The sequence below is a fragment of the Mercenaria mercenaria genome, chromosome 2, assembly GCF_021730395.1.
Source record: "Mercenaria mercenaria strain notata chromosome 2, MADL_Memer_1, whole genome shotgun sequence".
Lineage (NCBI taxonomy): Eukaryota > Metazoa > Mollusca > Bivalvia > Venerida > Veneridae > Mercenaria > Mercenaria mercenaria.
This window is the reverse complement of record NC_069362.1, coordinates 7,484,717-7,546,435: the sequence shown is the minus strand read 5'-3', so window position 1 is coordinate 7,546,435 and position 61,719 is coordinate 7,484,717. Positions and strand designations below refer to the sequence as shown.

Sequence of the window (61,719 nt, the reverse complement as noted above, 5' to 3'; positions counted from 1 at the left end):
GTCATAGTGGCCTGGAACAGTTAAACGGTTTCCGGACGTTAACTCAAGAACGCTTGGGCCTAGGATCATGAGTGTTGATAGGGAGGTTAATCTTGACCAGCAGATTACCCCTTTAGATTTTGATATCAGTAGGTCAAAGGTTAAGGTCACATTGACCGTGAAATGTTAAACAATTTCCGGACTATAATTTGAGAACGCTTGGGCCTAGGATCATGAAAGTTAAAAGGAAGGTTGATCATGATCAGCAGATGACCCCTATTGATTTTGAGGTCAATAGGTCAAAGGTCAAGGTCACATTGACCCGGAACAGTAGAACTTCTGTATACAGTGACCAAATAATTTCTGTTCCTTGTACAAATACTAAATGCGCCAATTGGGAATTTCGTATTCTACGAGCTCTTGTTTAGTTAGATTTTATAAAATCATAAAATAAATGCTATAAATTATAGGGCAATGACACATGTACTTTTCTTATACCTGTACTTCTAAATGGCATGATTTGATGCAGTCAGATATGTATAATAGAACATGACTACTGTAAAATCATTTAATTTCGTGGGCATGAAATTTCGTGGTTTTGGTGAAAACGGCAGTTTTGTGGGAATATGAATTCGTGGATTTTAACTTTTGAACATAAAATGAATGGGAATTTTACTCTTTCATTGGGATTAAATTTCGTGGATTGACTCAACAACGAAATCCATGAAAATTAGTCCCCTACGAATATTAATGATTTCACAGTATTTTTAAACAGAACCTGTTGGCGTGATGCAAAGTTTGAAAACCTAGTTTTCTTGGAATTTCCACGTTTCTTATTACTTAATGGATTTGCTTCAGTATTAAAGGGATAGGCAATGTTGTTTTTAGCTCACCTGTCACATAGTGACAAGGTGAGCTTTTGTGATCACCCTTCATCCGTCGTCAGTCCGTGCTTCAACAATTTCTTGTCTGCACGATAGTGGTTTCATTTATGATTTTATTTTAACCAAACTTGCACACAACTTGTATCACCATAAGATCACGGTTCCTTTCTTGAACTGGCCAGATCCCTTTATGGGTTCTAGAGTTATGGCCCCTGAAAGGGCCAAAATTAGCTATTTTGACCTTGTCTGCACAATAGCAGCTTCATTTATGATTTGATTTTTACCAAACTGACACACAACTTGTATCACCATAAGATCTTGATTCCTTTTTTGAATTGGCCAGATTCCATTATGGGTTCCAGAGTTATGGCCCCTGAAAGGGCCAAAATTAGCTATTTTGACCTTGTCTGCACAATAGCAGCTTCGTTTATGATTTGAATTTAATCAAACTTGCACACAACTTGTATCACCATAAGATCTTAGATCCTTTCTTGAACTGGCCAGATTCCATTATGGGTTCCAGAGTTATGGCCCCTGAAAGGGCCAGAATTAGCTATTTTGACATTGTCTGCACAATAGCAGCTTCGTTTATGATTTGAATTTAATCAAACTTGCACACAACTTGTATCACCATAAGATCTTAGATCCTTTCTTGAACTGGCCAGATTCCATTATGGGTTCCAGAGTTATGGCCCCTGAAAGGGCCAGAATTAGCTATTTTGACATTGTCTGCACAATAGCAGCTTCATTTATGATTGGAATTTAATCAAACTTGCACAAAACTTGTGTCACCATAAGATCCCGTTTCTTTTCTTGAACGGGCCAGGTCCCTTAATGGGTTCCAGAGTTATGGCCCCTGAAAGGGCCAAAATTAGCTATTTTGACCTTGTCTGCACAATAGCAGCTTTATTTATGATTTGATTTTAACCAAACTTGCACACAACTTGTATCACCACAAGATCTTGCTTCCTTTCTTGAACTGGCCAGATTCCTTCATGGATTCCAGAGTTATGGCCCCTTAAAGGTCCAAAATTGGCTATTTTGGCTTTTGCAGCCATATAGAGACTTCATTTATGGTTTTATCTGATACAAACTTCCAAAATATCTTCAGCAACAATAAATCTTGGATTCCATGACAAATCAGATCCAATCGTAGGTTCCAGAGTTATTTTATATCTGATTACCTCCCCTGATTGTAATCAAAATGGATTTATATCAGTAAGAACTTATAGGACTTATTTGAAATTTCATTATTGTTATGAGTTGGACTGAGACAATCAGGGTAGATAACTATGGACTGATTTTATGTCAAATTACCTCCCTTTATTTCAAATTAAAATGGGTATATCTCCGTAACTAATGAAGATACTGATCTGAAATTTCATTTATGTCAGCAGATTTATTTGGCAGATCCTTCTTTTGTTCACTTACAATATATTTTTTTTTATTACTTCCCTTTTACGTTACTTTAAATAGTTTTTTTAGTAACTTTTTTATTATTGGCCGTAGGGAAAACCGAGACCACTTTTCTGTGGTACAACATGGATTGTATTTTGACATATCTATACCTTGTAAGAATTTTTTTTTTCTTTTTGGTTAAATTTCTTCCCTTTGTTGTGAGATATCTTTTCTGAGGACATTCTTGTCCTCAAGTGCAATCATAACAGGTGAGCGATATAGGGCCATCATGGCCCTCTTGTTGTGTTAATTTCATCTGCTGGGACTTCTTTAATTATTTAAAGACTTCTTTAATCATTTAAAGAAGTGAAAGAATTTTCAAAATCACAGAAAGTTATGAGCATTTAAATATTTGACCAAAATGCAGCCATTTTTTGTTTCCATGAAAACAAAAAACAAGATGCTGGATTTATTAAATTTCTAGACATATATTTGAATTGTATCTACTTATTTCTGTAAAATAATTTCTCTATTTTTCCAGCTATAATGAAAGAAATCACAATGTTTTGCATCTTACACTGAAGAAACATATAAAATTAATCTATTTAAAAGGTCATTTGCTACATATAGTATACTAGTGTGCAAATGACGTTATAAACACAAAATAGCTGCCTCCATGATCAGCAGTTTTCTTAAATTTTAAACTGCTATATCTTTTTCAATAGTGGTCAGATTTAAAAACAGGAGGGCCATGATGGCCCTATATATTGTTCACCAGAGTTGATCTGGCGTACTGACCTAGTTTTTGACCCCACATGACCAAGAGTTGAATTTGATCTAAAGATCATCAAGACACACATTCTGACTAAATTTCATAAATTGTGGTCTCTAGAGTGTTGAAAAGCTTTTCCTTTGATCTGGCCTAGTGATCTAGTTTTTGACCCCACATGACCCAGATTCAAACTTGACCTAGAAATGATTACGACAAATATTCTGACCCAGTTTCATAAAGATTGAGTCTCAAATGTAGTCTCTAAAATGTTCACAAGCTTTTCCTTTGATTTGACCTACTGACCTAGTTTTTGACCCCACATGACCAAGTTTCAAACTTGACCTAGAAATCATCAAGCAAAACTTTCTAAGTTTCATAAATATTGGGACACAACTGTGGTCTCTAGAGTGTTCACAAGCTTTTCCTTTGATCTGACCTACTGACCTAGTTTTTGACCCCACATGACCCAGTTTCGAACTTGACCTAGAGATCATCAATACTAACATTCTGATCAAGTTTTATAAAGATTGGGTCACAAATGTGGTCTCTAGAGTGTTCACAAGCTATTCCTTTGATCTGATTTACTGACCTAGTTTTTGACTCCACATGACCCAGTTTCGAACTTGGCCTAGAGATCATAAAGACAAACGTTATGACCAAATTTCATAAAGATTAGATCACAAAAGTGGTCTCTAGAGTGTTCACAAGGTTTTCCTTTGATCTGACCTACTGACCTAGTTTTTGACCCCACATGACCCAGTTTCGAATTTGGCCTAGAGATCATCAAGACTAACATTCTGACCAAGTTTCATAAAGATTGGGTCACAAATGTGGCTTCTAGAATGTTCACAAGGCAAATGTTGACGCACGACGGACGCCGGACAATGACCGGTCACAATAGCTCACCTTTCATATGAAATTAACTTATCGTCAGGCTTTCCTTGTCCTTTGAATATCTATAGTTATTCCGCATCATTACCCATATGACAAAATAGCCAAAACTCTCACACTAATATTTCATGAATTAATTATCCCCTATTACCATCAGAAAATTGCATTATTTTTTGGGGGGATATGATAATTCAGAAAAGAATGTGTAAAGTAAAAGAAACATATAGATACAAGAAATCTTTCTATTTACAAAATTTATTTTAATATATAAATATATATGTGATAATTTAAACGAAAATGATTTACTAACAATATCTGTGATAGAAGCGGACAAATGCCCGATACAGGACTCGAACCTGCGACCTTCTGCTTGCAAGTAACTGAGCTAATCGGACAACCGATATCATAGATCTACTATATACATTATATACACACTGCTACATATCCATTGTCAACAAAAAGCTATGCTCTACCAACTGAGCTAATCGGACAATCGATATCACAGATCAAATATATACATTATATACACACTGCTACATATCCATTGTCAACAAAAGCTATGAAGTAGATCCTTGAGATGCATACAAGGAAAAATTGCATAGCTGATAACAAATTTCAGAGCAGTAATATCCGACGCCAAGTAACACAGTGTTCATATTAAAGTGGATAATCCAGGCTTACAATTTTAATCTTTTTTTACAGCAAAATTGACAAAATGATGATATCACACTGCGAAAAATGTGTGCATATACGGGAGTATACGGTCCCGTATATGTCTAATATACGAATATCATATAAAAGGTATCTTTCCTGAAAGTATGATCAAAACCTACGCCTTAAACATACTTTTGAACCTTGCCAATCCCTAACTTTGAATACTGACATAAACTGTTGAAACGTATTTATGCTAAGTATGAATGAACGGATCCATGTGAGAAAAACATGAACTTTCAATTAAAGAATACGGGATGTTTCCGTATACGCCCGTATATTAGGAGTATACGGAATGCGTACACTCCCGTATACGGAACCATTTTCCGCAGTGTCAGAAATTCCGTTTATATTCTAGTTAACACAGATTACCAAGTCAGCAGGTATTTTGATATATAGATATTTGATATGAAGTTCTATATCTTTTATCAATTCAATAAGCTTTGATTAAACATTTAATTTTAGTTTAGTGAAACATACTCTTTGGTATGACTAGCACATTTTTGTCAGGTATTTGAACTTGCTGCTGAAACAATCTGTGTAGTTTAGAAAGCCAAAGTTAAAGCGTCTGTGCCTTTATTAAATTTGAAAAGAAACTCTCCAAGTCCGACAGCATACTCGTTAGCAGAAAGCCGACCTCCTATAAAATAAAAAAAACACCAATAAATACTTTCAAAATATGGTCACTTCTTTCCTTACAGAGGCAGTCGCCCATTAAACTTTATTGTAAAGTCGAAGGTATTCAACTTTACTTTTTACAATAAACTATAAATGTGCTACATAAAATGATAGTATGCTTTACATCTTAGAGCACACCCCTAAAAGCAATAGTTCCTACTGGTTTATTTAAAAATGATAGAAACAAGTGCATTATAGTTTTCTACACAATTTTCAGCATTCTTTCTGGCATCATTTCTAAACCTTTATCTACTGAATGAATATCCACTGAGTAAATAAAACTTAGTAACATTCTTTGTCGGACTGAAATATTACCTGATGGAACTAAAGCGTGTCTCGGTTCTCTTAAGACCACAATGCGGTCATACTGCTGGTATCTAGATCTTGACAGTAGAGGCAAGTCTGTTGTCCTGCAGACGACAATAAGCTCTACAAAGATAAGTTTTTTATTGAAATGCAATCCATTTTAGCTTCAAAAGAGGCGAAACAGTCTAACCGGGTTGTAAAACATAATGCCTGACAAAATTATGTGAAAACTAAATTCTTAGCCTTTAAGGCAACAAATCTTGATACCAGCCTTCTTTTGAAAATAAAACGCTACTACTTTCCTTACTCTGGGTCTAGCTCATTTAAACGACTACCTATTATCTTAAAAATCACAAAATGGTACATTTCTTGGCCTGAACTGATCCAAAATGTCCACTTTTATGCCTTGAATGGATTTTTAGATCTTGCACCTAAATTCAGAGACAAGTTATAAAATTAACCAAGTTATTAAATCAGTTACAATGCAAAGTTGGTATATACATGTAGGTTTTCATATGACCCTAACATTACGCAGCATAACAGCACCGACGTGTATGTTGGTGACAACAATGTTAACACCTGAGATGTTGAAAACAAACATTAGAGTTAATTATCAGGGATGATTAGTTCATTGTGGGGCAAATATTCGTAACAACACTGAAACATGAAGAAAGGTGTCTTATGAATAAACTGTTGCAGTTTAACAAATCACAGATTTTCAACATGTTCTACATTTATCTGAAAGAATGTATTAAAAGATGATACCCTAAAGAGTAAGTGCTGATGACGGTTTTATTAGGCAGGAGACCAGCAACGTCTACCAGGCATCCTCCCTAAACTTTTTTTCATGGGTACCAAATTGTTTGACAGGACCAACTCTTTCAAAATGAAAAATGTTCCCATCAAAAAACTCTTTTGGACTATATATATGTTTTCACTGTTACCAGACGGCAACCTTTCAGTTTTGAAAAGAACAACCATATAGATGATAATCATATATTGGTCAGTTTTATCAGTTTTGATGATAAAACAATAAAAATGGTATCAAAACAGAGCTGAGACATTGGCCTTTTAATAGCAATATTTTTATGTTAATTAACTAATATGCATATTCATGAATATAAATGAAAATGTTACAAAATGACAAAAAGTTTTCATTTTTACAAATTTTATTAAACCAAACAGTTTTGATCTGGTCTTAAAAGCATCATATGAAAATATAGTGTATACACTTATTTGAAAGAGGAATCTGTATGTAACATACGTTACACATGTTACATTTCCATTTTCACGGGGGAAGAACTGTTACACGATACTCGGTTGTGGAGGATATCATGTTACAGATTTAGGATGCTACTGTTACAGTATTCCTGGATAACGTTACAGCATTCGGAGGATAATAATAGCTGGCGGTGCTTTGTTTGCCAAAGAAATGGTAAAGATTTATCTCTTTTTGGCAAAAATAAAAATTGTGTTTCTAGATCAGTGGTATGTATGTCATTTGAGACATGGCTTAACATGCGAAACACAGTATATTGATGTTTATCAAGCGTTTTATGACAAAATTCGATATTTTGATAGAACATTATCGAAAAGAAATTGATTAAAAGCTATTCCAACTGTATTTTATGCTCATATGCATCGATAAAAACCCTCTCCAGGCATGCACTTATAATACGAGGTAGAAAATTACTGAGGGTCTAATTTTTCATGGTTTTATAAAATATTACTGTTTAGCAGGATATGTTACAGTTGTGGGATGCTACTTCTGGATGTGTTACAGATTTAGGATAATACATTTTTCTTCTTCAGGATTCTGTTGTTAGATATAAATACTGCCACACAACATTTATTTCATCATTTGAAGTAGTCAGCCATGTACTAGAGTGGCATCCAAGGAATAAAGTTGCTGTAACAACGTTTAAAAACACAGGAAAGAAAAAAACTAGAACATTCAACCTAACGGGAGAAGATGTCTGTTGTGATATGTCGAGAATCACATTATGAACAGTTAAATAAAATTCAAACAAAACAAACTACTGACAGTCCAGTTCATAAAATAAAACGTGTTCATACACCAACTAAACATGTTCATACGCTGATTCAAGCAAAGAGGATCCTATATCAGAAGTTTGTGATGATAAACCTAAGATTTCCACAGTTGATAATCCAAGTTATGCAGAGCAAATCTCCTATCCCTTTTCCATGCAAACTGACCGATCATTTGAACAATCTCTAAATACATAGGTTGTTAAAAAACGCAAACTTTTGTCATAACCTCAGAATAAATCAACAGACATATCGTGGAACGATATCGAAAATGCTCTAAGTGTTTCTTTATTTATATTCACATAGATTACTTTTGTTCAAATTTAAGACGATATAGCAAGTTACTATGGTTATTAGGTTACGAACAGCCCGAATTTAATGTGCTCGTGCTCGCGTGAACACAAAGCCAGATAGTGGACATTACAGCCCTGAGACATGCCTTCGAATGGCGCACAGTCCTGAAAAACCCTTGACACCGGCATACATACAAAGACAAAGACGCATTTATTTTTAGATGAACCTTCTGAAACATTTAGACATTGTAATTAGGAGCTGCGTATAGCATCCTCTGTTAAATGATACAGGCTCCTTACTGTGACCAAATAGATTATGCTTCAGATTTAATTTGTGCATGCTTGCCAGATCTTCATTATGCAGCTTCATATCTGCGTGTAGGCAGCTACGCGCCTGCAAGCAGACGGTGATTCAGTGGTTGTTCCAACAGTAAATACGTATACATGTTTTCACAAAAAAAGTATCTTTTGTTATTTGAAATAAAGTTTTATTTCACATGTACGAATTTTATTTAGAAAAGTCAATTAATTTCTTCTTAAGTTCTCCATTACCAATTCCGAGAGGATATTTTCTTTTAAGCATATTAGTAATTGAAATCATTGTTAATAACACGCATTGCCAAGCTCTTCTGAAGCTAGGAGATATCGATTGCTTGGTAGGCTAAACAGGTACTATTTATAAAGGATCAGCCGATTAAAGTGCAAACGACGATTCACTGCGAATTGGTGATTATGTATCATATATATGGATATAGAACACCAGCTTTCCATTGAAATGTTTTATATCATTTTAGTATAATTATACAGATGTTGATTTAGAATTTAGAAATTTGAAAAAAAATGCACTTGGTGTAATATTTAAATATATTTGTTACATCTTACAAAAAACCGCATAATTTATGATGTTTAAATTTTATTTACTATTCTGGTATTGTATATTGTCTAAACTTATTCCAAAAAGTATCATCCTAAATCTGTAACACATCCAGAAGTAGCACCCCACAACTGTAACATATCCTGCTCAACTGTAACATTTTATAAAACCGCGAAAAATTAGACCCTCAGTAATTTCTACCTCGTATTATGTGTGCATGCCTGGAGAGGGTTTTTATCGTTGCAAATGAGCATAAATTACTGTTGAAGTATCTTTTAATCAATTTCTTTTTGATAATTTTCTATCAAAATATCGGATTTTGTCATAAAATGCTTGATAGACAGCATCAATATACTGTGTTTCGTATGTTAAGCCATGTCTCAAATGACATACATACCACTGATCTAGAAATACATTTTTTATTTTTGCTAAAAAAGATAAATCTTTACCATTTCTTTGGCAAACAAGACACCGCCAGCGATTATTATCCCCCGAATGCTGTAACGTTATCCAGGAATACTGTAACAGTAGTATCCTAAATCTGTAACATGATATCCTCCACAACCGTGTATTATTGTGTAAAGTGTATCTATGCAGTCATTAAATACGTGAGAAAAAAAGCATTTTTGTCGAGCCCGCTTGCGGATGCGAAGACATAGTTGTCCAAATGGCTGTTCGGTGTATGTGCGTGCGTCCGTACGTGCGTGCGTCCTGATTCGTTTGTCCGGACCATAACTTTGACATGCATGGAGCAATCTTGTTTATATTTGGCATGAATGTTAATCTCAGTGAGATGGAGTGTCATGCGCAAACCCCAGGTTCCTATCGCAAAGGTCAAGGTCACACAGGTCAAAGGTCAAATTCAAAAATGACTGTCCAGAGCATTTCTTCTTCATGCATGGAGGGATTTTGATGTAACTTGGCACAATTGTTCACCATCATGAGACGGAGTGTCAAGCCGAGAACCAGGTCCCTAGGTCTAAGGTCAAGGTCACACTTAGAGGTCAAAAGTCAGATACAAGAATGACTTTGTCTGGAGCATTTCTTTTTGATGCATAGAGGGATTTTGATGTAACTTAACACAATTGTTCATCATCATGAGACGGAGTGTCATGCGCAAGATCCTAGAATTACTTCCCTTTGTTGTTACTATAAATAGCTTATATTCGTAACATTTTTATTACTGGTCGTAGGGAAAAATCAAGACCACTTTTCTGTAGTACAACATGCATGTTACATCCAATTTTCAGGTGAATTTTGATCTTTTTTTTTTTTTTTTTTTTTTTTTTTAAGATTTACGTCCCTTTGTTGTTACTTTAAATAACTTATATTGTGACTTTTTGCAATCTCTTTTTTATTTGGCATAAATGTTTGCCTCAATGAGACAGGGAGTGTCATGTGCAACTCCCATTCCTTTTGACAGCTGGCGGGCTCGACATGTTGCCTATGGGCATCTAGTATTTTGAATTTAAGAAACACATGTATTATCGTGAGATATTTATTCGTTCACCAATAAAATGTTCACTGTTGAAAAGCAGCACTGAACAAACATAAAAAACAAGATGTCGAATACTGGCTATATATTTAAACAATCTTTTGATTTAAACCTATGAATTTGCAAAAACATGTCAAGAGTGTGAACAATATTAAGCGATAGAAAACCAAGATATCAGAAAAAACATGTCAACTTGATGGATATGCAATGAAGAAACTTACAGTTTTAATTTTGTAACAGTTAGAAATACCGTAATATATCCTAAATATCATTTGAAATATTGCAAATCATATAGGTAATGACTACACTGTACGAAGACATTATGTGTCATAGATACATAATTTTTTTTGAGAACAGCACATACGACGTGCAATTTCACGACATGAAAGATCTACATAACAATACCAGTGGCCTGATGGCGTTGATCGTGCCTTAAACGTGGCATTCTTAGCATGGATATTCTCTTTTTTTAACGTATTCCTTTTAGTCTGTCGACTAACTTTCAAGTGCGATGAATGATTTGCGATAGAATTTTCGTACATATCGACATTGCTGGAAAAAGTCATTTTGCACGTGCAGCCCGTGCCTCAAATGGAGTTAATCGAATTTGACAAATCTTTACACGAGTGACGTCTCAGTTGCGTAAAAAATGTAGTCGTGTTATGCTCTTGACACAGTCCAATGCGATTTGTAAAATATAAGGGCAATTAGGGTGGTAACTTTTCAGTGACGCTGAGTATATTAATTATACTAAATTATTAAAAACAAATACTTAGTACACTTCAGAACTTTCAGGAAGAAAATGTCTGGGGAAAAAACTGAGACAGCTGTGTTACAAGAATCACATTCTGCACGTTTTCATTAAGATGTGACTTTCGATAATTTCATTTTGATTTAACCTACTGTAGCATATTTGCACTCTTGTTGGTTTGGTTTTATAAATAATGTGTTGCTTTATAACATATTGTTTATAAAATGGAAAGCAAGTGACAAAAGATCACAGGCTATTAATAAATCATTTTTTATGGATTACAGTTTGATTCTGAATCAATTTATCATAAATGCTCTTAAGTCTCTTGCTGCAGTTTGGACTTTTGACAAAGAGAGTTCATGCCTTCTTCATAACCTTTGATACCTAATTTAATTGATATTCAAACGTTAATTAATATTACGACTGATGCATAGTTTCTCTTAGCATTTCTCTTAATGTTCAAATATATATAGGAATATCCCACCACATAGTACAATTTAGTCGTTGTCTGTACAATTTGAAATATTAAAACATATTTTGTACATTCTGTCATGCTGTTAAATGTTTCAAAAATGACTACAATAGTCGTCTTCATTTCATATCTATCAAGTTAACATATATTTCTTGTATCTTGGTTTGCTGTCACTATAAGATACCAGTTTTGACAAGGGGTGGTAAAAGTCTTAAATTTAAAATTCCTACTTTAAAACCCGGCATATTTTCTTTGGTTTAGCACCGCTTTGCAACAGAAATTCGGTCATGTAACGATGAGCAGTTAACTTAACCAGTGTTCCTGGATTCTGTGCCAAATACCAACATTAAACAGAGGCGGAGGTCGAATGGCTAAGGACAAAATGTATTTTATCAAATCGTCATGGACAGCAAAGGCCTTGACTCAAGGCCTATGATTCATAGATCTGTGGTTTCCCTTTTAAGCAAACTAGATTGATTTTGTATACTTCCTTGTAATGCTATTACTTCTAAAATTCAAAAATACTTTATAAAAAACTTGGCTTTTTACACACATACAATTTGTATGATCATGTAATTGAACAGATTGATGGTATTGTGTGTTTTATTGACATGTTACCTAAAAATAATTACTTAGAATGTGTAATAAAAAAACAACAACTATATTTCAGGCAATTTCTGAGTTAACAGAAAAATATCTTAAATTTTACCCCTAATGGTTTAAATAAACCAGTATGTTTATAACTGTGGCTCCAATTTCTTCTTACCTATCTTAAAAACAGTGGCAGTAGTAAGCATTCTGAAGTGTGTTACGGAAAAACAACATTTCACTGTCTGATAAGTAAACAAGAGGGCCAAGATGGCCCTAGGTCGCTCACCTAAACACACCATAATAGTGTTAACATGTTTGACATAGTGATTTCATGGAAACAAATATTCTGACCAATTTTCATTAAGATTGGACCAAAAATGTAGTCTCTTGAAGTGTAAACAAGTATTTTCTTCAATTTAACATAATGACCTAGTTTTTAAGCCAAGGTAACCTACATTCAAACTTGGCCTAGATTTGATCAAGGCAATCATTCTGACTAAATTTCATGAACCTCAATTGAAAAATACAACCTCTATCGCATACAAAACCTTTTTCTTTGATTTGTCCTAGCGACCTAGTTTTTGATCCCAGATGACCCGTATTCAAAATTGACCTTAATTTCATCAAGGCTATCATTCTGACCAAATTTCATGAAGATCAATTGAAAAATACAGTCTCTATCGCATACACAAGGTTTTTTTTTATTTGACCTAGTGACCTAGTTTTTAACCACAGATGACCCATATTCTAACTTGACATAGATTTCATCCAGACAAACATTCTGATCAAATTTCATGAATATCCGGTGTAAAATGCAGCCCCTATTGCATACACAAGGTTTTTCTTTGATTTGACCTTGTGTTCTAGTTTTTGACCCCAGATAACCCATATTCGTAACTGGCCTAGATTTCATCAAGGCAATCATTCTGACCAAATTTCATGAAGATCAATTGAAAAATACAGCATCTATTGCATACACAAGGTTTTTCTTTGATTTGACCTAGTGACCTAGCTTTTGACCCCAGATGACCCATTTTCGAATTCGGCCTAGATTTCATCAAGTTAATCATTCTGACATAATTTCATGAAGATCAATTGAAAAATACAGTCTCTATCGCATACACAAGGTTTTTCTTTTATTTGACCTAGTGACCTAGTTTTTAACCCCAGATGACCCATTTTCGAACTTGGCCTAGATTTTATCAATGTAATCATTCTGATCAAAATTCATGAACTTCAATTGAAAAATACAGCTTCTATCGCATACACAAGGTTTTTCTTTGATTTGACCTAGTGACCTAGTTTTTGACCCCAGATGACCCATTTTCAAAATTAGCATAGATTTTATCAAGGTTATCATTTTGACCAAATTTCATGAAGATCAGTTGAAAAATACAGCCTCTATCGCATACACAAGGTTTTTCTTTGATTTGACCTAGTGACCTAGTTTTTGATCCTAGATGACCCATTTTCGAACTCGGCCTAGATTTCATCAAAGTAATAATTCTGACAAAAATTCATGAAGATCAACTGAAAAATACAGCCTCTATCGCATACACAGGGTTTTTCTTTGATTTGACCTAGTGACCTAGTTTTTGACCCCAGATGACCCATTTTCAAACTCGGCCTAGATTTCATCAAGGTAATCATTCTGACCAAACTTCATGAAGATCAGTTGAAAAATACAGCCTCTATCCCATACACAAGCTAAATGTTGACGGACGACAGACAACAGACAGACGACGGACGCCCGACATCGAGCGATCAGAAAAACTCACTCAGGTGAGCTAAAAAGCACACTGTATTCTTATAGTACAAAAACTAATATTAATCATGTTTCTAGAATATTTTCTAAATAATTGATGCAATAAAACAAGGTTGTTGAAATGGTAACGAAACATGCATAAAGTATGTTACATACTGACTCCTCCTCCAATTAAGTGTTAACACTATGTCTGCGAACAATATAGCTCACATAATTGTTATTGCATTGACAATTAAGGATAACATTGTGTAATAGCCGTATTTCATATCTTGTAACTGGATGGTAATATTTAAATGAAATTTTATCACTTTAAAGACATTCAAAATTAAAAACTTTTCACCGAGAGATTTTTCAAATTTTATCATTTATGGGGGAGATAATTGGTATTGAAGTTAACATTGATGCCTATGGGAAATATATAATTTCTTTGATTATGAGAATCTGAACTTGGGTTTGGAGAAAATTTTGCAGTAGAAAGCTGCATTATATGATTCTGATACAAATATCAAAAAGAAATCTAAAATTCCCAGTAGGGAAAAGGAGAGAATATTTTTTTTTAGTTTTCAGAGGAGATCACTCATGAAAAACCAAAATTATCAGGGGAGGTAATCTAAAGGAAAATTTTGAGAACTTCTGTCACTATATAACTTGTCAATATGCACCTTATTTCTACCGTTTGACACTTTTAAAGCTTAAATTATCAAGTTGTATGTACGCTTTTGGTGACATATTGAGGCCTATTACACCATGTTATCCTTAATTATATCATTTTATTTAGTTTTAGTGCTCTTAGCTTTTTTAAACGTTGGTTGCGGTACTGCTTCATTTTAAGCAAACTAGCCAAGCATACCTATTTAGGATTAAAAAAGGTTACCAAAGTAGAAAAATACTATTTTAGAATTAAATTGATATAAAACTTATAAAATATTCTTGAATATGCAAATTTATTGATAAACATAAAATCCTGCTAATAACAGGCATGTCTCAGCTCCATTTTGATAGCATTATTATTGTTTTATCACCAAACCTGACCAAGATATGACTTGATTTTCATCTATTTGGTTGTCCTTTCTAAAAATGAACGGTTGCCAGGAGACAGTGAAATCATACATATAATTCAAAAGTGTTTTTTTTCATGGGAACATATTTGATTTTGAAAGTTGGTCCTGTCAAATAATTTGTTACCTATAAAATTTCTGGTGAGGGAGTGGGGGTGTATGTTAGACGTTTCTGGCTCCTGTACTTTATACTACTGGTATATTTTTCAGAATAAAAATAAACTAACCCTGGCCTCTTGGAATGATCCAGCAAATGTTCCCTGGTGCATGTTCTGTGACAGCCGCTGGTGATCCTGAAAAAATACATTCAATTTAAATCCAGACTGCCAAATTCCAGGTTCATAACTTCAATGCAGAGAACATTCTTCGAATAATTTCAAATACGGCTTAAACTGAACAAACGGGCGAGGTGCTTGGTAAACAAAGCAAAAAATCTTTCTTTGTGTTAGAGAGGAAACTGAAACTTTAAAATATTAGAAGTAAGTGTTATAATATCAACCGTCGAGTGTTTGCAACTGCAGCTATTGTTAAATTATGCCTTATCCTTTATTTAACAGAAACATGAAATGTGATTTCTTACTAAACAATGAAGGCTATAGTTTTCTTTGGCATCATTTTTGCATTACCGATTTCCAGTCTTACACGTTTCTGATTAGCGCAAAATTCACAAAATGCAGTAAGTATAGTAGATTGGGTTCGAACAATGCCTAGAGGCAACACCCTAGTAGATAAAACATGTTGACCACGAGTAAAGCTTAACTATTATTGAAGTTCCATAATGCTTTATTTCTGCATGTCAAAAACAGAGCAGTTTTTATCCAACAAAGGAATATGCATAAATACATGGTTAGAAAAATGTTACTTTCAATATTGCACATGAACTTGCGCAGTTAAAGTCATTTATCGACGATAATCGAAAACAACGGATTCAGTAATACAGTACAACCTCTCCAGTGCGGCCCTCTCTTAAAGGCCTAGATCCATTACTACTATAAGTGTCCCTCCCCCAATCCAATAAACAACTCCCATCTTATCTGCTGCTTATCAGCGATTATGTAATTGTAGCTAATTAGAGGGCAATTAGCACAGCAGGTGTCCCAACTAGACCATGAAGATGTGTGCAGTTGAGTTGAAAGAAATTAATTTTCCTTCAGTGAATGTGGAATAATATATATTATATAGGTAATAATTATTGTCATTTTAATGTCATATCGATAATAATAATAATAATAATAATAATAATGATAATAATGATAATAATAATAATAATTATTATTATTATTATATTACAAATAAAATAATAAAAGATATAGTAATAATATTAAAAATAATAATGGTGATAAAACATAGGTATAGTGAAAACTCAATGAGTTCTTTGTGTTGACAAACAATATTTTCCAACATCATAATTATCATGAAAAAGGTCATATTGATGAAGGTGATCCTTCCATTGTATTAATATAGAATACTTACAACAAGAGGGTCATGATGACCCTGGATCACTCACCAGAGTAATATGAGCTACATGTTTCAAATGTCAAACTGATGATTTTTAGAATTTTTTTGGAAGATTTTCCGATGTACAATCAAGTAACCCCTGGGGCGGGGCCAATTTTACCACGGGGTCATGATTTGAACAAAGTTTGTAGAAGTCTACTAGGAAATGTTACATATCAAATATCTAAGATCTAGGCCTTCTGGTTTATTTTTAGCAAATTTATGAAGATTTCCCTATGTACAATCAAGTAACCCCTGGGGCTGGGTCAATTTGACCCGGGGGTGGGGGGGGGGTCAAGATTTGAAAAACTTTTGAAGTCTACTAGGAAATGTTACATGTCAAATATCTAAGCTCTAGGCCTTCTGGTTTATTTTTGAAAATTTTGAAGATTTTTCTATGTACAATCAAGTAACCCCATGGGGCGGGGTCAATTTGACCCCGGGGGTCATGATCTGAACAAATTTTGTAGAAGTATACTAGGCAATGCTACATGTCAAATATCTAAGATCTAGGCCTTCTGATTTATTTTTAGAAATTTTTTGAAGATTTTCCTATGAAAATCAAGTTACCCCTGGGGCGGGGTCAATTTTGACCCCGGGGGTCATAATTTGAACAAATTTTGTAGAGGTCCACTAGGCAATGCTACACTTGAAATATCTAAGCTCTAGGCCTTCTGGTTTATTTTTAGAAATTTTTTGAAGATTTTCCTATGTAAAATCAAGTGACCCCTGGGGCGGGGGCAGTTTTGACCCTGGGGGTCATAATTTGAACAAATTTTGTAGAGGTCCACTAGGCAATGCTACATGTCAAATATCTAAGCTCTAGGCTTTCTGGTTTATTTTTAGAATTTTTTTGAAGATTTTCCTATGTAAAATCAAGTGACCCCTGGGGCGGGGTCAATTTTGACCCCGGGGTCATGATTTGAACAACTTTAGTAGAGGTCCACTAGGCAATGCTACATGTCAAATATCTAAGCTCTAGGGCTTCTGGTATTTGAGAAGAAGATTTTTTAAGATTTTCTTATGTAAAATCAAGTGACCCCTGGGGCGGGGTCAATTTTGACCCCGGGGTCATGATTTGAACAAACTTGGTAGAGGTCCACTAGGCAATGCTTCACACCAAATATCTAAGCTCTAGGGCTTCTGGTTTTTGAGAAGAAGATTTTTAAAGTTTTTCCTTTCTGTTGCCACGGCAACCAGAGTTCTGCATGGAATTCAATTCTTTGAACAATTTTGTAGAGCTTCACCCAAGGAACATTCCTGTGAAGTTTGGATGAAATTGGCCTAGCGGTTTAAAGTAAAAGTTTACGGACGCCGGACGGTGACTGATCAGAATAGCTCACCCTGAGCCTTTGGCTCTCGCGATCTAAAAAAAGGGAAAATGATTTTCTCGTATTCATGCAATCACCATTATTTGAATATAATATTACTGGGTAAAATGAAATTATTGTGTTCCATCTATACTGAATTTTCAATTTCAGTAAATTGCCAAAAGTGTACTTTTTCATGCTTTACTTTGTAACGCTGAAATGCACATTCGGCTTTTAATCTTAGACAAATGTTATTTACAGTATTCTGCAAGCACTGAACAAAACTTTTAGATGAATGAAAGTCCCATTTTTCTGAAATATCACACGTCTCCAGGCAGAATTTGAAGAAATAAAAATTTGCCTTTTTCCTAAAATAAGTTTCTTATTATTGTGTTTGATCAACAAATATTCTTCTTTACATAAAAATGCCAAAAAAAAAAAAAAAAAAAAAAAAAAAAAAATCAATAAAAAAAAAAATAGGTATAACTTTAAAAGTTATCAATATTTATGTTCCCCTTCTCACTAACTGATACACTTGTAAGGCAGACTGACTCTCCAATAAACAATGATCCTTGTTTATTCGAACCATACTGTGATAGTCATTAGCCCCCAAATGTGCTGGTGAAGACAGAAATTCCTTGGCCCACTGCCAAGATCTAGGCCTTTAAACAAATATCTCTCTGTAATAACTTCACCAAAATTTCCCTAAACTGAAGTATACTATCAAATTTACTTCTCCAGAACAACAACCTCTATATAACAGTCAATATTTGTATCTCAAAGGGTGATGCTCTACAGAGGTTGCACTGTACTTCCTACTATGTTAACCTTTGATAAATATACATGTATCAGAAAACAATTATCCCATATCAGATTTAACAAGAAATTAGTATAGTTTATGTTCGTAACACAAATGTAGCAGCCACGTTATAAACAAATGTATTATGACCCCTCATTGTCATATACATTGTTTATACACCATTCATAACAAATATAACATATATTGCAACTAAACAAAAACTAGCAGACTTGGTTTGATTGAGCCGTTTTCATGACAGGAAAAAAAGAATTAAACGTGCAACACTTCTATTACAAATACAGATTAAATGGACTCTATGATGCTTAATGACAAGAAGATAAGACAACACTGAGATTTAACGGAATTAATTTAAAACTGAGTAAGTAGTTTGCGTCGCAATGTCATGAACAATAATGTTATATAGACAGTTCGTCCAAGGTCTAGGGCGCAAAACCCCACAATACACCAACTGACCCTAAAAAACCTCCTGCCCGTCTGCATTTCCTGGTGATTATATATATAAAGTTACACTGGAATCCTTTTAAACTGTGGAAGTTTTAACCACGAACTCTATGTTTATATTTGGAAAAAGCAAGTCAGTCACTAATATAACATAACCGTAACATGTTTTACAGACCTTTTGCTCTTTGATATTCTTTTCAGATATATGTTATATTTCAAGCAGCAATATCATTCAACAATAGAAAAAGAGTGGCTTCCTCTTATTCTTGCTATTCAGAATTTTGAATTTTTACTTTACTTTCTTTACATTAACTCTAGGTCATTCCTCTGTTACGAAAATGAAAATATTGCTTACACATCTAAAAGTCAAACACAATCCGAGGCAGACTCATTCTCCTCCATCAGATGTTCGCCATGCTACTCGAGATGAGGAAAAGATAACATGGTTAACCTCTTGTATGCGAGAATGTGGCAACTTGTTCATATACAGAAACAGACATGTATGTTTTTCTTTTTAGCTCATGTGATTTTTTGAAAAAAAAAGAAGAGTTATTGTCATCACTTAATCGGTGTCAGCGTCGGTGTCTGCGTCGGCGTTGCCTGGTTAAGTGTTAAGGTCAGTTTTTTTCCTAAACTATCAAAGCTATTGCTTTAAAACACTTGTTCACCATCAATAGCTGACTCTGTACAGCAAGAAACATATCCCCATCCTGCTTTTTGCAAGAATTATGGCCCCTTCTTGACTTAGAAAATATCAGATTTCTTGGTTAAGTTTTGCGTTTAGGTCAACTTTTCTCCTCAATGGTCAAAGGTATTGCTTTAAAACTTTGAGCAAGGCTGTGTTACGTTGCATGGAGTAAAATAAGTAAGTTAATCACGATTTCCAAATAAAAAGCACTGTGGCCAGCTTTGCTAATTATTACAAAATGCTTTTCAAACTACTATTAATCAAAACAATAAGGCATATTCGTCTGTGTATGTATCAATTAACTTTGAACAAACAAGGTAGATGTTACTGTGAGTTTATTTGTATAAGTTAAACCATTTTTATACAAACAATATGACTCAGTATCTAAGAAAACAAGCACAAGTCATTGATGTTCTGAAAATATGCACATTTATGTACGATAGAAAATGCCGTATAATGTTACATTGTTAAAACATTATTTTCAATATTACATACAAATTTATGTAGTCAGACCAACAATGGGAGGTAATCGTAAACAAGTGATTTAATAATATTTCCTACTGTTTTAATCAATTTTCAATATTTTGGCAAATAATTGAGAAAGCAATTATCAAAAATAGGATTTGATATGAAAGAGGCATATTTTACATTCATAACAAAAATGTGCAGCCGCATTATAAGCAAAGGCATTATGTAGGCATAGGAAATAGAGATCAATATAACTGCACCTTTACTAATCCTACCAGGTGTTCTGTATTACAAAAGTGGTTCTATTGTAACATTTTGATACAAGCAAAACTGTATTATCTGCACTATTAGTTACTTACTGGTACTTCATTTTATTATTGGCTTTTTAAAAGTTAATTATTTACCATATGTAAGCTGACAGAATCATAGGAACAATGTTTTGAGGGGTAAATCAAACACAGATGAATAAATCCTTAATGTTTTTGTTGTGCAAAAAAGTATGATAATGTGTCTAAAACAGATTTCATTTTCCATTCAATTGTGTAATTGCAAGGGAAGTAAACTAATAGATATCTCTGCTTATAAGTACTAGCCCAAGGCAAGAGTTGTCATTCTTTGTTGATCACAATTTTAAATTAAAAATTAAAACTTCTGTTATTGATATTAACAAAACTATCATAAACTTCACATTTATGAAATCATTTTTGGTTATTTCAAGGATTTGGAAATCAATTTCTAGATTTTATTTAATGCATTACTATCATTGAAAATTTTTGGGTCTATCTCTACATTATGAGCCTTTAACATTCGTATAAACTACTAGCACTGCATGAAATAGTATAAGGAAAATCAATATATACACAATCGGATAATCAGATAACAAATCAATTTTAGCTTAAACATACTTTGTATAATTAAAAGAAAAACAGTACAACAGTCTAAGATAAACATTAAAGTGTAAATATATTTTTAGTTGAGCTATAAACTTGGTTATAAAATTTGTTGTGTATTATTCATAAGATAGGAATGACTTCAACAAGTTCAAAAAATATTGCTACCTTATATTTTAATAAAGCTATTTATTTGTAAGTTAACACAGCTAATATCCCAAAACACAAACGGTAACTTAGGTGATGTGTTAGGTGACATCAAACAGGTAGGACCATTTATAACTGGACTTAATTTCAAAAGTATGGAGATATATTATAAAACAAGATAATTGTTTGTCTCTTTTTTTCCAAACGTTTAGCTCTTATTATTGCTGGTTCTATCCAGGTGTCCGCTCGTGATGGAATAATGCACGAAGGAGCACCTGCGGTCTTCCGCCACCATCAGAGCTGGAAAGTCGCCATATGACCTATAATTGTGTTGGTGCGACGTTAAACTCAACAAAATAAATAAAATATTGTTGCGATTTTTATTGTTCATTTTGCACTATTAATTCAACATTATTAATTTGGCATTTAGTTTGGTACTGGACTTGATACTTGACATGTTGTCTCCCTAAGAAAGCAATACTTCAATCAGTTTTTCCAGTATGCAGTATAGGGCTTATATAAACTGTAAGACATAATAAATAGGCCACAAACTCATTTCCTGAATAAACATAATATACATATTATTATGTATATGCAGCATTATACTTGTTGATTTGAATGACCAGTTTAAACATCTTTGTCATTACAGATTGTTTGTAAAATCCACTAAATGTAACATATCTTAAAGTATCCACTTCCGACAGGAAAACAACTGGCATCATAAGCACAGGTGTGATTGTGACTCAAACTTAAATAAAGCTGGAACTCCCAACCTGACTGCAGGATCGAACATTAAAGTTTCTGGGTAATTCAGTTTGCATTAACTTTCAGTTCAGTTTACTCAAAACATATATTAATCATCTGCTTCCGAAGCAGCGGCCTAATGGGAACGTGATCCAAGCATAGAATTTTACTAACGAAGTATGAACTAAAACAGCAACCATGGGCTCATACTAAATCAGAAATAATGCTTCTATTGCATTTTAATTAATTTGTTTATAGTAACCTGAATTTACCCTGGGAATCTCAAATAACAGTTGTCAATGGAACCCTGGCAACTGGTCAAAGACCAACGATATCTTCCCAGGCATTTTTCATGATGCCATGCCTTCCTACAAGCTTGCGTATACTAACGGGTATCGAAAAACAACAAAAACTTTATCATAACAGTAGCTAGAGTCGTTTAACAATAGCTTTACGACTGACAAGTTTAACGTAATGTCAAATCTTATACCCCATTCCAAAACCTCGGCAATAAATGTTTAATGGCCCGAAAAAAATGGTCGTCTTTTATAATTTTGTAAATATGACGGGACCTATTTGACAATGCTTGCATTTGTATAGATACGAGACAATACATAACTGATACAGTTATAATCTATGTCTTTTGTATGTCAGATTAACGTGATTATCGTAAAATATGTTCGTACTAATGACTCAGATTGGTATTTGAGAGGAATACAGAGACGGGAGACGTAGACGTATCAGAAGTAAATCTGTGATTTCAGTACTTGGTATCTATACAGATCAAATCAAACGCTGATGTACACTAGGTGGTACAATGCAAATTTCGTGCATCAAGCTATGAATAGTAGTACAAATCATTTTTGAAAGTAAATTCAAGATAAACATAGATAATGACTTTAAAGCCATCTTTTGTGAAGGCAAACATCGGTCCAATATATAAAATCTGCCATATTTAGACACAAAATACTGTAACATTGAGCTGGCTGGGCCCCCATTCCGTTTATATCCCGAAGTTCAGTAAGGACTATTAAATTGAGAAATGCAATAAAATTGGGCATTATTCTTGCAGCGGGATCATTGCAGGCTGTTCAAAAAGTGCAAAATTGATGATTTTGGCATGCTATTTTTCATGGATGGTGTAACACTTTCGTTTTGATAACTTTCTTTATTCTTGTATGAGAATCCTGATCTTGCCATTAATTAAAAGCACAAAACATGCACGCAATTTATAAAATGGCCACCTTGATTCTGCTCATAAGGGAAGTGCAATATTGCAACTCGCGACATGTAAGACTGTCCGTGCCCAAAATTTTCGAATCTAAGTGTACCCTGCTACCTAGAATATACTCCTGCATCTACATGAGCGCATGTAAGACAAGGGAAGTAACACAGTCTAAGGGCATAATTTTTGACTGTCTCTTGTCTGTAGGAATAAGGTCAGTAATTTGGTCGAAAATGTGCTTCCGTGGTGTAGTCGAAAGAAATCCATAGTAAATATATCCTAATTTCCCATTTCTAGCGAAAATTCGTGTACAACGAGTGCTTTATTTACACTTTTGCACTGCTAGAATACATTCTGCATGACATGAGACGGTTTTCATGTTTATACACCCGACATGGCAAGAAAGTAGGGGTTTATTGTGCGGACAAGAGCAAATATGCGCCATTTTTAGGGTAGCAGACCACAACTGACTGGCATTTCACTACGAACTATTCAACCCCTATTTTCTTTTCACTTTTGTCGTTAATTTATGATAGACTTTTCATGAAAAATAGGTGTATGAAAAAGTGATGTTCTATAAAGATACGTAAAGACGACCTGAAGTTGTCATTTTTTATATGAGACAAATTACTAACCTTCAACCTGTAAGAACAGTCTATAAATTTCATGATTCTTTTTTACTTTATTGTCAAACTATGGGCCTTTCGTTAGAAGATATATAATATAATTTGTTGAAATGTTTCGTTACAAGAAATCTTTTGCATTCATTGTTTGAAAATGTGAAAATATTTGCCGTCGTAGATTTCCATTCTTATTCATGAGGATGCTGGCGCGTGGATTTCAGAACGAGGCTTAGCGTGGGTTTTGTAAAAAAGGAAAAAGATTAAGATGGTAAGACGGTAACGGTTTTGGGGTAACTTTCAACAAGGACGCGACGTTTTTTCAGCCTTTCAACGGCATGCAATGCACCGCAATAGCAGTTATAGCTTTATTAGCCTTTTTTCTAATCCAATCTTCAAAATATTAGCCGACAGCTCTCCGGCGACATGATGCTCTGCATCAAAATTTTACTTGTTTCCTCTGTACTAGCACTGAAATTGGATCTCTTATAGGACAAGGTCAAGTGCCAGTAAACTTTAAATAAAACCCCCGTTTTAATGTTTAAAGACACACTTTCATTTTGTTCGGCTAGGAAGACCGGGCAATTGCCATTAATGCGGAACAATATAATTAAATGCTAATTTCCAATTGTTCTAGCATCAAAATATTGACTGTCAAATTTTCATATTATAACGTCAAATGCTAATTGTTTTGTGCTTATTTAGACAAAGAGTGGATGAATGCATCTTCTGAATAGTCATTGGCTCTTGTTATGTAACTTTAACTCTTTTAAAAGCGTTTTTCTATACATATATGAACAAACAGTTTCAGTCCAATGGTCACATAACAAATAGAAAATGATACTATTTCAAATATGAAAATTGAAAGTTCAAATGAAAGTTACAGTCGTCAGTTTAAAACGTACTGATCATTATATCAAGAATGCAAGGATTTACATCTTTGGTTATATAAATCTATTCAAACATATGTCGACATAGTTTGCAATCATGATAACCTTTTTTTAATACACCCTGAAGAAATAATGCTGAAACGATTGGTGGTTAAAACAAAACAGCACACACACACGCACGCACAAACACACGTAAATATGACAAACCTAGCATTGTCCTTGGAAAAGAGTTAATTCTATATTTTCGAAAAGATGAAATATTAACTAAAAATACTTTTGAAATACAGTAAACTCGCAGGCTTTTCCCCCTACATTAAACAGTTATTCACAGTTTCAGTACATTTTCAAAAAGCCTGACCCGACCATCGCTAAGTAGCCAAATCAGAGACTGACAAAGCTAAAATAATTTAAACTTACTGTAATGGGACTTATGAAAGCGACCAACCGTCCGTTAAGTTAAAGCAGCAAGAGCTTTGTTCGACTGAATCATCTATCTGATGACTGATGACAATACTTAAATCTTTGTTTATTCATATTTTATTGTTAATACACTCAGACTATTTAATTTAAATTTCTGCATTGACTTACTTGTGAACTAAAGCTGTAAAAACAAAATTTATATGACAATAATTTCATATATATATTTATATTTATCGCATAGTGCGGCAGTTTTCCTTTGATCTTTGCAGTATGTTAAACATGGTAACACACATTAATACTACAAAATCTGTGCTGATATTTTACAAAACTGTTACGATATATATCAACACAGAAATCTCTATAGAGTTTCATTAGAAAAAAAACTGTTGTGATATATATCAGCACAGTAAAACTGTTCCGATATATATCGCAACACTTTTTCTCTATCGAGGTCCTATCGAGGGAGTATATTTTTTTCCTTTCAAAGAAAAGATGATTTTAACTCCAATTTACAGTTCACAGAGAAAGAATTATCACAAACACCTACATTTATAAAGTAAAAGAATCGCGAACGACAAGAAAAATAAAGTAAAAGAATAAATAAACTAGAATATTTCAAAAACTCGATAGTTATCGCCAAATTCAGAAATACATGAAATTCTGAGTTTTCTCAAATGTTTATTTTTCTTTGATTTTTATTTTTTTTACAAACAAAACAACAAGTTTTACAATATGTTTGGCCAATGAAATGCAAAGATTTAAAACCAATGCAGAAATCTGTTGGATACTTTTATCTGGGGAACACATTTTCTAAAACAGAAGTTTTAGTGTTTCAGTCAGCAAGGTGCAGAAAGGGAATCAAAATAGTAAAAATAATAATAAACAAATTTAAATGAAAATAATATATAAATTCTAATGATAAAACTATGCGATAAAATAGTTATAATATGTAATGCTCGTGTGTTACGAGGATATATCAGAGCTAGGGGTACATCTCGGTATTTTTCTCTGCACATATCTGTCTCGGCCTACCGGCCTCGGCGATATGTGCAGAGAAAAATACCCTCGATGTACCCCTAGCTCTGATATATCCTCGTAACACACTCTCACACATACTATAACTATTACATATTAAGATTTAATTTGTCCCAATTAAAGATATTTACATTGAATTTTCCCAGGAAAAAGGATGTTATTGGATTTGTGCGTATGTAAATATGACCATGATAACTGGCATTTAAAGTTTCTAAAAAAATAAAGTAAAATTTTCGTTATGGTTTGTTACTGTACTTTTTAATTACAACATTTTAAATAAACATGTTTATTTGAATATTGTTTTCTCCCATATATTTTGATACATTAATAACCTGAAAGATTAAAGACATAAATTAGAATATTTCATAAACAACAAAGGCAAAACGCAAACTAAATGAATTAAACTCGGGCACATTATGATAGCATTTGGTCACGGTACTATGATTAATATTGCTAGTACATGTTTAGAGTGGATTATTGAAAAAATAATGGTAATTTAACATTTCAAATTATGCTTAAAAAAGATAAAGTTGTACATAAATCCCAACAACAAAAACAACACAGAAACACACTTTTTTTTGTTTTATTATGTCCGTCCGTCTGTCGTCTGGCTCTTTAAACTCTTTGTTTAAATGACATCTCTGGAACAATTAGGTGGAAATTGATGAAACTCGATATAGATAGTTTTCTAAAGTTATTCGTAGGAATCCATTCCATACTATAGTAACTAATTTAAACCATTTGCCAGATTTCAAACTAATTTCATAGAAATGTTCCTGGGTGTCCCTCTACCAACACTGATTAAACATGCTGGGATTTGTTTGTGTTTTACAAGCAGCATATACATATCATTCACTTTTAAGCCCCAGTCATTACATTTTCACTAAAGTTAAACTACTCGTGAAACTAATGAATCTGTTGTTCCCTCTGTTAAATGTATTGTGGCTTTAGAATGACACAAATACCCTCCATATACTGGCACAGTATATAAACGAACTGAACCCCAACCGAACCTTGCGAGCAGATTTCAGGATCCGATTAGTTGAAAATAGGTGGGACTATCTAAATGCTAATGAACAACTTGTTGCAATGATGCTGAGGCGGTATGTAAACGATTGCATCATATCAAGAAATACTTTATCTTTCCGGATAGATACATTCTTTACCAGCTTTGAATTGCCATCTATTTCAGATAACATGGATTTGGACAAGTCATTTGAACTTGAGGGGCATGATAGTAGCTGAATTCTTCCATTTTGCATGAAAATAAACAAAAAAATGCTTTCAATCACAAATTTCTTCTCCCAAGAACGTCCAGAATCTTTGAAAATACTCCCACGACATGGTACAGATAGATCGCGTAAACTCGCAAGTGAGGTTCAGAATCACCGGCAAGAAACGTACAGTAGGCATATTTTACACCCTGGCTTTAAATCTTGTTTTTATGTTCAAAACTGTTTATTCATATAACAAATAACCATAATACCTTTTGTTATTAATTAATTGCAGCGGTACAAACTCAAAACTCCGTGTTCAACTAATCTAAACTTGATAAAACCCAATTTTCTTTCGTGTGTAGTGCTGATCTCGTTCTAGCCTGCGGCGAGTTTCATGAATTTTATTGTCTTAATGCTAAAAACGATAATGTTGCGTATCATAGGTCAACAATAAAGTTTGTTGGCTACAATATACATACAGATTGACTTACTTATCATTCAACAGTATCCACATGAACACGAATTTTTTAACTCAACTGCGTCGACGCAAAATGGTTGACACTGAAATCCGCTCGCAAGATCCGGTTAGGGTTCAGTTCGTTTATATACTGTGTACTGGGGCTCAGGTGTTTAAAGAATATGAATTGCCTTGAAAATGTGTAATGATTAATGCTTACCTATGCCGGCTGGAGATGGTAAATATATATTTTCATTCCAGGCACTGACATCAGCTTCACCTATAATATATAAAAAAAGTATCCATATAATCAAAAACATGATTTCACCGCGACACACACCATGCGTGGGCCAGGCTCCAATTTCACGAAAAAAATGAGTAATTACTTAGTTAAGTCTGTTATTTTAAAATGTTGCTATTGTTTAATGTCGATTTGTTTTATAACTATGTATTTATAGCTAAATTATACTATGTTAAGTAGTATTTATCTGCAGTACTTATTTCAGTCACGCACATATGATATTTCTATTTAAGCACGATATAACGAACTTAAGAATTTGCTTAAGAATATTTCTTATTTAAATACTTCGTTTTCTGTAAAATTGAGAACTGTTTGCTTTTATTTATGAAATAATCATATACAATTTTGATATTGACGAAAAAGTCAACATGGAAGACACATAAAGGGCAAAAACAAACATTTAAAATAACAGACTAAGCAATTACTTTAGATTTTTTTGTGAAATTGGGACCAGGTTCCAAACTTATTTACCATGAAATTCCTTGTGCTCAGTAGCCATGTATTAACAACTGTTGCTCAGATGACTTTTAGGGCAGTCAGCCAAACAGACAGACAGGCTAACTAATAACAAACGAAACGAAACAAAACAAAACAGATGAAATATGTTTTTTTTTGTAATATGATTAAATAATAATCATTGCTCATGTTTATAGTATACATAGATGCATTTGTTTGTGTGTACAAGGGTAGGGCGGTCATACTCGTGCAGTACATACATTGTTGCAATATCTTACAATATATACCATGTTGCATACATGTTTTTAATGTTGTCACGGAAATATTAACAACGTTTTATATTAGAACTGTGTTAAAATTTAATTACACTATTCATTCCAAAACGTCCTGGTGCTTTTCTTAACTTCAGGCAAATAATTCAGGTGTAATATATTCGTGACGACAAGTAAAAATAATATATGTTGTAAAACGTATTGAATATATGTCAAACTATTTCCATATGTATTGAGTATATCTTATTTCAAAGATCAATAAGATATAATTAAACTTCAAGATTTACATATTCAACAATAGAGATAGTGTCAACAATTCATACAGTTACAAGCTCTGACACGACACAAAAATGTGAAAAATGTTTTTAAATGATAACGTTGGTTGTTTCAACAACTAAGACAAGTATGATATTTTAGTCAGTGGATGCATTACTTTTTTGCATCACTAACCAAAAGCGAATTTATTTACAAAAGAAATATCATGATAAAAGTGAGGTAAATGATATACATCTGTTGATTTGAAGTGTCACATTGAGTAATTTCGTGTAGTTACTGTGACTATCCCTACAACTGAACAGACTTTAAGATATAGTATACGTCCAAGAAAAATCACTACAACCGGACAGATTAATTTTTAACTCCTTAAGCGGAAAGATGTAAGGACATACTGAATTGGATCTATGTTTAGTTTCCCATTCATTTTTTCGAAACCTACCGACCGGACAGGAAAAAGAACAAAAAAAGTTTTTGTATCTACGACATCTTTCTTGAAAGAATCGAAAGCATTTAATAAGAAAATGTATACTACAAAGTACCAACTTGCCAATCTACAAACATTAAAAAATGTAAATGCTTAAATTCATTTCAGCATTTCAACATGGTCTTTCTCTGATATTTTCCAAATTTAGTTCTTTGAAATGTCTGTGTTTAACAATATTTCAGTTACTTTATAACACAGTCAAAAAAATATATGATACCCATATCAAGATTGTGTATAATATGCAGTAGAATTATTGCGTATAGGGAACGTAACTAACTATACTGAACGCCATTTATTACTTTGCCAACAACTTCATGTAAATTCAGTGAAATTAAGAATATATTTAGATTAACATGTTGTTAATAATCTTACTTATTTTACTAACCCAATCCACAAAAAGTAAAAAAAAAATACCAGTAATGATTGTGTATTTTTTAAATAAATATATACCATTCCTAAAAATACAGCGGTGTAATTTTTTTTCACTATAAAGATACGAACATACAAATATATAATGATCTTTTTCGACTCGATAGGGTACGAGATGGACATTATTTAGTTTCTCTTGTCAGTTTCTTCCTACATAACGTAAATCACTAGTTTGTAAAATCTGGACATTTTTTGAGTATTTTTGAGTATTTTTGTAAAACAGTTTTGTAAAAATGGGTAATTACAAGAAAACTATCATCTTTGGTAACTACACAATTATTTAACAACTTGATCATTTGATTCCCCACACTGAAATGGCTGGTTATCTGTTTTGTTCAGTATATATGTCTTGTTGAAGTGTCGATGATTGGTTAGATATTTTATTCGCTTTAGTTTGTTGTACAAATATGTAACTTTGTGTTGATATAAATTCATACTCATTCAATTCTCATATGTTTCCGCAACATAAAGTCTGTCAGCATAAGTTTCAAAACATTCTTAAGAAATATAGCATTAATTTCAAGATCCAAATATTTTTGTTGTTGTCGAACGATCTGGAGGCCAGTGCCTTTAATGTCTGTTTTTGGTATATTTTTAATTATTCGTTTAAAAATTGCGTTATCTTTTATTTATTTTAGTCCCAAGACTGCACACAGTAACATTAAACATAAAATAATTTAATTGTGTCAAATGTTTAATCACCCTTTAAATTTTATTGTATATTACAATATTGCCTAGGGATAAGCAATATTACTGTCGCAAACGAGTTCACTTTCATAGGGGGTAGGTGGTCTACGAATGTACACATCGCAAACTATATATCAAAATGTTTGTGACAGTCTTAAGTTTCCAAAACCAGTTGATGCCAGAATCCAAGTGGTGGGTAAAGTGCTCAAATTCAAGATGGCCGCCAAAATTAAAAATCATACAAACTGACTTGACAATATATTTCAATTTTATAGGCATGGCCCTAATTCTATACAAGTTTCTGTTGCAGAATAGATTAAAACATAGTATATTTTTTCTTCAAGTAAATTGAAATGTACTTTTACAAAATATGGAGGATATTGCATGCAAAATTATAAGAAAAATTTCCTGTTTTAGATACATTCCTTTGATAATTCTATCACTTTTAATTGCTTGATTATATTTTACAAGGTTTGTACTTTATTATGTTAAAAAATTTCATAAACTATATCATCAGTATTTTACATGACAGCTTTTAATTAATTTATTATTGATTAATCCAACAAACAAGGGCTAAGTAAACAGCTAAGTGGGTGGGGTAAATCGGCGTACACTTACATAAGATAGTGTAATACTTTTAAATGCATGTTAAGTAAAGGTGTAGTTTTTTAATGTCCAAACTGTTTCTTTTGGACAGAACAAACACGTGAAAAAGAATTATTACATGATTAAAATTTTCACATTATGACAAGGTCCGATGTTTAAGTAATCATATGTTTCTTAACTCTTTCTATAAATTAATTAAAACAGACTGAAATGTTAATTCGAAAATTACAAACCACATTTTATAGAAAATTTTGTAGTAATTACATAGAATGCTGATTTGAGTACTCGGGTCATTTTCTTGTAAAAAGAGAATGTAAAAATTATTCAAATACAGCATACGTAATAATGTCTTGGACATTTTAAGTTTACTTGTAAGCTTGTGAGATATTGTAACATCAATGAAAGATGGAATACTGCTCTGCAATGACATCTTTTTTAAAATATAAATAAATAACCTTTCGAATGTTAATTCTAAATTACAAAACAACATACATTGAACAAACGTTAACTGATACAAACTGGCATAATATGATTTAAGTAATCTAAGTCACTAGCAAACACGATGTGTATTTTCATATGTCTTATCTCCTGTACACCGGAAAAACCAAAATTTTAATTTAATTTATTTGTTATTTAAGGAAACATGTTTCTACATATTATACTGCTATAATTACCTCATACTACAAACGTATAAGGTAATTATAGCAGTACAAAATGTAGAAAATCCTTAGCTTGAAAAAGGCCATTGAGAACATATGTAGGAAGCTATCTGGAAACATTTTAATTGGGTATCTTTGTATACGTCAAATACACACAATCATGCATAATATGTTTGCAATTTAAAGTATACTTGTAAAACATAAATTGTTTCTGTAGAAATAAAATACAAGTATTGCTCTGCAGTAACTTATATCTATATTAAGAAGTTTCAACATGTCCAGAACACCGCAGCTCGCGTCATCACTAAGACGCCCCGTCACAATCATATAACACCGATTCCGAAGGAGATCCATTCGTAGCCAGTGAAATACAGGGTGCAGTACAAGGTTCTGACCCACACTTTTAAGGTTTAACACCATCAGTCCCGTGATATGATAGAAGTGTATAAACCGATCAGAAACCTAAACTCACAAGACACGCTGTCACTGGCTATGCCAAAAACTAAAACCATGATGTATGACAATCGCACCTTTTTATTCGTTGCCCCAAAGCTTTGGAACTCCAGTCCAGTCACGATCAGGGAAGCTCACATGCTAGCTGCTTTCAAAAGCTTGCTAAACATCTACCTCTTTGTAAAACATTTCGTTAACTTACAATCTGACAATATTTTTTGAGTCATCTGAATTACTGTCACACTCGATGCAGGCTAAAATTTTAAGCATATTTTTACACAATGTCATGTCTTTGTATCTTCTGCACTCCCAGCGCAAATGCTACATCAATCCTCATTTCCTATGATTGAAAAGTTTATTTGATAAAATATATGGAAATTTCATAACATACTGCCTGAAAACATATAAATTGGGCGATGCTGAAAATCTTTTAATGGAGATTTGTACAAAATGCATGCCAATAACACACATAGGTGATATTGTATTAGTCATTTTAAGATTTCTTGTGAGACGTTGTTACTTCTGTTAAAATAACAAACATTTCTGCATATTCAAATATATCAAAAATGAGAAAAGTTGATTCTTTCAAAGAAGTAACATACACCTGAATGAATGTGAACTGTAACAATCAGGCATAATATCAGTTCAATCATCAGTACGAATACCATGGTCTATGCTCCTGTACTGCCATCGCAAAAGCTCTCTGGAGCAGCTACTGGCTGTATCATCAATTCATGTTTTAAGTATTTATTCTCCCCATTGTAATCATAATCGAAGTCTCAGAGTCATGATTTGAAAACACTTGATAGTAGACAATACCAAACACCAAATGGCTTTATGGTTTTGGACAAGAATACTTTTCCCATGTCAATGAAAAAACAAGGGACCTCCTGGAAGTGCATATATTGACCCCAGGGTAATGATTTGAACAATCTTGGTAGAGAACCACAAGAGCATGCCACATACTAAATATCTTTGCTCTAGTCCGTATGGTTTAAGACAATATTTTTTTAAGGTTTTTCTCTATAGAAGTCTGTTTATACCATGTGCTCCCAGGGCGGGGCCAGTTTCAACCCCAAGTGTATAATTTGAACAATCGTGGTAAAGGACTGCTACACGATGCAACATAACTAATATCAAAGCCCTAGGCCATGTGATTTTGTATCAAAAGATTTTCAAAGTTTTCTCTAAACAAGTCTGTAACCATGTGACACCCAGGGTGGGGCCATATTTGTCCCTAGAAGATAATTTGAACAATATTGTTAGAAGACCACTAGATGATGCTTCATACAAAATATCAAAGCCTTATACCCTGTGGTTTTCTACATAAAGATTTACATAGTTTTCTCTATAGAAGTCTGTATGAACCATGTGACCCCCCCCCGGGGACATATTTGACCCTAGTGATATAATTGAACAATCTTGGTAAAGGACTACTACACGATGCTACATAACTAATATCAAAGCTCTCGGCCATGTGGTTTTGTACCAAAATTTTTTCAACGTTTTCTCTAAACAAGTCTATCTAAACCACGAGACAGCCAGGGTAGGGCCATATTTGACACTAGGAGATAATTTGGACAATATTGTTGGAAGACAACTATATGATACTTCGTACAAAGTATCAAAGCCTAAGGCCCTGTGGTATTGTACATAAAGAGATTTACATAGTTTTCTCCATATAAGTAACACCAACATACCAAATATCAAAGCCATATACCCTGTGGTTTTGGAAAGTACGATTTTCAAAGTTTTTCCTCTTTATAAGTCTATATAAACAATGTGACCCCAAGGGAAGGGCCATATTTGATCCTATGGATATCATTTGAACAACCTTTGTAGAGAACTACTATAAAATGATACATACCAAATATCAAAGCTCTAGGTCATGTGATTTTGTACCAAAAGATTTTCCCTAAACAATAAAGTTTATATTAACCATGTGACACCAAGGACGGGGCCATATTTCACCCCTTGAGATGATTTGAACAATATTGTTAGAAGACCACTAGATGTTGCTTCGTACAAAATATGAAAGCCCAATGCCCTGTGGATTTGTACACGAAGATTTACCTAGTTTTTTTTCTATATAAGTCTATATAAACCATGTGATCCCAAGGGTGGGGTCATATTTGATCCCATGGATATAATTGGAACAATCTTGGTAGAGAACCACTGGATCACGCTACAAATTAAATATCAAAGCCTAGGGCCCTTTGGTTTTGGACAAGAAGATTTTAAAGGTTTTCCCATATACGTCTTTATTAACCAAACTGGCCACAGGACAGGGCCATATTTGACCCTAGGGGGATAATTTGAACAATCTTGGTAGAAGACCACTAGATAATGCTACATACTAGATATCAAAGCCCTAAGACCTGTGGTTTTGAACGAGAAGATTTTTAAAGCTTTTCCTTTCGGTTGACAACGAGACTTCTGTATGGAATTCAATTCGTTAAACAATTTTAAAGAATACTATCCAAGGAACATCTCTATGAAGTTTCATCAAAATTGGCACGGCAGATTAGGAGGAGGTGTTGTTTATATGAAAGTGTGGACGGACAGACGCAGGCCAGTGAGCGATCACAATAGCTCAACCTGAGCACTATGTACTCAGATAAGCTAATATGGTAACATGCTACTGTTAATAATTAACTATGCATTAGATATGTACCGGGTATATAAGTATTTATATTTACAACCTATATCTGGTATGTATGTATACACCTATTAGTATATGTTGTTTCATTTTTTTATATAAATGTCAAAAAATATCACAATTTACTCTGTAAATCACAACGCATTTGGATAATCAACTTATGTACGACTGGTATAACGTAAAGAAATCAACAAGCTGAAGCATATTTTTCAAGGTTGTTGCCAGTATATAATATAGTCAGTTCAAAAACATTGTGGCAGCCATCTTAGCGGCCATTTTTTAAAATAGTTTTACATTTTCGTCTAGATATATATTTCGTACTTAACATTGTTTTGATAATGATAATATATAGTACACGGTGTATACCCATATCGGATCCCTCTCTGTGCAAAATGAGAAAACGGATCCCTCTCTGTTCGCGCACAGGACACTCTCTGTGCTAAACAATGCACTCCAACGTCAGGCAGCTCGGAAAATCAAATTTTTCGTCCTAAACACATTTTTGTGCATAAAAACATATGGCCCACGGAATGACATAGCTATATACCATTGCTTTTTTATCGTTACATTTGTTTTATCAGTTCACACAAGTCCAAACGAAGATGTAATGTAGACGGAGGGTACTGGCTTTGATGAACATCGTGCGATGTTTATGAAACATAAATACGACTTTTCTTAAATATAGCAAATATCTGGTGCCTTAGATGTGAAGTCGTTGATCCCATCTTACTTGTAAACACACTTTATTTGGATATTTTCATCATGTTTCCTTAAAAACGCACTACTTTCATTTAGTTGATGCACGGGATCCCTCTCAGTCGGTGCAATTTTGCCCCACAGGATCCCTCTTGACTCTCTGCACCTAGCACGGGAACCCTCTTCGACAAAATTTCTATTGGCACTGGCACCCTCAACTTCAGTGTTAGAATTTTGAGATGGTATTCTTTTAAATTGAAAATAAATCAGCAATTTCACATAACATTCATATTTAAATTTTATTATCAAATTTACTGATACCTACGGAAGAGCATTAGTGCAAGGTGTTACTAAGTTGAAATTTCGAGTTACTGTGTTGAGATTTCGAGTTACTTAGTCGAAATTTCGAGTTACGATGTTGAGATTTCGAGTAACTAACTACAATTGTTTACGTTGATGTATAGGTCCCGGCTAAGATTAGTACCTGGTGTAGTCATTGAGTAGCCCTACAGGGTCATATGGCAGCGTTTGCTTATAGAAGATATCTCCATTTAAACAATATTTCTTTATTTATTGATTTTGTTAGGTGTAACGTCGCACCGACTTCTCAGCTTTTATGTTGGAGGAAGACCTCAGGTGCCTAAACCATGCTTAAGTCTGGAAGGTTTCCGACCTAGTTTGAGCCCTTATGTCAATGAAATATAGACATACCTAAAATGAAATATTGGGTACCTTGACAGACTTTGATTTTGAGGAGAGGTCATAGAAGGTGACCGGGAAGTATTCAAACTTAGAATATTTCACTATTTTGACCATGTCTGGAAGGTTTTCGACCTAGTTCGAGCCCCTAATGAATATATTATACATGTAATGGGGCCTCCGTGGCTGAGTGGTTAAAGTCACCGACTTTAAATCACTTGTCCCTCATCGATGTGAGTTCGAGCCTCACTAGGGGCGTTGAATTCTTCATGTGAGGAAGCCATCCAGCTGGCTTACGGAAGGTTGGTGGTTCTACCCAGGTGCCCGCTCGTGATGAAATAATACACGGAGGGGCACCTGGGGTCTTCCTCCACCATTAAAGCTGGAAAGTGTATTTTGATGATTCCACTTAGAAGAGTCAAAAGTCGTCCATTACATTTTTGGCCTTTAACTGACAGACGGACGTTCAAATTTTGCTGATAAAAGGGCAAGATAGTAATTCGAAATTCGAGTTACTTACTCGAAATTTCTAGTTAATAAAATAAACGCACCTGGCACTAATGCTCTACCGTAGATATCTTAGTGTTTTAACGAGAATTTATATAATTTGGTTTGATACAAAGAGGGGCCATTCATGCATAGCTAGTTTGAAAGGGTTCAGAGACAAGTCTGTACTTATCATAACAAACCCCCGTCTGCCCGGGCACACAAGTCTGTACCGAAAACATCGGTACATTCATTGACGCCTGACTATCATATCGGATGCGTGGCATTAACTTTTTTTTTTTTATTTAGATCAGTATTGTCAATCTTATTCAGACTATTGAAAAAATATTGTGCAGTTACATTACATTGTATGCGTATGTAATAAAAAGGTTATCATCTTTGCATCGGTAAATAAGCACTCGTTCTTTAGCGCGGAAGAATATTGCGCTCCTAAAGTCGTACATGTACAATCTATTTCCGCTGCAAAACTTGTGCATAGCTAATAACCTATAATTATTGTTTTGCTTTTAAATACGAACGCCATTTCATAACTCACTGATTCATTGAAGTTAAATTGAGAGGGCACCTATGCCGATAGTAAAATAACTGTGTCCGAGAGGGTTCAAGTGCCGTATGCAGAGAGTCAAGAGGGATCCTGTGAGGCAAAATTGAGCCGACTGAGAGGGATCCCGTGCATTTACGAAATCAAAAGTAGAGCATTTTAAAGAAAATATGATGAAAATATCCACATATTGTGTAATTACAAATAGGATAGGATCAACAGCTTCACATCTAAGGTACTAGATATTTGCTATATTCAAGGAAAGTCGTATATAAGTTTCATAAACTGTTGTTTCAAGCTGGGTAATAAAAATATGTTACCCAACTTACTGTAAGTGATAGGTATTTTTATGCTTTTATGGTTTTTACTTTGTAATATATATCTCACTTACATCTGTCTTTATATCGTCTTTTTTCTTTCTCTCAGGGATTTAGTTTTTATGATTTTTACACTTACTTCATTAATCTTATGACAGCAGTATGAAGAATCTAAAACGGTGACTTTCTTTTTTTCGGAATCGATAGCGATTGAAGATTGAAATTATGTACGTTTGTTCAAAATTATCACGAAAAAAAACTATCGGGCAGTTAAAGGCGTCTTTACGCAAAATTTTGGGTGAAACTCGACGTCAGTTTTACGTATTTTGCATTCATAAATCGTTTGCCTCGGATAAACTTGACAAATTATGTATCATTGGAGAGATAATTTTAATACAAACTTGAAAATAAAGATTTTTGCCGTATTTTTGTAGTATACAGAAACGCTATTAGAAAACCTGTCAAGTACGTCATTTTTTTGTGCTCTGCTGAAAAAAAAAAGAAGTTTGTGGTCATGTATAACAGGCAACTAACAAAATACCAGTCTGTCGGAAATATCGTCAACTTTAATTTGTGAAAATTTCATAATAGTCCATTGAAAATCGGTAGGTGGCGCATATTTGAAATAACAGACTTAGCTAAGCAGTTACTTATTTTTTGTACATAGGAAAGTAAATTTATGTGTAAGATGTATAATATGTAACGCTTTCTAAATATTTTAGGTAACATATGCATATTCTTAAATATTACTTTTATCTGACAATTGATAAAATATTATATATATATTCGACTTGTTCCGCTTTTCACTTTAATATTAAACAAAACTTCATTCAAGTTCATCTAGTATCATTAAGTAAACCTCCCGCCTGTAAATGCATCACTTAATGACCAAAGCTATCAATTATCGATTTTCCCCGTGTTACTACAGCAACAACAATTAGTACGGAAATCGACGAATGCGTCCGGTAGCGCTGACATTGGATTATTGGTTTTATTGACTTTTATGATAGGTAAAGCTGTCCCGATTTATCGATTAAGATATGTTACTAAAAGTTTGTAATGATTAGAAAGAAACAAAACATGACAGAAATAACATATTATAGAGATGGTACTTTAAATTTTAAATTACGAAATCTTTATTTTCAAAAATAAAACCCCTAACATTTAAGACCGAATATAACACTGAACTCTTGATTTGGTCATTTTGCAGCATGCTGTTTAAACTTTTCTGAAACTTTTTATTTAATTTCCATGAAGTATCTCTGGCAAATAGTCCTACCCATCAAACCATTAGTTTAAACACATTTATTGCATGAATTCCACAAATAACAATGATACAAAAAACATTTTGCATGCAACGAATATTGACGAAAGTACATTGTACTTATAAAGTCAGTCTTCAATTATAAAATATAAATCAAAAACATGGCTTGAATTTACAAAAATAAAATTATATTTCTTGTGCAAAACACTCAATTATAGAAGAAAATATATGATAGGAGATGTTTCTGAAAATCGTAAACACTTAACATATGGGGCTGTTTTATGCCTATAATTTCCAAGAACAAAAAAAAAATTATTAGCAGGCTGTTCGTACATATTTCAGAAGTCACAATAAGTTAAGTTCTAGTAAGAGAAGTAAAGAATTTCAAATAGTGACATAAGAAAATAATATGTAGAGAAGGAAAGATTAAATTAATAAATGAAAATAATCCACCTGCAGATGAACTAGTTAAAACGTAGAGGGGTGTCAGATGTGATCAAGATATAACAGCACGTGTCACAATGGAAGCCAATGTTAGTTATTAGTGAACCTTCCATTGTCAAGAGTATACTTTCGGACAGCTTTAAATATTTCTATGTTATCGTCATCAGATAATGAGTCGTCACTAAAGAGCAGGGTAGTTTCACAAATATTTCTAGTGACAGGGACAAGACTGGCCAGACTTGAGGTACGACAGTTGTCATAAACTCTACATGCAAATAAGAAGTGGTGACTGTTTTCTACTTCACCGCATTGACAGAGAGGGGATTCAACAATATTACGTAGAAACAAGTGATAGTTCAAGCTACTGCACTTCATCCGAAGTCTTGCGTGAAGGACCTGGGCTCTTCTATTGCCAGTGTAATAGAATTTTGGAGTTTTATTAACGTCACTCTTCATGATGTTCTTGAAGCTAGTCAATGTTGGCGCGTTTCGGGTTTCAGTGGACAAATTGTTCCAATCACGTATGGTAGCAGGTAAGATTGAGCTGAAGTACTGTGAAGTGCGCGAGTATCCGGTCGTATAAAATCGGGATTACAAAGATTGTATTGAGTTGAAGCTCCTGCTGACGAAGTAATTAGCTGTTGTAGATACTCGGAGGTCAGTCCATTTTTCATTTTATAAAATAAGATCAGTCTGTGGTCTCTTCTCCTGTTTTTCAAGTGATTTCCAATGGGTTTCGCGTTGGAGATTTTCTAAGGATACCAGTCTAGTTGCTCCTGTCACAATTCGCGCACATTCATTCTGAATCTTGTCCAACTGATCCTTTTCAACGTCGGCGAACTCTAAGATAGAGCGCACAAAAGAAGTATATATTGTTTCCAGGGATTTCATGTCGAGAGGCATTTACAGTTTACGCATGATGTGCACTCATTTCCAGGCTTTTTCAGTGATGTAGTTGATATGTTCATGCCAAGAACAGTCATTAGTGAGTATAAGTCCAAGATGTTTATGATGTGTCACTTCCGGAATCACTTGGCCATACATAGTAAGAGCAGGATGAAGTAGCTGAGTTGTTTTTCTGGATATAAGCAGTGATTCCGACTTGGAAGGATTTAAGTCTACAAGCCATTGATCGGCCCATGACATGATTTTCAGAATGTCCGATTGTAGAAGCTCCGCAGCTGGGACCGGAAAGTCAACAATGATATAAAGACTAGTGTCATCTGCAAAAAGGCGAATATGACTACCAGGATCAAGGACGATATAATTTATAAATACTAAGAACAAAAGGGGGCCAATATCGATCCCTGGGGAATACCAGCAGCAATATTTGCCCAGGATGAATAAGGTACCAGGAAGAACAACACGTTGACGCAGCCCATTTTAAAAGATTTCCTGAGACACCGGCATTTTTGAGTTTTGTTTAGAGGCCCTTGTGCTACACCATTGCGAAGGCTTTGCTAATATCGAAAAAGACCACTCTAACTTCAAGTCCGTCGTCAAGGGCTTTGCAGAAAGTATCATAGAGAAAAGCAAGCTGGTTAACTGTTGAGTCCCCTGGCCTGAAACCAAACTGGTAAGGAGAAATAAAGTGCGTATCGAGTAGATGGTTGTGTGTTTAAAGACGATTCTTTCAAAAACCTTTTCAATACAACAAAGAAGCGAGATAGGGCGGTAATTATTAACGAGAGCACTTTTCTTGAAGACAGCACATACATGAGCTTCCTTCCAAGAATCTGGGACTACACATTGCTAGAGAGAACAAACCATTGAAAGACATGTAAACATAAAGGTGTGTACTCCAGAGAGTGAGTGAATGTAGAGGAGGTCCTGGGGATATTTGAGTGTTTCTTAAATATCATAATGCAAATTTAGATTATAAATTGACAATATTTAATTCATATAAAGGTACGAAAACAGTGTCGTGAATGAACATAAAGTGAAAGTATATATTTGTGTAAGGCATTTTTGAAAACAGTTTTAGTCTACTTTATCAATAAAATTGAGGACGACGTAAACACAACAAAGAAAACAAATTATCAAATTTTTAATTGATGTAAGCTCTTTAATTTAATTTCATTTCTTTTAAATGACATCAGATCAATGATCTGTTGGTAATAACTGAAACGTACTCTGAACCACCAATAATTACTGGCATGAGTTTAATCAAGATGTAATAATAATTCATCAGTTTCAGTGAAAAAAAGATTTTGTTTATTTTAAAGTATGAATTTTATTCTACTGATATAGATAAGTAGAATGACTGACACGCGAACAGACGAACGGGCAGCCGAGTTATAAAGCAAATAGATGGACGAACAGACGGACAAGTTATAAAATGACAACTTCCGACTTGGCAGATGCATCTACAAAAGCTACACTATATGCGCTTTTGCATATCTGTGAGATATTTGTCATATATGCCGTTATAATTCGCAAAATTTATAGTGTACTGTAAGACTATTACTTGAGTTGTCCTTCCGGAAGCTAAGGTTTAATGATATTCGAACTTCATCCACACTCCCGCATGGTCCGCTCTAAGTTCACTTGAAATATATTCAAGTTTACATCAAATGTGAGTTTGAGTAATACTATGAATATAGTCCTATGGTTTAGAAATTATAGTAAGATGAAATGTCCCAAGGTTTTGCCATAGCTGGATTTAGTGAAAATCCCCGAGGAACCCTAGCACGCAATTGTCTGTGCTAACCGCTGCCCCTAAGATCGACAGCCTTCGCTATGAAATTAAGCTATAATTCCTCCAGTAAGCTGTTAGACATGGTTCTCTTCCATGACTGCCAATGAAATATATTCCTAACCAGGACAAGCGACATGGCCTGACGCAATAAGCACAGTTATGGATATACAACTACTAATAAAATATCTCCTTGCTCAGGACAAGTGCCATGGTTTTGGAATGGCAACAATTGCTGTCGGTTGTATGAAAACATGTTCCACCTCCTTAGCCAGCGGCTAAATACTTTTTCCATTGGTCAAGGGTGGTAAAAAATGCAGATATATGCGATAAAGTAAACAAAGAGTACACGATCTTGCTAGGTTAGCAGCATGAACGATAGTTCAAATTTACTCTTAAAGAGTTAGGTCCATGTTTCGGAGAAAAAAGTTTGAACATCACCAAACCATAGAAAGAAAAAATTGTTTTACATGAAAATTAAACAGCATATAAAAAAGGTATATTATTCTGCAAAACCATTGTCACTTCACTCGTATATGTATTGAATTCGGGAAAGGGACTGCATGACTGCATTCTGGACAGTTCAGCGCCTTTTAAAACTAACCATTTTTAAAAAAGTTGTTACATGTCTTCGTTTTGATGCATTTACAACAATGTACCAGTGTTTAAACTCAACATAACAAGGTAAAACATCGTTTTTGACAATTGTTTACATTTATTTCTTTACAAATGACATTTTTCTTTAAGGGTGACAACTGCTTTAGAATATTTTCAGTATCCAATTATATTTTTTTTTCAAAATTATGCCCCTTTTTCGACTTAGCAGTTTTTGGTTAAATTTTTGTATGTAATCATGGCAGTGATATCTCAGTATCCACTAATTGGAATGGATTGAAACTTCACACACTTGTTCACTGTCATGATCTAACATGCACTGTGAAGGTCCCATAACTCTACTTGGCATTTTTACAAAATTATGCCCCTTTGACTTAGCAGTTTTTGGTTAAGTTTTTGTATGTAAGCTGGTATCTCAGTATCCACAAATTGGAAAGGATTGAAACTTCACACACTTGTTCACTGTCATGATATGACACGCAGTACAGAGGTTCAATACCTCTACTTTGCATTTTACAAAATTATGCCCCTTTTTCAACTTTTGTATTCATTCAATTGACAAGGCTGTTGAATAGTCGAGCGTTGCTGTCCTCCGACAGCTCTTGTTTTATCTGTGATAAAATTTGTTGTATTAAATGATACAAACCACATAGCATTTGACACCATAGTTCTAACAAGATAAAATATAATTGTTGTAGACATTATGAGTATTCTACAGTTTTAGTGACATAGTTATTCTAGGAAGGCCCATGAATGTTTACATATTTTCAATGTGGTCCTTTGGATAACATGTAGTGTCAAGGATAAAAGCTTTATCAATATATGTTTAAAATGTAAATGATTAAATACTGTACTATACTAGTTAAATTTGAAACATATTGCAGAACCATGATCACATAAACTTCAGAGAAATTCAGACCTCAGAGAAATACCTGACTTTACATGCATCTTCTCTAACCAAATTCTGCTTGACAATGTATTATTATTAATTAGGGCTGACTTTTATCTCCTTTTGCAATAATATTAAAGACTGAATGATGTACTCCCGCAAATACACATTTTACTTTGAGCTTAAATTCAATTTTGAAATAATTGAAATCAGTTTACAGGTGAATTGTCATGTATATGTAGTACAAAGTAAAGAACTTTGCTACAGTGTTCATGTAAGAAGCGCCACATTTGGTATTGTAATTGAATGTAATTAATTACAATTTGCAATGTAATTGTAATTTAATTAAATACATTGCTAATTTTCATGTGATGGTAATTGTAATTCAATTGGATATTTCGCAATGTAATTGTAATTTAATTAATTACATTTTAAAGTAATTGACCCCAGGCCTGGACAGAACAGTAAAACATGTATTGGACAAGATAAATTGTTTGTCAAGATGTTGTTCGGTTACTAGTAATTTCAGTGTTTTTTTTTGTGATATACTGTTTAACCTTAATTCAATATTAAACGTATTTAACAAACATCTCATTTTTCAAAATCGTTAAAATGGCTTTTAATGTGAAAATGTACATGTTTTCTTCTAATATGGATAGGTGGGTGTCATCCAGTCTATAGAAACACTGGTGGGGGTGGGGGTGGGGTGGGGGTGGGGGAGTTTATATTAGATACAATTATCCCGCTTTGGAAAGTGTCTGTTTCAGATTAAGCTCGCAAGTCCGCCGCAATATGTACGTCAGCAATTATGGACTAAATGATTAGATCATTGTTAGAAATCTTTAAGCAGTACTTTAAAAAAGTCTCTATATTTTAGAGACGTCATTTATACGAAATGCACTCGTTAAGTATTAATAACGATAATACATTTTGAACCTTTTATTATTTTGATAATATGTACATTTTTCATCAGAATAGTTAAAGAAGCAGTCGGGATTATACAACAATTTGCTCAATGATTATTTGCCATTTTTCTGTAACGTTGTAAATAGCATTAATTACAATGATTACTTTTAACACCTTCCTGTCAAACATCGAGCATCTTTTCTGATACTTTTGCGCCTCCCGGGTAAGTTTTTAGAGGGCAGTATAATATGAAAGAAAATTGTTTAATTCTGAACTTTCTTTCTTAATACTAACAGATGCAGAATATAAGGTCCATGTCAAAATTTTACTATCTCGTATCTTTAACATACGTGTCATGTCACCCACATCATGGTCACGTTGAACAGCATATTATGTTTGTAAAAGAAACATGTCTTTGTTTTCTGAATTTCTCTTTCTGCTCGTGAGTTATATAGTTTCGATCCAAACCAAGCACATTGGTCAGTAAACTTGATCCTAATTAGGGGGCCTCCAGGTCGAGTTAATTAAGGTCGAAGACTGCAAATCACTTGACACTTACCAATGTTGTTTACAGCCTAATTTTGGCGTTGAATTCATCATGTGAGGAAGTCAACCAGCAGGCTTACGGAAGGTCGGTGGTTCTACCCAGAATCCCGCCTGTGATAAGATAATACACAGAGGGGCACCTGGGGTCTTCCTCCACCATTAAAGCTGGAAAGTCGCCTTGTGATCTATGATTGTGCCGGTGCAACGTTTAACGCAACACAAAGAAACAAACTGATCATTAAAAAGATGGAACATGTTTTTGAAATTGAGAAACTACTTTTTTCACTTCAAAACGAATTTTAGGAAATTAACACTGTTATGCTTCTCAGCAAAGGAAACACTTCCACATCAATTACCTTTTTTACACTGTTTTTAGAAATCACTTGTAACTTCATTTGTGAATCGATCGTTTTACCAATTTCAGAAATATCTGAGTATATAGCAACAACATTTTGTAAAATAAAATACAAAGCAAATCAATATTGTGATTTTGTCAGATTTTTACAATAAGAAATACAATTATAGCTACAAATTTGAATTTACGACAGATATTTCAAAAATGTCCTACTAAGACCCCTCTGAAACATTTAGAATGATGTATAGTTTATATCTGGATCATTCGGTTTTTAAGACGCAAAATCCCTGTAACTTATTCGCTGTATCAGAAAAAAGTAGATTATTTATATCGGCCAGACGTATTTAGATTATTTGTCCTTTCTTGCTTCCATCTGATTATCATCCAATATCCCGTAATTTGATTAAAATCAGTCGAAAAGATGATTTATCTGTCGATAGAAAAAAAATCAAACTATTATATATTTATCTTGTGTTGACATTTAATATACTTCCTGCTACCTGGCCTATTTGTAACCCTTATCAAGGTAGGTATAACCACTTTTTCTGATATCATTTAATTATGGTCTAGATTTACGGAAAACGTTAACGGCCTCATTAAAATGAAATCGGAGCTGCAATTAAAGGAATTGAATTTACTTACACTTGACAATCGCCGTAGACGCAGTGATATAATTTAGCTTTTCAAAATACAGTCAACCCTTTGTTAAAGACCACCTCTGAACAGAGACCACCTGGCTTTAAAGACCACATGTTTTGTATCCCATTTTAACATTTACAGTGTATTTTAGCCTGTGAATAAGGACCACCTCCCAATAAAGACCACATTTTGGATCTCCAAAGGGTGGTCTTTATAGACAGGTTTGACTGTACTGCATTGATAGTGATAAGCTTTTCATTTTTGAACTAATCTACATATCCGAGGACACTCGATCCAAGGGCATACAAAAGCATCTGGTTTAATTCCTTCACCTACTCGGAACCAGTTGCCAGAAAACATAGTAACTTAAAAGACTGTCACTCAGTGTAAGTTTGCATTTGAGACACATTGGAAGAACAACATATTCAGCACAGAGGATGTCTACTAAACCTAGCGGAAGACTACAACTCCGAGGTTACGAGGGGGAGAACAACCCTTTTAGGGTTTAAACATTCCCCTATCTTCAAAAGGGTATCAAAAAGGTATTGAGGACAGGTTGTCAGAGGGAAAATTAAATATCCGAGATAGTAAATGTTTAACGAGTTATACGGTTTAATGGTAGAACCAATCAACCGGCTTAATACATTATGAATCTGTAGATCATATATCTTAACTACATGTCTTATCTGAAAAATTGCAACGCGAAAAAAAAAATTGAATAATTAAATAGTTTGCCATGTTATTGACAAAATCTCTTTACAACCGCTGTGGAGTCTGATTTGCTGAAATTAATGCAACCTGTTGTGGTCGAGTCCGAATGCTCGATACGGATCTGATGAATCTGAACAAAAAAAGAAAGAAATACAATAAAGAATACCACTATCATCATGATTATACAACAATCATATCAGTGTAATTAATCTCCCCGCTGATCCGTAAATAACGTGGATCACCATGCGGATCACCACAAACTACTTGTAACATCTACCGTTAGAGAAGATTTTCTTAAATATAAATTTTGTTATTTATGCAATTTGTACACAGGGTCGAACACAAATGTTTTAGCTATTATGAGTTCAATTGTAGTCTGGGGCAAAGAAGGATGCTATACCCGTTCGGCTGTTATCGAGTCATAAAATCAACTGGCATATTTGTAAGCTTTAATACTATTTAGTTTTGATGAAAGATTAAGTATAAAATATATTGACAAATTTCCCTAATGTAGCAACGGAAGTTCAATTTCGCGCAAGCGCACTTCTGGTTGGCAAAACAGTTTTCTGCAAAAACGAAAATAACGTTAACACTTATACACTTTTTCAATCAATTTGTTAATATATTTCAGTATTATTAGAGGATATTACACGAGTGTCTTTTCATACTGAATTTATTAAATGAGTTGGATAAAACAGGAAAATGTGAGCTCTGCCGAGCATGTTTACAATTCATTCAACGTGTTTAAAAAACCGTAACATATAGATTTAGTACTGTATTACCAATAAGTCTATCCGAAGAAAGTGAGCTACTAATTCTTTTTATTTGTATTTAACAACAAACTCTACAAGAGCCCCATTATGCCATCTCACTAGCTTACAAAAGTCTATAAACATACAAAACTTGCATAAACTGGTATATGTACATGTGACATGTTACCATAGGTGTGAGAGACATATGACCTCATCATAACATAATCATAAATTCTATCAGTTGCTGACAAAAGTCTATACAAAAATGTTTACCTAATAAGATAGATGCGAGAGACCCGTGGCAGCATCACACCATTAAGAAAATAAAATATTATCATTATAATTGTCTATCTGGGACAGTTGTATGGGATTTCTAAAATCCAATACTGATATTAGTTATAGGAGTTAACCGAAAACCACAATGTGAGAAATCCCTTACTCCATCACGTTTGTGATCATAACGCAACCATACTCTTAAAGCTGATACCTTATATGATTGTACTCTCACTAGAATGCGAATATATTTTAGAAAGCCGTTCACTTATAACTAGAGAATGCTACTTGAAATGTAGCACCAAATAAGAAACTGTGATCTTTGTAAACATTAGTACTATAGCGTGCCCACATGAGCGACATCTAAAGCCTTGCATAAAAGAAAGATCTTGTCACTGGGGTGTTATCAGAAACAAAGATAGTGGGAAAGGTGATGGCTCCGTAACGAATAATATGCGTACAATGCATGTAAGGAACACATTTACTTCATAGTGACAACATAGCATGTGCACCATCTTATGCCGCCTGTATTGATAGTTTTCCAAAAGTAAGTGAAAAAAAAGCAGTCATTTCGTCATGGAACGGCTAAAAACGTGGTATGTTCTGCTCCTAATGTACATGACTGGGTGTATATGTGTTCGGGTTTTTCAGTCATATGAACGACGGTGGAAAAGAAAATAATTAAAGGCTAGTAACCACATGACTGCCAACAAAATACGTAAACAAGAGCTCAGCCAAACATACACCAAAAGAAGACTATTTATCTGCTTCTCGTGATTGGGTAAAAAAAGGTTACAAAAATGCGTTTCGGTAAAGGGGGAATACTTTGAAGGTTTGTAATAAAAGTAATTTTGATAAAACGTAGGACTTAGGAAATCCGAACCCAATGACATAACTTTTTGCTGGACACTCGTATCTATCAATTTAAAACTTATGCGTTCGTGGACATTACGTAACATGATCTGATGTGATATGAAGTTCCAACTCGTAGCAAATATCTTACATGAAGATATCATTTAAAAATAGAGCAGTTTTGATGTTATTGTTCAACTAAATATTCTCAAATTATGAATAAAGTGGCTACAGGGGAAAGAATAAGATACGTATCACAGGTTTTTGCTTATTTATTCAGTAACTATATGCCGTAAACAGAGACTGATAGTGATGTTATTTAATCGCCAAGGGAAGCATTAATTCTTCATTTTAGCTAAATATTTTTTATATCTGTGTAAAGAGAAAAGAATGACGAACACTTCAATAGGATAATAAATATTGTGTGTTCATTCTAATTAAAACAATACTTGTTCAAACTGTTTTTCCTTCTTTGTTTCTATTGGAAAATATCAACCAGATAAAAATCGATATCGTACAGCCAGATGATTTCAAGGGGGATAATTTTACCGATAAGACGGCAAATTTTACCTAATTGTTGATCATGATTTTTGTTTTTGTTTTGGTTTTTTGAGGTCCCAAAAAGGGTTATCCTTTTATTCACATTCTCGATACATAAATATTTCACAAACTCACATATACACATTAACATCTAGTGCAATTAATATTCAAGAATCTTTGAAATCAATTCAATATAATAAGATTCCAAACGATACGTTTACTATGTTACTATGTGAAAGCTAATATATCAAAATTGTGATGTTGTATGATATTTAGCATATAAAACAAAGACAACATATATAAAATATCATGCAAAAGCAAATGAGTTTGTGTCATATAGAAATAGGTTTAGATTTCAACCCTTTTACCTGTATTTCTATTGAATTAACTGCATATTAATCGTACCGGGTGTAAGTAGAAAATCAAAGTACTGAGTAAAGTGCTGATGGAAGAAGATTTATGTTAGTAAGAATCCATTCCAAAAATAGCACTAGCGCTAACTACACTTTGATAGTTAGAAATCCAGTACATATAGGATTTGATTCGGCTAACCATACCATCAGTATAATACTGCGATTTTGAGATTTGGTGATATATACAGTTATGCATTCAAAACCCCCTGTAAAGTAAAAATATGTTAAGTAAAGACACGTAGACGATAGTTATTCATAGTAAATCACTGAGCCACTGGTATATATTAAAAGTATGTTCAACTATTTTTACCAGGCATGAGTACTTGAAAGTTTGTGATTAAGCCCACGGCTGCCTCAACGGTGGTGATAGGTTTGGTCAAATTTTCCGGTCTGTATCCATAATGATGTCAGAGATGGTAAATTATTCCGCATTGAACTACATTGTACCGCGGATAGATACAAAATCGCTGTGAGACTGACTGTCTATTCCTGATTAAATTGTGCGCGGTTACACAGAGAAGGTGATTGTGATCACAATCCAAAAATGAAAAAGACAAACACTCACTCACGCTCTCACTCGTACTAAGTTGAATTTATGCCAGATAAATCTATAATTCATATATAATAAAAGTAATTTCGTTTCAGTGCTCTGTGTTCACTTTTTTTGAAGAATGATACTGATTGATAGATAAGTTGTTTTACGCAAGTCCGCCACGGGGCCATGAAGACAGACATATTTAATTCCGGTTAAGGGTACGGAGGGTACGGCATTTACTGGCTCCAATCGCAAACAAAGATAATTGATGAAACGAATACACAAATGTATTTTATTCGAAATTTGAACCCACCCTCCCTACCCTTCACAATTCAAATTTCATCATTTTATAATTGATCTCGTCAAAGTTGTAAAACATTCCATCAGAATTTAATAAATCCCCTATACAGTGGAACCCAGAATCAAACCATAATTTGAAAAAAAAACAACATACTTTTACCGCCAGTTAGAATATCTGCATCATAAAACAGAGGATTTAATATGTTTTTACTGTCAATAGCTTGGCAATGGCAAAGTTTTATATATGCGTTTAGAGTGTTTCTCCAAAATATATTGGAAATCGTCGCCTGAGTGGAACGATGCTCTATCTACCACTTTTTAAACGTGGCGAAAATCACTTCCAAAGTTTAACTCTCGTCTAGTTTCTATATTTCTGGGCGAAAACAAAAATAAATATATCTACTTATTCCTTGCGTTTAGTTCTTTCAGACTGTAAATGCTTTAAAATACATTTCGTTTTTACTTTTCTGCAATTATACATTTTTCACTTTGGAGATAGAGCAAATTTGACAAAAATAAAAAACATGATAAAGGTGTATTGCTGTATCGGGAGATAGAGCACTGTGAATTTACAAATTGGACATAGAGTAAGACAATATTTAAAAATTTATTATTATTATTTATTACAATTTGTATATTGAAAATAGGGCAAGAGCTCTTAAACAGTGATGCCAGTCACCGTACTCATTTTGAAATTAAAGGAGGATTGGTTTTGGTTTTAGTATCGTCTAACTGACACAATATTATAGGTTATATTGCAACTTTCAAGATTTTAATAGCTGAGGACGACTCTAGAAGCATTATTTTTGGCACGGGCGGATACCTGGTTGTATGACTTCCTTCGTATCAACTGGATGGCTTCCTCACATGAAAAAGCGAGGTTTCAAACAGTGGTGAGGGGCAGGTGTTCAAAAGTCAGAAGATTTGGACTGATTTGCCAATTTTTTACCATGCTGTCCAAATTGTTCAGGGTTAACTGAACTACTACGCTACAGACATAATTGGCTATTAAACTAGGCACATTGGTCCTACTTATTTGCAGATGGGTATTCGTAAAACCCTATCGTAGTATTGTGTTAAACAACAACAAAAAGAGTTTGAAGTTTAATTACTCAGTGACCGCAATATTTATTGTCAACAGTGAACAACATATCTAAAGTCATTTTTGGTTGTAATTATTCTATTTGCCAAATGCAACTAGCTTTTCATTACGCTGAGTAAGATTTTCCATGTTTTGTTACCAGTTGACGTTAAGTTTGACATAATACTTAGCATTATAACAATACTGTCTTTGCAATTAAATATTCTCAGTAATAACTGTATTCTTTCACAAAACAACAGTTTTTTATGTTATGTTCAATTTCTGCTTGTAACTGTACTTCTCTGTCATACCAGTTCTCTTTTACAAAACACAATCAATGTTATATTCATGTCTCTTTTTAGCTATTAGTATAGGTGGATTGTACGGCATCAATCGTCAATCTTCCTGTGTCAACATTGTACTTAAAATGGTTGTCCTCTGAAACTACTGGATACATTTATAACAACACTTGGTCAGTAGACTTTGGGATAGATCTCTATCAAGTTTGATCAAATGGTTAATCTTGGCCCCTTTATGGACCGCCAAAGCAGGAAAAAAGTAGGAAAAACATTTAAAGAATTTCTCATGAACCGCTTGATGGATCTTCATCAAAAACATAGTCTGTAGCATCATTTGTTCAAATTGGGACGGTTGGCCCCTTTGAGGGGTTACCAGAGCTAAAATTATAAATGCCTTTAAATGATTTCTTCTCATGAACCACTCGACGGATCTTCTTCAAACTTGATTTGTAGCATCATTATAAGAATCTTCACCAAAATTGTTCTGTTGGGGGCACTTAGTCCCTTTCAGGGGCTGTTAGAGTTCTAAACAGAAATACCTTTAAATGACTTCTCATGAACCACTTGATGGGTATTCACCAAACTTGGTATAGAGATCAGTATAAGGTCCTTTCTCAAATTTATTTGATTAAGGGCACTTTGCCCCTCTTAGAGGCAACTAGAGCTACAAACAGAAATACTTTCTTGTCATGAACCGCTTGACAGATCTTCACCAGAGATGGCCAGTGACATCATTAGGGGGATCTCTTCCAATTTAATTTAAACGGAGGCTGGGCTAAAATTAAAACTCGCTAAGTTTCTTTCTGACTGTTTTTTTTTCTTCTTGTATGAACTATATGATATACATTTCCCCCTCATTTCCATTAATGAAGTTTCTAAAAAATGGGTCATTTATACTAAATTGTATTTCGCTATTTGGTATTTTTTCTATATTTTAGAAATTATATACAGGCAAGGCATATTGTACTATCACTTCGCCAATCTTTCTACTGATTTCATCATTGTAGTGTTTATCATTTAGTAGTGAATTATTATGCTTCCAGAGCCCCTTTCCATGTTTCAAATAATTTAATTTTTACTTCATTATAATTATCGAGTGATCAGATTGGTGACTATGTTTTGCTGAAATATCTAAACAATTCGTTTTTAAAAATGAGGATAGAAGGAAAAAATCAAATCTTGCCTGTTGTAGCGGATTTGATTTTCTCCATGTGTATCTTCTAAGATTTGGAAACACATCTCTTAAAGGGTCTATCAATATTTATTATTTATACTTTTTGCATTTATTATAATCTAAATCTGGGTTCTGCAACAGGTTGAAATCTCCGCACTAACAGTACAAACCATTTCCTATACTATCAATAATCTGGAATATTTTACCATAAAAAGACGGATTGTCAGTGTTCGGTCCTTATAGTGAAACCAATGAAAAATTTAATTCTCCAACATTTAAATCAGAAATAATATAATTCCCTTGTTCATCAACCACAGCTTTATTAATTCTATAATCTAATGGTTTTGTAAACAGAATTGCAACACCTATCGAATTTAAAGTTGAACAGCTAAATATACATTCTGCACCCAACTGGCTATAGATACTTTTATGCTGGTTTTAAAGAAAATGGGTGTCATGAAGACAGTATATATCGCATTCCATCTCTTTTATGTATTGAAATACTTGTAGCCGTTTCTTAATACCTTGTAGGCCTCTGCAATTAACTGATAACATGTTTGAGTCAGTCATTAAAATTGAAGATATATCGAAGATTTTTCACAGAAACACAAAAAGCATATAATATCCGGACATAAACGTATTAGATATAGTGGTACTGGCATATCAAACAAGAGAACAAACACAAAAAGTATAAAATTTAGACAAATAGTTGACATTCACCATTTTGACACATATAGCAAGTTCTAGCAAGATCTGGATCTGTAATCTATTATTTTTCTTCCTAAAAGCATGCTCATCATAAATATTTATAAGATATTTAGTACTTGAAAATGTTTGATTTCATTTAGATATTGCCACAAATAAATATACTTTTGTAAAGAATGTATTTCTGCAACGAAGTGCAAATATATGCGCCTCTCAAATTCAGGTATCAACTGTTTATTAATAAGTAATTATTACCTCCCTCTCTGTAGTAAATCTGGCTCAATTAGTACAAAAACGGTAACTAATGCAACCTCTGGACGAAAGATCAAAATAACCGGTTGTATTTGAATCGACCACAAAGGTATCAATATCAGATTACCTTATCTAAATAGTACTGTATATTATTACAAAAATATTCAAAATTCTTCATACATAAACTACTTTAAAAGGTTTTCATACCCAAAAAAAAAATCATTTGTATTCTGTCAAACATGTATAAATTTACGAAAATTGTGGTTGATACTGCACTTTACCCATTTTACTTCGCACAAAGATAAAATAGTAGTAACGGCAACTTGTTTTAAAACCTCTGGACGAAACAGCGAAATTCCAGAGCCTTTTATCATTGCTTTAATATTGAATAAACATTTTCGTGGTAAATGAAATGGTATCAATATTCATAAAGACATGATATAATTACTATATATAATCTCAAAGCGTTAAATTGTTACTTGTTAACGCAAATTCATTTTTTTTGAAAATAATATACTATATTTACTAAAAGTCTATAAGTGTTGTCATTTGCTTATAGCAATTTTTATTGTGAAGCAGAAGCACATTGTTTATTGCTATTTATTTAGCAGTTTAAATGTTAAAGTAGATATTTCATTTCCGTTCATGGATGTTTAAAAAATTAAAAACTTTAAACTTCCTTTAGGGACAAAATACCCCTTTAACGTAATTTATTTTCAATTTCAGTAAACAAGCTGAAACTTATTCATTTTAAAATTATTACTTTTTTCTGTCGATTCTTTTTAATTTTAAAGACCTTATTTAACAAAGTCAAATTAGGGCTTTGTCAGCTTTGGTCAAATTTAGCAGGAGGCGGGCATGTTATCTGGGTTTTGTGGAAAACACCCGGTTCAACAACACGTTAGGAAACAGTGTTACAAATTCGTTTAAACTAGCTGACACTGGTGTAGCTCAACGTTGACACTGTAGGCCCGTGCTTCCACATACTATTTTTAGAAACTTTTTTTTATTTTCTATTATTTGACGACAGCTGTTAATCTTATCAACTTATACCCTAATAAATAATTTGTTTTGAACTAAGGTCACGACGATACGTTTAAGTAACACACTTTCAATTGTTTTTCCAGAGAACAAGTATAAGCCAGTCAGCTATAATTTAAACACACCAACACAACATAACACTCACCCATGCCACCAGGAATAGGCCCAAACGTATTTCTCCGTGCATGTTCTGCGTTTATCGCTGCTGAACCTGAAAACAATTAGAATTTAACGGAATTTTGTTAGACAACTTTATGTGAGTTTAGATGATAATATATTCTAACAACTTTCTATGAAAAAATGTTTGAAAATGCAAATATAAGGTATTTAAAACATTACTTGCAGCATTGTCGGCAAACCAATTTGTGTAAAGTATTCTGTAATTCGTTTTGTTTGAAATGGGGTACAAATGTGTTGGCTTCAAACTGACCTTGTACGTTCAAAACGTCAGAAAGGCTATAATCGTTAAGAAGGTATTTCACGTTATTTACACCATAACGACTGCACTGTCTTAATGCATTTTGACATAATTAATGCCTTTCAAAATAACATTAACTGAAACCAATACTTAATGATAATAACATGTCTATTTATGAAAAATGAATAACATCTGAGCTCGCCATAAACTGCAGCATGACATACGCTTTGTTTCACGCCGACTATGGTTTTACAAAATCTAAAATGTACTATAATTTCAAAATCTTTAAATTTTGAGAATTTTGAACATGTATATTTTAGATTAAAGCCTACAAACGAATCAGTTAATATAACCCATTAAAACATTCATGGCATTTGCCAACAATACATTGATTATTAAGAACAAATTAACTAGCATGGTTAAAACAACACCTGAATAATTGAAATTATTTACGACTACATATAATACCGCTTTTAATGTAACTTGAGAGATTCTCTCTTTCGAAAAAACAATAACTTTTGTTTTAGAAGTATTTACTTTCAGCTCCAAGCATCAGAAATATTTAGACTGTTTCTGTAAGTCTTGTTGAGTGTTGCAAACTGTTGCCATGTCACCAGCAAATAATAGAACAATATACTCAAATCGTACAATATTCACAAGCTTACTATGTAAGGATCTCTACAGATAGAGCAAACAATGCTGGGGAATTATTTTGCCAGTGTCTGAAACCAAACAATATATTAAAAACGTTTTTAGGCTCCCAACCTGGGGTGACCCCGTTTATTTGCCCCGTCATAGGCAGTGTAGGGCCGAGGCGCACCCTCTGCCTGCCTTACAATGACAATATTAAAACATTTAAGTTTTATTACAATAATATCTCATTATTGCTGGAATTTTATCAAAAATAAAAGAACATGCATTCCGGCTCCTTTTTTTTTAAAAATAATAAATCATGTGAACAATGACATCTCTTGATTGCTGGATTTTATTTTTTATATTAAAATAAAAGAATAGGTATTTAGTTATGGTAATTTTCCGACTGTATTTGGTAAAATTATAAAACGTTTTATTAAAAGAGGTTACGACCCAACTGTTTTGAGACATACCGCATGTTTAGTGTTCAACCCCTTTACAGTTGGACACTACGCTTCCCTCTTTGATTGTGTCTGACGGAAGAGGGGGAGGACTCTATGATAAGCAGTTTTTAAATCCTACCAGGACTGAATTGTTTTGATATCTGTCTTCTGGCCTGTTTCGTAGGGCCCTTAAGGGTGTTTCTTTTGTTGCTCTGACTTCTGAAAAGGCATTGAGTACATACGGTTTTAGTTCTTAAGGTTTGCTTCTTATATATTTATACACGAGCATTTTTGTGTTTTACATGCCATGCCTTTTTGTTTCCATTACGTGTGTTAGAGATTCAGCTGGAGAGGATTACTTTTATTTACACTGTCCCGTGTCTTTGAAACATGGTGGGGTTAAGAGTGAGGTTGGATGCGCACCATAAACCGGTTTAAGCTCGTCTGCACGTCTGCGTGCTGTGGGTTTCGTTTTGTTGAGACTGCGTTTTTTTGTGCGTGGCATTCCTTGTTCGATATTTGTCTTTGTTTTTTAGGCCACACACGGGGGAACTATACAGTTCTTATACTATAATCAGAATTTTCTGACATTAAGAAAGTTTTTTTTTTATAACTCAGTTCACATAACACATTTCATAGCGATCAAGATCATAATAATTGTATAAAAAGTACTTGTCATTTCTCTTATTGAGTTTTAAATAGTTACTTTATTTTTTGGTTAAATATATAGGCGAGAGTTTTCTAAATGGGTGAGAATTGCTTTGCTGTAAGAGTTATAATTTAATTGGTCGGGACATTACTCAACACGACTGAGCAATAACAATTAGTATATTACCAACTAAAATAATTTTGTGTATATTCTGAAAAAAAAGCTGCATTTTAATCAATAAAATGCAAAACACAGGAAATAAGCAATTATCTGTACATCTCAACTAGATGCCCACGGGCAACATGTCGAGCCCGCCAGCTGTCAAAAGGACTGGGAGTTGCACAAGACACTCCCTGTCTCATTGAGGCAAACATTTATGCCAAATAAAAAAAGAGATTGCAAAAAGTTACAATATAAGTTATTTAAAGTAACAACAAAGGGACGTAAATCTTAAAAAAAAATCTAAGTCCACACAAAAATCCTCACCAGCAGAGATAGGTCAAAATTCACCTGAAAATTGGATGTAACATGCATGTTGTACTACAGAAAAGTGGTCTTGATTTTTCCCTACGACCAGTAATAAAAAAGTTACGAATATAAGCTATTTATAGTAACAACAAAAGGAAGTAATTCTAATATCTTGCGCATGACACTCCGTCTCATGATGATGAACAACTGTGCCAAGTTACATCAAAATCCCTTTATGCATCAAAAAGAAATGTTCCAGACAAAGTCATTCTTATATCTGACTTTTGACCTCTAAGTGTGACCTTGACCTTAGACCTAGGGACCTGGTTCTTGCGCATGGCACACCGCCTCATGGTGGTGAACATTTGTGCCAAGCGACATCAAAATCCCTCCACGCATGAAGAGGAAATGCTCCGGACAAAGTTGTCATTCTTGTATCCTTTGGCCTCTAAGTGTGACCTTGCCCTTAGACCTAGGGACCTGGTTCTTGCGCATGACACTCCGTCTCATGATGGTGAACAATTGTGCCAAGTTACATCAAAATCCCTCCATGCATGAAGAAATAATGCTCCGGACAAATTTTTGAATTTGACCTTTGACCTGTAATTGTGAACTTGACCTTTGAGATAGGAAGCTGGGGTTTGCGCATGACACTCCGTCTCACTGAGGTTAACATTCAGGCCAAATATAAACAAGATTGATCCATGCATGTCAAAGTTATGGTTCGGACAAACAAATCCGGACGGACGCACGGACGCACGCACGCGCGCGCACACACACACACGCACGCACGCACGCACATACACCGAACAGCCATTTGGACAACTATGTCTTCGCATTCGCAAGCGGGCTCGACAAAAAACTATGATCCTCTGACATGGACTACATGTCATGTCTACAGAGGTTTGATGGACCTTTATCAGACTGGACCAGACTGGCATTTATGGGGGAGGGGGTCACTTATATAGGACATTTTCTTTGCCTTTAAGTAAAGTTATTCTCCTATAATCATTTGGACCGTTAGCTTCCACCTATTTATGTAAAGGTAATATGAAGCCTTGAACACTTTATTTATTATAGCAGTAATATGATCAATACGAATATCCAAAGATACAATAAAATAATTATCTTGCAGCATATCACTTGGACGCCCAGCTTTGTTTCTTTTTTTCTTTTTGTAACCATAAACATGACCCTTTTTTTTAAACCCCACCCCACCCCCAAACTCACACACACAAATATACAAAAACAAAGCATAATGATTGGATTACATAATCACAATTACTTTCATTTATTACACAATTATTAACTTGAAAACTAGGACAGATAATTCTATTTTCCAATGTTGACATGTAAATATTAATAGCAAATATATGACGACGTTTGTGACGGCAATTGGTGTACAAAAATGTTTGTTTTCGTTGATTATTATAGCTTCATGTAATCATCTGCAAGTATTTAGTATGTACGTATGTAATTGAATATTTCCAGCTTTACATCGAGAGACATATTTTTCGCAGGAAATATTGCGCTTGTAAGATAGTGTAAAAATCCCTTGATGGACTTTATGCATTTTCCTTGATACAAACCAAAATAATCTAGAGTCACAATATTTTTTACTCATAATGGATTAGAAAGAAACCCATAAAAACAGAAGTAATTAGTACTTAAAATGTTTTGACTTAACAATATTATAGATTCTATTAGATTATGATATAATCAGAAGTAATGAAAAACATTAATGCGTCTGTTACAGAAAGTCTTTAAATTAAAGAAATTCACGACGCAAAATTATGTTTCTTTAAACCGACAGGAAGGACACCAGATTTAGTTATCTATTGTCGAAATCGAAATAATAGATTAACAATATGTGCACAATTACTATGTGTTGGTACCGAGTATAAAGTGAGGACAAAACTTGTTCTTTATTTCTAAATGGTATGTGCTTTTTTCAAACTTTATTTCTAATTGGTATACGCTTCTTTCAAGTACGTGATAACTTTATTCAGAATGTGAAAATATATTGCTTATTATAATTTTCCAAAACTAACAATTCATTATACAATACTTCTATGTCATTCATGTTTCTTGTCATCCTTTCACTTATCATATTAGATTTATGAATAATAAAACAAAGATGACCTACAATAATATTTACATCTTGATAAGCTGTGAGCTCGGTTTTATATCCAACGACAAAGTATTTTAAATTTTCAAAATGTTTATACATTTTAAGCTTTTTGGAAAATGGCATGAATTACTTGCCAGTATGTGTTACATAAGCAACCTTCTATTAGTATGTACATGTAGTTGGATATTCGAATGTTCAGCTACCAATTGCCTACTGACTTTATAATCATACTATATTGCGCTGATTTTAGGTTTAGAAGTATGTCATCAAAATACAGAAATATTTGACAAAAAAGGCAATATATTTACCAATAATCGACCTACCCAAAAATATCTTCTATCGTACTGCCCATAACGACTGGATTTTTAAAATATTATCAAAAAGTTGTCCCCTTTAAAAATGAATGTTATTTGTAAAGAAATAAAAATAAACTATTGCTGAAAACTACGTTCCTCCTAGCAAAGTGAGATTTCAGGACTTGGACGTTATTGGAAATGCATAAAACGAAGATATGTAACAGTTATTTGAAAATAGTTTTTAAACTGGTCGAAAGTGTGGTCCCTTTATGCAGTCCTTTTCCGGATCAGTAAATCATCAGTTGTTTTGCAGAGTAATATACATGTTTTATATGCTGTTCAATTCCATGGCAAAAGACACTTTCATCTACTCTTGAGATTTGGTTTTGTATGTTTTTTTCCCTCAAAGTATTTTGATAACCGTTTAATGACATGTACTTGTTTGCTTGAGCAACAAAAGTCAGCTGATATTTATTAGTGTATGGCCATATTTACTATATTTGTTATATTGAATTATCCAGCCATGGTCCATATTTAGACAATTGGTCATTTTGGGTTTAAAGACAAAATTTTAAAGAGAAAGATTTACTGTGTAGCTAGAAACTTTTTGAATATCTTTTATTTTTTATATAATACTCGCTGGATTAAACGATCAAGCAAAGACGATTTGCGCTATATACAAAAAAAGCATATTATTAATTGTATATAATGAATCAATAGAAACATTGCTACTTTTAAGGCTTCGAAACTAATGTGTTTTTGTCCCTGATGCTCATAAAAGTCGAAGTATGAACCCTGACATTCCTTGTAGTACATTTTAGGCTAGATGTATTTTCTTGCTAGTTTATCTACAAATTGTTTCAAAACAATGTGTACTTTGTCATCAAAGTATATAATTCCTAGAATTAAATTTAAAAGTATAAAATGAGATAGGAATAATTAAGTAAAAACATATAAAATTCAATGCAGCCTTTACTTCAGATTGCCAAACAAAGCAGTCAGGGCGTTAAACAAGGATGCCAAGGGATGGTATTATCAAAATAAAAGCCAAAGCGGCAATTTAAACAGCACCAATTTATTTTTCTATACGCCCATGTTGAAAAAAAAACAACACAACTTATTATGGAATGGCGATGTCAGTTCTTCCGTCTGTCTAAGCAAACGAGAGAACGTTTGTTAAGTACCAAGGACAATAGGTAACGGTTAAATCAAAATCAAGTAGAGTAGATCCTTTTGTTGTGCCAAAAATTTGGATTGTCAACGCATTATTTAAATTTTAAATTGATTGGTTATTCTGTTTATTCTAATCTCTATTTTGATAGGCTATATATAGGTAAATATATAGATATTTGTGTATTGGCGCTTCATTCCATTTTTTTCTATTTGTCTGATCACGTCAAAGTCTTCTTTTCTTGATTTTCAAAACTGTTAAGCTTTCGTCTACTTTTCATTAGTAAATTTTATAAAATCATAAAAATGTAGGAAAACCATAAGGAATTATTAGTTAACTGTAGTGAACACT

General features: G+C 33.7%; 1 protein-coding gene across 1 annotated transcript; it reads right to left on the bottom strand.

Annotated features, from left to right (window-relative positions):
* Window positions 1–4,152: 4,152 nt before the first annotated feature.
* Window positions 4,153–55,403, bottom strand: LOC128550283 (uncharacterized). Its single transcript, XM_053529022.1, has 5 exons — window positions 55,305–55,403; window positions 28,057–28,116; window positions 15,195–15,260; window positions 5,629–5,742; window positions 4,153–5,275 (listed from the first exon to the last, which is right to left on the bottom strand). The coding sequence occupies exons 1-5, from the start codon at window positions 55,306–55,308 to the stop codon at window positions 5,181–5,183; spliced, it is 339 nt and encodes a 112-aa protein (XP_053384997.1). The 5' UTR covers window positions 55,309–55,403; the 3' UTR covers window positions 4,153–5,180.
* Between the last annotated feature and the right edge of the window lie 6,316 nt (window positions 55,404–61,719).

Excerpts from the sequence above, each read along its gene's own strand:
- LOC128550283 (XM_053529022.1), bottom strand. Across the intron at positions 5,743-15,194 it reads GATCATTCCAAGAGGCCAGG|AGCTTATTGTCGTCTGCAGG; the intron begins GTTAGTTTATTT and ends TTATCTTTGTAG. Across the intron at positions 5,276-5,628 it reads ACACGCTTTAGTTCCATCAG|GAGGTCGGCTTTCTGCTAAC; the intron begins GTAATATTTCAG and ends TTTATTTTATAG.